The sequence below is a fragment of the Bufo gargarizans genome, unplaced genomic scaffold (assembly GCF_014858855.1).
Source record: "Bufo gargarizans isolate SCDJY-AF-19 unplaced genomic scaffold, ASM1485885v1 original_scaffold_1070_pilon, whole genome shotgun sequence".
NCBI classification, from domain to species: Eukaryota; Metazoa; Chordata; class Amphibia; order Anura; family Bufonidae; genus Bufo; species Bufo gargarizans.
In genome coordinates this window covers 110158-178728 of record NW_025334224.1, presented here as the reverse complement: position 1 = coordinate 178728, position 68571 = coordinate 110158, and the positions used below count along the sequence as shown (strand labels likewise).

Genomic DNA, 68571 nt, shown 5'->3' with positions numbered 1-68571 from the left:
ACCTGCAGCATGCTCATTTTTCCTCCTGATCTCCATCCACATGTATTGTCCTGTGATTTGCAGATTTTTTTGCTCCTTGTCTGTAGAGGGTAAGGTTCTGGTTGGCGGGCTCAGGTGCCTTTGAAGTTCTGGTCTAGCTGATATCTTTACTTAGGTTTCATGCACACAATCATATTTTCCCACACAAATCCATTCATTTCTATAGGTCAGCAGAAAAAAAAAAAAAGGACATCGCGCGGATGTCATCTATGTGCTGTTTGCATCCGTATGTCTGTTCTGCAAATCAAAGAATATGTCCTATTCTGGTCCGCAATGCGGATGAGAATAGTCATTTCTATGGATGGGAGTCAGAAAATTACGGAATGCACATAGGTGTCTGTATCTTGTGGACCAAAATATGGATATGGTTGTGTGCATGAGGCCTAAGCTTAACCCCTTAAGAACCCGTAAAGTACATGTATGTCATATCTGGACATGACTTAAGGTCCAGTGACCTACATGTACGTCATGCTGATCGGGCGGGTGCAGGAGCTGCGCCCGCCCGATCAGTCATTGACAGCCGGGTCCCTGCTGCATACGCCGGCATCGGTGAAAACACAGATGCCGGCGCATAAACCCTTGCACTGCGGTATCCTGCCGGGTGCGAGGTGTCCATTGGGTCCCCGCGCTGCTGTGACGGGGACCCGATGGCAGCCCGATGCCTTCCTTAGGCATCGTGGCTGCCTTCCGTGATAGCCTGTGAGATCCAGCCCCCTGGATCTCACAGGCAGGAAGCTGTAAGTGTATTACAGTGGTAATACACTTACAGCCAATGCATCACAATACAGAAGTATTGTAATGCATTGTAAAGGGGATCAGACCCCCAGAAACTGAAGTCCCAAAGTGGCACAAAAAATAAAAAGTTTAAAAAAAGTAAATAAAACAGTGTTTTCCATAATAAAAATAAAATAAAAGTTTCAAGTAAAAAAAAATGGCCCTTTCCCAAAATAAAACACATTAAATTGTAAAAAAAAAAAAAAAAAACTGACATATTTGGTATCACCACGTCCGTAACGACCGACTCTATAAAAATATCACATGACCTAACCCCTCAGGTAAACACCGTAAAAAAAAAAAAAAAAAACTGTGCTAAAACCCCCAATTTCTTTGGTCACTTTACATCACTAAAAGTGCAACAGCAAGCGATCAAAAAGTCATATGCACCCCAAATTGTTCCAATCTAACCATCACCTCATCCCGCAAAAATGATACCCTACCTAAGACGATCGCCCAAAAAATAAAAAATAAACTACGGCTCTTAGACTATGGAGACACTAAAACATGATTTTATTTTTGTTTCAAAAATGATATTATTGTGTAAAACTTAAATAAAAAAATATATACATATTAGGTATTGCCACGTCCGTAACGACCTGCTCTATAAAAATATCACATGACCTAACCCCTCAGATGAATACCGTAAAAAAAGCGATCAAAAAGTCATACACACCCCAAAATAGTGCCAATCAAACCGTCATCTCATCCCGAAAAAAATTAGCCCCTAAACAAGATAATCGCCCCAAAAAATAAATAAAACTATGGCTTTCAGAATGTGGAGACACTAAAGAATCATAAAAAAAAATAAAATGCTAGTCATATTTGGTATTGTCGCGTCCGTGACAACCTACTCTATAAAAAACCATCTGATCTAACCTGTCAGATGAACATTGTAAATAACAAAAAATAAAAAACGGTGCCAAAACAGCTATTTCTTGTTACCCTGCCTCACAAAAAGTGTAATAGAGCAACCAAAAATCATATGTACCCTAAAATAGTACCAACAAAACTGCCACCCTATCCCGTAGTTTCTAAAATCGGGTCACTTTTTTGGAGTTTCTACTCTAGGGGTGCATCAAATGGGACATGGTGTCAAAAAAAAAACAGTCCAGCAAAATCTGCCCTCCAAAAACCATATGGCATTCCTTTCCTTCTGCGCCCAGCCGTACAGCAGTTTACGACCACATATGGGGTGTTCCTGTAAACTACAGAATCAGAGCCATAAATATTGAGTAACTGGAAAAAAATTATTAAAATTGAAAATCTGCCAAAAAAGTGAAATTTTGAAATGTTATCTCTATTTTCCATTAATTCTTGTGGAACACCTAAAGGGTTAACAAAGTTTGTAAAATCAGTTTTGAATACCTTGAGGGATGTAGTTTCTAGAATGGGGTCATTTTTGGGTGGTTTCTATTATGTAAGCCTCACAAAGTGACTTCAGACCTGAACTGGTCCTTGAAAAGTGGGTTTTTGAAAATTTTCAAGATTTGCTTCTAAACTTCTAAGCCTTGCAACATCCCCAAAAAATAAAATGTAATTCCCAAAATGATCCAAACAAGAAGTAGACATATGGGGAATGTAAAGTAATAACTATTTTTGTAGGTATTACTATGTATTATAGAAGTAGAGAAAGGTGAAAATGAGCCGGGTCCCTAAGGGGTTAAACTTTTATATATTTTTATTTTATTTTTTGTGATCATTATGTGCCTCATATATGAGCTTATTACATTTTATTTATTTATTTTTTGTCTATCAGAAATTTTTTATTAGCTTATTTTGCTTAATTTTGCTAATTTCTTATCTTGGCCTGCCATCTGGAAGCCAAAATAAGAATTGCAGCTTGAATACTATTAGCCTCTTCAGTAAGGCTTACAGTATTCAGCGCAACTGCCTATGCCCAGATTGGACACACAGGGCATCTGTAGGTTTTTGTGCATTTAGGTGCCGTGATCTCACTTGATCACGGCATCTAAAGCATTCAATTACCGTGATCAGCATTATTGCCAGTCACGGTAATTAGCCGCAGGTCTCTGCTGTATGAAACAGGAGAGATCTGCCGGCCATGTAGCCCGCTGCACATGCGAGCGGGCGTCATGTATATATATATATACACAACGCACCAGCGCCATACATGTACGGCGCTGGTAGCGAAAGGGTAATCTTTTCCACTAACAAAGCAAGGGTTAACTGCCAAACAAAACTCTATATTTATTGCCCTGATTCTGTAGTTTACAGAAACACTGCTGTATGGGCACACTTGCGCAGAAGGAAAGGAACGCCAGATGGTTTTTGGAAAGCAGATTTCATTGGAATAACTTTAAGTTGCCACGTCACATTTGAAGACCCTCTGATGCACCCCTAGAGCAGAAACTCCCAAAAAAGACCCCATTTTGGAAACTACGGGTTAAGGTGGCAGTTTTGTTGGTACTATTTTAGGGTACATATGATTTTTGGTTGCTCTATATTACACTTTTTGTGAGGCAAGATAAAAAATAGCTGTTTTGGCACCGTTTTTTATTTTTTGTTATTTACAATGTTCATCTGACAGGTTAGATCATGTGGTATTTTATAGAGCAGGTTGTTACGGACGCGACAATACCGGATACGACTACATGTATGGTTGTTTGTTTCATTTTTCCATAATAAAGCATTTGACTTTTTGATCTCTTGCTATTACACTTTTGTGAAGTAAGGTGACCAAAAAATGGCTTGACACAGTTTTTATTATTCTTTTTTTACAATGTTCACCTGAGGGGTTAGGTCAAGTGATATTGTTATAGAGAAGGTAGTTACGGACGTGGCAATACCTAATATGTATCATGTTTTAGTGTCTCAATAGTCTGAGAGCCATAGTTTTTTTTTTTTGGGGTGACTGTCTTAGGTAGGGGCTAATTTTTTGCGGGATGAGGTGACGGTTAGATTAGTACTATTTTGGGGGGCATATGCCTTTTGATCGCTTGGTGTTGCACTTTGTGATGCGAGGTGTTCACTTGAGGGGTTAGGTTATGTGATATTTTTAAAGAGCCGGTCTACTTTTCTTTTTTTCCCTATTTTTTACAATTTTTATTTTGGGAAAAGGACGCTTTTTTTTTTTACTTGAAACTTTTTTTTAACTTTGTTTTACACTTTATTTTTTGTCCCACTCTGGGACTTTAACTTTTTGGGGTCTGATCCCCTTTACAATGCATCACAATACTTCTGTATTCTGTATACAATGGTAATACACTTACAGTTTCCTGCCTATGAGATCCAGGGGGCTGGATCTCACAGGCTCTCCTGGAAGGCAGTCACGATGCCTAAGGAAGGCATCAGGCTGCCTTCCCTGCCATCGGGTCCCCGTCACAGCAGCGCAGGGACCCGATGGCCACCTCGCACACGTCTGAAGCCTGCACGTGCAGGGGTTAATGTGCCGGCATCAGTGAATTCACCGATGCCGCCGCATACAGCAGGGGTCCGGCTATCAGTGACTGGACCAGGACCAGGCCGTGTAAATGTCATCACACCTGGCCCTGTCAAAGTGGAGAGGGTGCGGCAGTTGCAGAGAGAGCAGAGCCTCTAGGTGTAACGGTAACGCCCCCATTGCTCCTAGAGGATCATTGGCATATATTAAAACATCGTTTTTCTCAGCAATGCGGGCACATATGAACATGGGACCAACACAGATGCCTTCAGCTGCCAAGTGCACATGTAACAGCTCAGCCAGTGTCATAGGTACAAATCTCACATTTGCCCTTTTATATTGATAGCCTATTCCAAGGATTGATCACTAATATCAGATGAGCGGGGGTTGGACACCCGGTACCACTGACGATCAGCTGTTTGAGAAGGCTTCCTCGCAGATCACCAAGCACAGGGCCGTCCATCGTATAGCGGCTGTGCTTGTTATTCCAGCTCGGCCCCATTCACTTGAACAGGACTGAGCCGCACCTCATCCAAGTGACCGACGAACATGACGTCTGGCCAAGGAAGAGACTGCAGCGATCGCCAGACTGGCGGAGGTGGTGGGAGTCGGACCTCTGCCGATCTGAAACTGATGTCCTATCCTGGGTATAGACCATTAATATCAAAACCTCAGACAATCCCTTTAAAGGGGTTGTCCCACTGTGCTGTTTCAATCTTACCAGCAGTAAATGTCCTGATAACTTCCTGGTTCTCAGGCAGTTGAGTGAAGGCCGCGCCTCCTCATGACTCACCCTCAGAGCTCAGTCCGTGCTCGTTCATGTGGATGAGTCATCCACATGGAGCCTGCAGAGTATGTAAAGCCCATCCCCCTGCTGGGGAATCACTCAGTGACCACTGACCAATGCTAGTGAACTAATGGAGTAACTTGTGGCTGTCCTGCAATCTAATACACTTACACATAAAACCTGTGTTACAAACCCATTCTGTGCAGCAAAAACAATAAATCACTACAGCCCAAATGCATGTTAGCTAGTAGCCATATGATCTGTGCTAGATATAGATAGATATATTCACTGACTTATTACCCAGCTTTCCCGATGTCTGATATTATCACTGACTTATTACCCAGCTTTCCCGGTGTACAATATTATCACTGACTTATTACCCAGCTTTCCCGGTGTACAATATTATCACTGACTTATTACCCAGCTTTCCCGGTGTACAATAATATTACAGACTTATTACCCAGCTTTCCCGGTGTACAATATTATCACTGACTTATTACCCAGCTTTCCCGGTATCAGATATTATCACTGACTTATTACCCAGCTTTCCCGGTGTACAATATTATCACTGACTTATTACCCAGCTTTCCCGGTGTACAATAATATTACAGACTTATTACCCAGCTTTCCCGGTGTACAATATTATCACTGACTTATTACCCAGCTTTCCCGGTGTACAATATTATCACTGACTTATTACCCAGCTTTCCCGGTGAACAATATTATCACTGACTTATTACCCAGCTTTCCCGGTATCAGATATTATCACTGACTTATTACCCAGCTTTCCCGGTATCAGATATTATCACTGACTTATTACCCAGCTTTCCCGGTGTACAATAATATTACAGACTTATTACCCAGCTTTCCCGGTGAACAATATTATCACTGACTTATTACCCAGCTTTCCCGGTGAACAATATTATCACTGACTTATTACCCAGCTTTCCCGGTGAACAATATTATCACTGACTTATTACCCAGCTTTCCCGGTAAAGCTGGGTAATAAGTCAGTGATAATATTGTACACCGGGAAAGCTGGGTAATAAGTCAGTGATAATATCTGATACCGGGAGAGCTGGGTAATAAGTCAGTGATAATATCTGATACCGGGAAAGCTGGGTAATAAGTCTGTAATATTATTGTACACCGGGAAAGCTGGGTAATAAGTCAGTGATAATATTGTACACCGGGAAAGCTGGGTAATAAGTCAGTGATAATATCTGATACCGGGAAAGCTGGGTAATAAGTCAGTGATAATATCTGATACCGGGAAAGCTGGGTAATAAGTCAGTGATAATATCTGATACCGGGAAAGCTGGGTAATAAGTCTGTAATATTATTGTACACCGGGAAAGCTGGGTAATAAGTCAGTGATAATATTGTACACCGGGAAAGCTGGGTAATAAGTCAGTGATAATATTGTACACCGGGAAAGCTGGGTAATAAGTCAGTGATAATATCTGATACCGGGAAAGCTGGGTAATAAGTCAGTGATAATATTGTACACCGGGAAAGCTGGGTAATAAGTCAGTGATAATATCTGATACCGGGAAAGCTGGGTAATAAGTCAGTGATAATATCTGATACCGGGAAAGCTGGGTAATAAGTCAGTGATAATATTGTACACCGGGAAAGCTGGGTAATAAGTCTGTAATAATTATTGTACACCGGGAAAGCTGGGTAATAAGTCAGTGATAATATTGTTCACCGGGAAAGCTGGGTAATAAGTCAGTGATAATATTGTACACCGGGAAAGCTGGGTAATAAGTCAGTGATAATATCTGATACCGGGAAAGCTGGGTAATAAGTCAGTGATAATATCTGATACGGGGAAAGCTGGGTAATAAGTCAGTGATAATATCTGATACCTTATACCTTATAGACTTATTACCCAGCTTTCCCGGTGTCTGATATTATCACTGACCTATTACCCAGCTTATATGGGGGGGGGGGGGGCATCTGTGGAGGGCACTTATGGGGTGGGGGCATCTGTGGAGGACACTTATGGGGTGGGGGGGCATCTGTGGAGGGCATTTATGGGGTGGGGGGGCATCTGTGGAGGGCACTTATGGGGTGGGGGCATCTGTGGAGTGCACTTATGGGGTGGGGGGGGCATCTGTGGAGGGCACTTATGGGGTGGGGGGGGGCATCTGTGAAGGGCACTTATGGGGTGGGGGCATCTGTGGAGTGCACTTATGGGGTGGGGGCATCTGTGGAGTGCATTTATGGGGTGGGGGCATCTGTGGATGGCACTTATGGGGTGGGGGGGCATCTGTGGAGGGCACTTATGGGGTGGGGGGGGGGGCATCTGTGGATTGCTGCCTGGACTCCTTCTGGGCGCCGGAGCACACGGCGTCCTCGGTTGCTATGACGCCGTGCGCTCCCTCATGCTGCCGGAAAACAGTAATACACTGCTATGATCTGTAAGATGTATCACTGTATTCCGGTGGCAGGAGGGAGCGCACGGCGTCATAGCAACCGAGGACGCCGTGTGCTCCGGCGCCCAGAAGGAGTCGGCCCGTGACTAATAGGGCCCAGGGGAGCATATCAATCACTAACCTCTGCCACCGTGATCTTCCAGGGCCCTCCTCTAGCATCTGCAGGACATCAGCGTGGCAGGCAGACAGTCTCTCTCCCCGGCACTATCTCCAGCATGCAGGACACGCCTCCCCAGCTTGTAAAACAGCCATGTGTGCGCGTTCTCGAGCGGCCGGCTGGGGAGAAGGTAGGACATTGTGCGCAGGCGCGGCACATACAAGCCCCGCAAGTATCTGGCCGTATCCATGGGATACAGGTAGACAACAGAGGCGCAGATGAAGGCATTTTTCAGGAGAACCGTGCAAGTTAGGAAATGGAAGTTATTTAGAAGATTATTCAAGGACACTTGGGGAAACTGATTAACAGCAATTAATGAAATGGGACAACCCCTTTAAGCTTATCCTGTCCCCTCCAGCCCAAATGACACATCTGCAGGTAATACACAACATAGAAAAAAGCAGACGTGGTAAAAGTGAAGTAGAACCTCTCCTCTGTCCAAGTCAGGCTGTCATTTTGAAATTCAAAGGCTCGTACCAGTCTCAGAAAGTCCTCCTCTTCCATCTTCGATAAAGCCAACTCTACAATTTCATTTGCGGACTCTTCCTTTGTCTCGTCAATAAAAGGAATACAGCGCTGGTACAGGCAATACTTGTAATGTCTGAGCTGGTGATAAACTTCACTACGACCGACGCAGGTAGTGCCCATCACTAGTATCTAAAGGGAGAAAGGTAACCAAATCAACAGGAGCTTTTCTTCATGTTATCACCCCTCTTACCAGTCACAGCCTGTCATCTCTCCCCTTTACAGCCTTCAATGACCCCAAGAGGGCGATACATAAAGCAGCATTTCTTCATGACATCACAGTGTCACTTAATTAACCTCTTAAGGACCAGGTACATATTTGGTTTAGCATTTTTTGTTCTTTTTTCTTTCTACCTTCCAAAAGCCACAACTTTTTACATTTTTAGTTGGCACAGCCATACGAGGATTTGTTTTTTTGTGGGAAAAGTTTAATTTTTTAATGCCACCCTTTTATTTACCATGTCTTGGAAAAAAGGGAAAAAAATTTGGTGGTGTGAAAAAATCCACAATTCCGCTAAGGATTTTTAGCATTCACGGCGTTCATTATGTGCTAAAGATGACATGACGTATTTATACTCGAGGCAATACGATTACGAAGATGCTAAATTTGTACAGTTTTTGCTATGTTTTATTTACCGTATTTATTTATTTTTTAAAGCAAAAATCTTGGAAAAAAGTAACAAAAAATTTGGCAGTTGTTTTGCAGGGCAAACTAGTTTTTATTAGTACCATTTTGGGGTACATACAAGTTTTGATTTTTTAAACAGTTCAGACATTTTTGGACTAGATGATGCTTGTTATGTTTTTATGTTTATTTTTGTATGAAAAATTGGGGAAGGGGGGTAATTTGAATTTTTCATATTTTTCCCCCCTTCTTTTTACACTGTAACTTTTATTCACCCTGGGGGACTGGAAACTAGCTATCATGGCAACTGATTGGAGCCCTGCGATTTCGCCCCCCACTCCCTCTGTCCAACCCCAAGGATGCAGCTGTCGCTATTCACTGCAGCATCTGAGGGATTAAATGACCTGGATCGGCATCATCACCAATGCTCGTCACTGGCAGATGCCTGGCGTATTTTCCAGCCGACACCTGCCATGTATGGAGCGAGCTGAACGAGTGAGCTCACCCCCATACATCGCCATAACGCATATGACTTACATATATGTTAATATGTTTTAAGGGGTTAATTATTTTATACTACGGGGGGCACAGATCAGCATGGAGAACATAATCTATGTGTTCCCTGCTGTTCCCATATACAGATCCCAGCTACCAGTCATCTGTATAAAGACAGACACAGAAGCACCTTGCGTCCTCTTTTCACGCCTCGTAGCCCCCTCTGCATCCATGTGACTTTACTAAGGACGCTTCCATAGTTGTAGGCACAATGCTCGATACAAATGCCGTTTTCAGTGACAGGGAGCAGATTATTTTAGTTCCCAGGCACTACATAGGGTCAGGCTGTGAGTGTGACAGCACGTAAATCAACAGACCATTTATTTACCTGACCTATGCAGGAAGGGGGAAACTGTCACCTCAAAAACTCAATGTAAGGTACAGGCACCATGTTATAGAGCAGGAGGAGCTGAGCAGACTGATATATGGTTTCATGGGAAAAGATTCAGTAAAACTTGTATTTTACTCATTTAAATTCCTGCTCATTCTGGGCTGTGAAGTCCAGGAGGCGGTCCTATCAGTGATTGACAGCTCTCTCTGTATACACAGTCATAGAGGGAAGCCTGTCAATCACTGATAGGACCTCCTCCTGGACTTCACAGCCCAGAATGAGCAGGAATTTAAAGGGAACCTGTCATGTGGATATTTGATTATAATCTAACTAATTATATACAATCATTAACTACTAAAAAGTGCCTTCGATGTATTCACTTACTGGTGTGACAGATGGTTACCTCATAATATACCGTATTTTTCGCCCTATAAGACGCACCGGCCCATAAGACGCACCTAGGTTTTTGGGGAGGAAAATAAGAAAAAAATTATTTTTAGCTTTTGGTGGGTTTGGAACTAATGGTGGTCTGTGGGTGGCACTATTACTGGGGATCTGTGAAGGACACCGTTATGGGGGGATCTGTGGATGACGGACACTGTTATGGGGGGGATCTGTGGATGACGGACACTGTTATGGGGGGGGATCTGTGGATGACGGACACTGTTATGGGGGGGGATCTGTGGATGACGGACACTGTTATGGGGGGATCTGTGGATGACGGACACTGTTATGGGGGGGATCTGTGGATGACGGACACTGTTATGGGGGGGATCTGTGGATGACGGACACTGTTATGGGGGGGATCTGTTGATGACTCACACTGTTATGGGGGGATCTGTGGATGACTGACACACTGTTACAGGGGGGGGGGATCTGTGGATGGCACTGTTATAGGGGGGGATCTGTGGATGGCACTGTTACAGGGGGGGGGGATCTGTGGATGGCACTGTTACAGGGTGGGGGATCTGTGGATGGCACTGTTACAGGGGGGGGATCTGTGGATGGCACTGTTACAGGGGGGATCTGTGGATGGCACTGTTACAGGGGGGATCTGTGGATGGCACTGTTATATATGTGCCATCCACAGCCCCCCAGCCCAAAACAGTGGCATCCACAGACACCCCCCCCCCCTAACTGTGCCATCTACAGATCAGCTCACCCACCCGCCGCCGCCCCCGCCGCTAATATTACATGTCTTATTCGATTAAAATGTATTAGATATGCCCCCTCACTCCTATATTGCTAATTGTACCTTACATCCTATTCCTAGCTTCTGTAATGCAGGCCGGGCGGCCGGCGCGTCACTCGCTGACGTCACTTGCCTGCGCCGCCTGCTTCATTCATAAAGTAGGCGGCGCAGGCACGTGACATCAGGGAGTCACGCTGCCGCCCGCCCGTCCTGCATTACAGAAGCTAGGAATAGGATTTAAGGTACAATTAGCAATATAGGAGTGAGGGGGCATATCTAATACATTTTAATCGAATAAGACATTTAATATTAGTATATCGGAGCGGCGGGGCGGGGCTATAGTACATTGATTGCTCCGCCCCGCCGCTATTCCCGGCCCCCAGCTCCTCCTCCAGTCCCTCCCCCGGCCCCAGCGTACGCTACATCGCATCCAGCGATGTCAAATTGTCCGCATTCGCCCCATAAGACGCAGGGGCATTTCCCCCCGATTTTTGGGGGGGAAAAAGTGCGTCTTATGGGGCGAAAAATACGGTACACACAAAGATGCCGCATGCTAATGAGCTGATTTGAGTCCAGTGTGATGTCATTGAGTCCAGCGTATATTTAATTCAGAGCTATAGCCACTCCCCTGCCCACCTGCTGCTGATTCATATGGAAAATAACTGTTAATCAGCAGAAGGTGGGCGGGGAGAGTCAGGAGCTCATGAATATTCAGGACTCATCATTATCAGCTGGAGCTTTTCAATACAAGATGTTGGCAGATTGACTGGGTCAATTAAAGAAAGTGACCCAGCATTTTGCTAAGAGAATCAGTCACTTATTTATGTTGCCCTTAGTTAGGACACCATAAAACTGGTGACAGGTTCCCTTTAAATGAGTAAAATACAAGTTTTACTGAATCTTTTCCTATAAAACCATATATCAGTCTGCTCAGCTCCTCCTGCTCTATAACATGCTGCCATTAGCTCAGACACCATATTCAACCTGACAGGTTCCCTTTAAATAGGGTATAAAGACATGTAACATGCGGTATCTATAAGACATGTCATATAGAATATAACAGGGAGATGAATGGAGAGCGCTGCGACCCATCAAAAAAGTACGTTTTATACGTGGATTTAGGATGACAGTGACACCCACACATTGCTATAATTTACAGAATGGAATTATACCTGCTTATCGTCCGGCATGAAGTCCTCATTTTCTAGCGTCTCGTTATCGTACTCTTGTCCTGATAAGGTCACCAGGTACGCACAATAACGGCGCAAGTCACATGCTTCGCAGGACATCTTCTCGGCCGGGATGCGCTTCACATCAAGGTTGGGATAGCAGTTTATCCTCTCCTGCAACAGTAAGTAGAGTTACTATGTCCTAAGGCTACTTTCACACTAGTGTTTTTGCTGGATCTGGCAGGGTTCAGCAAAAACGCTTCAGTTACAGATAATACAACCATCTGCATCCGTTATAAACTGATCCGGTAGGGGAACGCAACTAAACAGAACGGAATACATTTTGAAGCATTTCGTTCTGTCCAGTTCAGTTTTGTCCGCATTGACAATGAATGGGGACAAAACTGAAGCGTTTTTTTCCGGTATTGAGCCCCTATGACGGAACTAAATACCAGAAAACATAAACGCTAGTGTGAAAGTAGCTTTAGTCTTGTATCATCACAAAAGCACATCAGGTTTCTCTTATATACATTGTAGAGGTGCTTTGTTGTTTTATGGTCATATAAAAAATGGAAATGTTCTAGTTCTTACATTTCCTATTTTCTACAGTTCAGTTGGCTTTTCTGTGTAGACTAGGAGAGAGTTAGCAGAGTCATCTCCTTATCACTAGAGGGTGGGGATATAATGACAGATGACAATTTTGTTCTACTACTGGAAACCTAGATAAGGCAGCCATACTCATAGATAAGGCTTCATATGCAGTTCCCCTGTCAGTCTGTGGGGGGTATGATCCATTACTTCCTGGAGAATATCTACTTACTAAGGATGAGCGAACCTGAACTTTACAGGTTTGGGTTTGGGTGGTGCAGAAATTCCATTATGGATTCCGCTATAGCCTTTAAGAGACATTCCGTTTTGGTCCCTCATAATAGAAGTCTCTGGAGCCAATTTTCCTCCCCCCCCCCAGGAGTGTTTAAGCTAGGGACTGGGGGGAGGAAAATTACATTATAGTAGGGGAAGAAAGTGCAGATAGAGACTGGGGGCAAGGTAGTGGGACTGGGGGAGGAATGGAAGGAGGGACTAGAACAGGTCAGAAGGAAAGGTGTAGGGTAAAAAATATACATAATCCTCTTAAATGTATGTATACTAATGCCAGAAGTCTGACTAATAAAACTGGTGAACTGGAATTAGTGATGTGTGAGGAGGACTATGACATAGTGGGAATAACTGAGACATGGCTGGATGATAGCTATGACTGGGCAGTTAATGTACAAGGTTTGTTTATAAAGGATCGTCAAAACTGGGGAGGGGTCTGCCTTTATGTAAAGCCCACACTCCGTGAAGATATAAATGAGGGACATGAACATGTGGAGTCACTGTGGGTAGAGATACATGGAGCTAAAAACAACAATAAATTACTAATAGGAATTTACTATAAACCACCTAATATACCAGAGTCCACAGAAAATCTACTACTAAACGAGATAGACGAGGCGGCAAATCATAATGAGGTGGTTATTATGGGGGACTTCAACTACCCAGATATAGACTGGGAAACTGAAACTTGTATATCTCATAAAAGGAAACAGGTTCTTGGCAATAACCAAAGACAATTACCTCTCCCAACTGGTTCAGGACCCGACTAGAGGGACGGCCATACTGGACTTAGTATTAACCAATAGGCCTGACAGAACAACAGACGTGCAGGTTGGGGGACACCTGGGAAATAGTGACCATAAAGTAATAACCTTCCAATTATCATTCAAAAGAGCGTTTCTACAGGGAGGAACAAAAATACCAAACTTCAAAAAAGCTAAATTTAGCCAACTAAGAGAGGCCATGGGCCTAACTAACTGGGACAAAGTCCTCAAAAATAAAAATACAGCCAAAAAATGGGATTTCTTTAAAAGCATCCTAAAATCTCATTGTGAGAGGTACATACCGTATGGGAATAAAAGGTTAAGGAACAAAAAGAAACCAATGTGGATAAACAGAACTGTAAAGAAAGCAATAAATGACAAAAAGAAAGCATATAAAACACTAAAACAGGAGGGTAGTGAGGAAGCACTGAAAAACTATAAGGAAAAAAATAGAACATGTAAAAAACAAATAAAAGCGGCCAAACTAGAGACCGAGAGATTAATTGCCAAAGAGAGTAAAACTAACCCTAAAATGTTCTTCAATTATATAAATGTTAAAAAGTATAAATCTGAAGGTGTCGGCCCTAAAGAGTAATGAGGGGGGAGTCGCAGAGAGCGACGAGGAGAAAGCAAAGCTGTTAAATATTTTTTTCTCCAATGTATTCACTGAGGAAAATAAACTGTCAGATGAAATGCTGAATGTAAAAATAAATTCCCCATTAAAAGTGTCCTCTCTGACCCAGGAAGAAGTACAACAGCGACTTAAAAAGATTAAAATAGACAAATCGCCAGGACCGGATGGCATACACCCCCGTATCCTAAGGGAATTAAGTAATGTCATAGCCAGACCCTTATTTCTGATATTTGCAGACTCTATACTGACAGGGAATGTCCCACAGGATTGGCGCATGGCATATGTGGTGCCAATATTCAAAAAGGGTCCAAAAACAGAGCCTGGAAACTATAGGCCGGTAAGTTTAACATCTGTTGTGGGTAAACTGTTTGAAGGTTTTCTGAGAGATGCTATGTTAGAGCATCTCAACGGAAATAAGCAAATAACGCCATATCAGCATGGCTTCGTGAGGGATCGGTCATGTCAAACTAATTTAATCAGTTTCTACAGGGAGTGCAGAATTATTAGGCAAATGAGTATTTTGACCACATCATCCTCTTTATGCATGTTGTCTTACTCCAAGCTGTATAGGCTCGAAAGCCTACTACCAATTAAGCATATCAGGTGATGTGCATCTCTGTAATGAGAAGGGGTGTGGTCTAATGACATCAACACCCTATATCAGGTGTGCATATTTATTAGGCAACTTCCTTTCCTTTGGCAAAATGGGTCAAAAGAAGGACTTGACAGGCTCAGAAAAGTCAAAAATAGTGAGATATCTTGCAGAGGGATGCAGCACTCTTAAAATTGCAAAGCTTCTGAAGCGTGATCATCGAACAATCAAGCGTTTCATTCAAAATAGTCAACAGGGTCGCAAGAAGCGTGTGGAAAAACCAAGGCGCAAAATAACTGCCCATGAACTGAGAAAAGTCAAGCGTGCAGCTGCCAAGATGCCACTTGCCACCAGTTTGGCCATATTTCAGAGCTGCAACATCACTGGAGTGCCCAAAAGCACAAGGTGTGCAATACTCAGAGACATGGCCAAGGTAAGAAAGGCTGAAAGACGACCACCACTGAACAAGACACACAAGCTGAAACGTCAAGACTGGGCCAAGAAATATCTCAAGACTGATTTTTCTAAGGTTTTATGGACTGATGAAATGAGAGTGAGTCTTGATGGGCCAGATGGATGGGCCCGTGTCTGGATTGGTAAAGGGCAGAGAGCTCCAGTCCGACTCAGACGCCAGCAAGGTGGAGGTGGAGTACTGGTTTGGGCTGGTATCATCAAAGATGAGCTTGTGGGGCCTTTTCGGGTTGAGGATGGAGTCAAGCTCAACTCCCAGTCCTACTGCCAGTTTCTGGAAGACACCTTCTTCAAGCAGTGGTACAGGAAGAAGTCTGCATCCTTCAAGAAAAACATGATTTTCATGCAGGACAATGCTCCATCACACGCGTCCAAGTACTCCACAGCGTGGCTGGCAAGAAAGGGTATAAAAGAAGAAAATCTAATGACATGGCCTCCTTGTTCACCTGATCTGAACCCCATTGAGAACCTGTGGTCCATCATCAAATGTGAGATTTACAAGGAGGGGTTATTAATGGTACACGCTCAGATTGGGTCACTGTCACTAGTGGGGTACCTCAAGGGTCAGTATTGGGCCCTATTCTCTTCAATATATTTATTAATGATCTTGTAGAAGGCTTGCATAGTAAAATAGCAATTTTCGCAGACACTAAACTGTGTAAAGTAATTAACACTGAAGAGGACAGTATACTACTACAGAGGGATCTGGATAGATTGGAGGCTTGGGCAGATAAGTGGCAGATGAGGTTTAACACTGACAAATGTAAAGTTATGCACATGGGAAGGAATAATGCAAGTCACCCGTACATACTAAATGGTAAAACACTCGGTAACACTGACATGGAAAAGGATCTAGGAATTTTAATAAACAGCAAACTAAGCTGCAAAAACCAGTGTCAGGCAGCTGCTGCCAAGGTCAACAAGATAATGGGTTGCATCAGAAGGGGCATAGATTCCCGTGAAAAGAACATAGTCCTACCACTTTACAAATCGCTAGTCAGACCACACATGGAGTACTGTGTACAGTTCTGGGTTCCTGTGAACAAGGCAGACATAGCAGAGCTGGAGAGGGTCCAGAGGAGGGCATCTAAAGTAATAACTGGAATGGGGCAACTACAGTACCCTGAAAGATTATTAAAATTAAGGCTATTCACTTTAGGAAAAAGACGACTGAGAGGAGATCTAATTAATATGTATAAATATATCAGGGGTCAGTACAGAGATCTCTCCCATCATCTATTTATCCCCAGGATGGTGACTGTGACGAGGGGACATCCTCTGCGTCTGGAGGAAAGAAGGTTTGTACACAAGCATAGAAGAGGATTCTTTACGGTAAGAGCAGTGAGACTATGGAACTCTCTGCCTGAGGAGGTGGTGATGGTGAGTACAATAAAGGAATTCATGAGGGGCCTGGATGTATTTCTGGAGCGTAATAATATTACAGGCTATAGCTACTAGAGAGGGGTCGTTGATCCAGGGAGTTATTCTGATGCCTGATTGGAGTCGGGAAGGAATTTTTTATTCCCCTAAAGTGAGGAAAATTGGCTTCTACCTCACAGGGTTTTTTTTTGCCTTCCTCTGGATCAACTTGCAGGATGACAGGCCGAAACTGGATGGACAGATGTATTTTTTCGGCCTTATGTACTATGTTACTATGCCCTGCATAACGCAAACGAGACGGATCCGTTATGCTTGGCCTTAGACTTCTTTTACGACATTAGACTTCTAAGGCTTCCGTTTTGCATTCCGTCTACGAATTCCGTTATAACGGAATTTCTACACCACCCAAACACTGAACCTGTAAAGTTCAGGTTCGCTCATCCCTACTACTGACATTAATCTCACCAACAGCGCCCATTCATTGCAGCTGCCATAAAGCGCATACATCCTGCTACACTCTGTATGCAAACAAGGAAGGGAGTATCCAATTGTATATTCAGACAGCAGAGTTCTAGTCCAGCAATTCTACGAGGTGACTACTTCCTTTTCTAAAGGGTTTCACCCATTATAAGAACCCCTCTGCATATTCCCTAATAGACTGGATTCTCATGACCGTGTTACCCGACCGTATTTACATGTATGTCACGGTCTGACTGTGACTTTTACTCCCAATATCATAGCTCCCTATGAGGCAGTGACTTTGGGTCATTTAGAAGTCGTCAGTTGTAGATTACTTTGTATCTTTTACTCCATCGACAGCTTGTGGTGAGTTTCTCCAGACGTGGGACTACGATACGTTCGTCCAAATAATTCAGCGATCTCAGCATATCTTTAGCGTATGTCTTTTTCCTTTCACCTTCTACAAAGTAAACACACGGTGGTGAAAACTACTAAAATGCTGAAAACGCTACAGGGTAAGGCCTCTTTCACACTACAGTATGTTGAATTCAGTGTTTTGCGTTCCGTTTTTTCACGGATCCGTTGTTCTGTTTTTTGCTTCCGTTTCCGTTCTGTTCCGTTTTTCCGTATGGCATATACAGTATACAGTAATTAAATAGAAAAAATTGGGCTGGGCATAACATTTTCAATAGATGGTTCAGAAAAAAACGGAACGGAAACGGAAGACATACGGATGCATTTCCGTATGTGTTCTGTTTTTTTTGCGGACCCATTGACTTGAATGGAGCCACGGACCGAGATTTGCAGACAATAATAGGACATGTTCTATCTTTCAACGGAACGGAAAAACGGAAAAGGAATGCATATGGAACACATTCCATTTTTTTTGCGGAACCATTGAAATGAATGAACGAACTCCCCCTAGTGGTGACTGCTGGTAGCCACAATCATATAATTTCAAGTTAGTCTGTCTCCTCCAAAGTCAGTTTGAAAGTAGGCATACCACCATGTAGGGTAGGTGCCCCGAAACATAACCCATGCCCTTTTTGAAAAAATCCAGTCCTCTAATCCACAGAAATGCTTCTTTTTATGTGAATAAAGTTTACAGTGCACCCTGGGCGGGGCCACTCTGTTTAGTGCACTCTGCCAGCAATGCAACCCAGCGAGGGTCTCAGCTTTTTGTTTGATTGACAGTCCCTGAGATTTCAGAGTTTGTAGTGATGACACAATGGATGCATGGAATAGCCTTCCTACAGAAGTGGTAGCTGCAAATACAGTGGAGGAGTTTAAGCATGCATGGGATAGGCATAAGGCCATCCTTCATATAAGATAGGGCCGGGGCTATTCATAGTATTCAGTATATTGGGCAGACTAGATGGGCCAAATGGTTCTTATCTGCCGACACATTCTATGTTTCTATGTGGTATTCTTACTTTAAAAAGGGATTTTGGGGGTGACAGACTCCCTTTAACACTGTCTCTATACAGGTGATACTTTAAAGGGGTTGTTTGAACTTTGACATTGGTGGAATATTTTCAGGTAAGCCACCAATGTCAGATAGGTGTGGGTGCCACCTATGTGCATTCGTGTCTGCACCACATTCATTTATATGGGAGTTTCGAAAATAGCCGAAAATAGCCCAACTGGCTCGGTTATTTCCGGAATAGAAGTGAATGGAGCAGTGGTCGCGCTTGCACAGTGCGCTCTCCATTTCTATGGGACTTCTGAAAGTACTTGAGCACGCTCGCACAGCTATTTTTGGAACTCCCATAGAAGTGAATGGAGAGTACGCACAGCAGTTTTGGTGCAGTTATACATAAATGTATTTATTCCGAATTTGTACTGTTCCCCCAGTTGACCGACCGAAGGCGCCGGCTGCTCCTGTTTCAGTAAACATACTCACCTGTCATCCACTGTGTCCATGGACTACAAGATGGCGGTGGCCGCTTCCTCTGGGTCTTTCTGGGTACCTTGTATTCTGTGCAGGTGGTGACCGGCAAATGGACTCATCCGGTGCATGCACAGATTCAAGCAGCAGAGCCCCATGCATCGGACATGGACTGCCTGCCAGAACAGAAGGTACCCAGGAAGAGCCAGAAGAAGTGGCTATTTTTGCATGCCATGGACATGGAGGAAGAAAGATCAGTATGTTAATTCCGCTGATACCGAAGCAGCCGGGGGCCTCCATTAGGGTCCACCAGAGGTATAGGGACATCTGTGGCTGATAGGCTCCAACTTTTTTTTTTTACTAGATGCATTTCACACAGCAAAAAGAAGGTAGAGAGACGTATTCTAACCCAACAGAAGCCAAAGCTCACTCTTTTGCCCTCCACCGGGTGAATGGGAGCCTATGGGTAGACTAGATGAACGCGCTGGGAGCTTTCCCGACACATGTGGTAAAGACACACCACAAACACAGCGTCATGGTGGATGACATATACTCACGGTATAGTGTTGTCAGAAACTTCTTATCGATGATGTTAATGAGGAAAGCCTTAATCACTTTCTGAAGATGGGAGGACAAGTCCTGGGGGGTGGCTATAAGGAAAGACACAGACACATGTTACTAAAATGCATCCGGGTCTCATTATGACCTCTACGTACAGATGTAGCACTCTTTAACTTCAGGTTTAACAGAACATAAGCCAATAAGGGTCATGTTAAGATGATAATATACGAGCAGCTTGACCTGCAGGTACCACTAACTGCTGGTCATCTACCAGAAACGTAGGCAAAGTCCAGGTGCACCCTCAGCAGTACAAGCCGCATGTGGAATAGCACCCTTAGGGTACGGCCACACCATCAGGGTTCTGCACGCAGTTTTGGAAGCCAAAATCAGAAGATCATAGGAGGAGAGAAAGTATTAAGGACAGATACGACTTCTCCTCATTTCTGAATTCACTCCTGGTTATGTCGAAACCTGACCGTGTGGCGACAACCTTAAAGTTTGCTATAACTGTGTATTTAAAAGGGAATCTGTCAGCAGTTTTGACCATGCTAAACTGCTAACAGAACTAGGTAGGGGCTGGAGAAAGCAGTACAAAAATGACTTTTGTAGAGCTTTTCTCATCGGGAGAAGTGAGAATATGAAGTTTTATTCTGCCAGACTCCAGGAGGCAAAGCTTCACTGTGAAATGCTCTCCCCATTGAGTTACCTCACATCCCCGTCCCTAGGCATGACAGCTATGGCATCCAACCAGGAGACCACTATAGCTGCCACATAGAGCAGAGGGGAGGGGCTGTGAAGTGGCTGCAGGCAGAGAGCAGTGAAGCTCCGCCTACTGGACACTCACAGGAGCAGAATCTGGCTGAATAGAACTTCATATTCACACTACACCTTCACAAAATGTATGTTTATTCTGTTCTCCCCAGCCCTTTACCTAGGGCTGTCAGACATTTACCATGGTCCAGCCTGCTGACGGACTCCCTTTAAGTGTCAAGAGAAAGACTGCTACATCTGTAAACTTGTGGTAACAAGATAAGGCTTTGGATGGAAACCTATATGATAAAAGATGTCCATTGGCTGGATAGGCCAATGATATTTGGTTGGGTTTCCCCATAGCGACTGCTGGAAGCCTGTACTATGCAGCCAAGAACTGGGTGGCAAAACCACAATGTTTTGCTGCGGTATCTCGGCAAGTTCAGGTGAAGCAAGTAACAAACATGTGCATCACCTACTCCTGCGGGAGACTTATTCTGATCTCCCCTTTGAAATAAGCATGTGCCCTCAGTCATGCCATGTGTACATGATTATGAGGGGTGGGCATCATGGGCTCTCTCACATGTATGCTTACAGAGGACCTATCATCAGGTTATGTGTCTACTAGAAGAATCAAGAACCTCCATACCAATAAATATGAAGACCAACGATACAGTAACTAGCGAGATCTCGTGTTCTGACATTGTACACTGCCAGGGGCTCGACAGGAGCTGCTTAACCAGAAGTTCAGACTTGGTGGTAAGTCTGGTCATTAAAGGGTTTCTACCACTTGCTTTGCACCCATTTCGTTTTCAGACACTAGCGATCCGGTAGTGTCTGATGTACAATACAAGCTAAGTATTATCTTATTCTGTCCGGCCGTTTTGTTTAAAAAAGCACTTTTATAATTATGCAAATGAGCCTCTAGGTGCTATGTGGGCGTCTTTCCAGCACCTAGAGGCTCCGTCTACCTTCCTAAACTGCCGCCCAGCTCGTCGCTCCAGACCGCCCTTCTCCTAGCGAATTCGATCCTCTCCCTGCTCCTGGCGTCTGAAATCTCGCGCCTGCGCCGTCCGTCTCTGCATTCGGCGGCATTCGGCGCAGGCGCAGTGGAAATGTCTGAGCGCTCCCTGCTCAGACATTTCCACTGCGCCTGCGCCGAATGCCGCCGAATGCAGAGACGGACGGCGCAGGCGCGAGATTTCAGACGCCAGGAGCAGGGAGAGGATCGAATTCGCTAGGAGAAGGGCGGTCTGGAGCGACGAGCTGGGCGGCAGTTTAGGAAGGTAGACGGAGCCTCTAGGTGCTGGAAAGACGCCCACATAGCACCTAGAGGCTCATTTGCATAATTATAAAAGTGCTTTTTAAACAAAACGGCCGGACAGAATAAGATAATACTTAGCTTGTATTGTACACCAGACACTAGCGGATTGCTAGTGTCTGAAAATGAAATGGGTGCAAAGCAAGTGGTAGAAACCCTTTAACTTAATGAGGGTCATTTATCAAAGGCTGATACCCCCTGTGCTGCTGGCGGATGCGCTGAGTTTATGAGGAGCCCTGACGCATCTTCCGCCAGTCTGTGTGCCTGGAGTGAAATCTATGGTAGTAGAGTTCAGGCGTCATTTACGCCCCAACCCCTGCCACACCACCACACCATATTCCCCATGAAAATGCTGCAGGTGACAACATTTTGCTGTACAGGCGTTAACAGTCACAAAAAGGAGTGTTGACTAAAATTGGCGTAAGGACTGTTGGTGAATGACCCCCCACTGTGTCCACCTTAACGGCCACAAATACGCCTGTTGTACCATGGCCTTCGAGGGATCTTATGCTACAGTGCCAAGTTTTTACGGCACCGCCGTCAACATTGTAGTGGAGGGAGCGAGAAACTACAGCGCTCCCAGTGAAGTCAATGGGCGCAGCACTGCAGTAATGACTACTGTCCACTACAATGTTCCAGGTGCTGTAAAGACTTCCAGCGCCAGAGCTACACCGAACCCCCGGCGGTCAGCTAGCCTATCTTGAGGATAAGCCATCAGTTGAAATGTAAAAAATCATTTAGGAAAGAACACTATAAAAATTTACTAAGAAAAATACAGCACCGAAAATCACATCTGTTTCTACATTTGCACCATAAAAATAAAATGACATAAATTGCACAGTAATGTATAGGTATGACATTTTTAGTGCATTAAAAAAAAAAGTTCACAATATGTGATCATTTTATTGTATAGGTTAATCATGGACACAGCGATACCAATTGTGTCGCTTATTTCAATTTTGCTTATGCATATAAAGGCATTTGTAAGCAAAAAAAAAGGCAATTTATGTATTTTATTACTAAAATACCTTTTCTTTTAACGTTTATTTATTTTTTGGATCCCATAGGGGAGCTGAACATGCAATCCTCTGATTGCTCATTTAATACACTGTGATACAGAAGCATCCCCTTGCCATCGAGGAGGAGTGATGAGGTGAAAAACGTTGACCCATCCGTCCCTCTAACTAACTAGATGCCGCGGTCAGCAATGACCCTGGCATCTAAGGAGTTAAACTGCCAGGATTGGAGTCATCCCCGATCCTGGCAGTAACCCTGGGTTCAGACCTGAGCGTTTTACAGCGCGTTCCTACGCGCTGTAAAACGCACAACAGGCAAGAACCAATGATTCCCTATGGGAATGGTTCTCACCTGGGCGTTTTACAGCGCGTACGATCGCGCTGTAAAAAGCCCGACGCTCAAACAAGTGCTTGAGCTTTTTTTTGGGCGTTTGTCGCGCGTTCCCGCACATAGATATTCGGGAACGCGCGACAATGTGTGCACGCCTGTCTCTGTATGCGCGATTGTAAACGCCCGTACAATCGCGCATACAGAGCGCTCGTTTCAGAACGCTCAGGTCTGAACCCAGGGTAAGAGTGGGGTTCTTGCTGTATGATAGAGGCCATCACAGTACGTCGGCTTGTGGGAAGTATGTACTTCCCGCGTCTAACTATTAGGCCTCATGCACACGACAGTATTTTTTCACGGTCCGCAAAAACGGGGTCCGTAGGTCCGTGATCCGTGACCGTTTTTTCGTCCGTGGGTCTTCCTTGATTTTTGGAGGATCCAGGGACATGAAAAAAAAGTTGTTTTGGTGTCCGCCTGGCGGTGCGGAGCCAAACGGATCCGTCCTGAATTACAATGCAAGTCAATGGGGACGGATCCGTTTGACATTGACACAATATGGTGCAATTGCAAACGGATCCGTCCCCATTGACTTTCAATGTAAAGTCAGGAGTCTCAGACGGATCCGCTCATATAATGCAGATCAGTACGGATCCGTCTGCATTATATTGTTAAAATATGTGAAAATAGCCTCAGACGGATCCGTCCAGACTTTCAATGTAAAGTCAATGGGGGACGGATCCGTTTGAAGATTGAGCCATAGTGTGTCATCTTCAAACGGATCCGTCCCCATTGACTTACATTGTAAGTCTGGACGGATCCGCAGGCCTCTGCACGCCTCCGCAGCGTTCAGGTGTCCGCCTGCTGAGCGGAGCGGAGGCTGAACGCTGCCAGACTGATGCATTCTGAGCGGATCCGCGTCCACTCAGAATGCATTAGGGCTGGACGGAAGCGTTCGGGTCCGCTTGTGAGCCCCTTCAAACGGAGCTCACAAGTGGACACCCGAACATTTTAACTTGAAGCGTCCCCAGATCGTGAAACTCAGATCCAACAGTATATTCTAACACAGAGGCGTTCCCATGGTGATGGGGACGCTTCAGGTTAGAATATACTGAAAAACTGTGTACATGACTGCCCCCTGCTGCCAGGCAGCAGGGGGCAGACCCCCCCCCCTGTTTTTAACTCATCGGTGGCCAGTGTGGCCGCCCCCCCCCCCCTCCCTCCCCTGTAGTTAACTCATTGGTGGCCAGTGCGGCCGCCCCCCTTCCCTCCCCTGTAGTTAACCCATTGGTGTCCAGTGGGCCCCCCCCCCTCCCCTGTAGTTAACTCATTGGTGTCCAGTGGGCCCCCCCTCCCTCCCCTGTAGTTAACTCATTGGTGTCCAGTGGGCCCCCCCTCCCTCCGCTGTAGATAACTCATTGGTGGCCAGTGGGCCCTCTCCCCTCCTAATTAAAATCGCCCCCCCTTTCATTGGTGGCAGTGGAGATTACCGATCGGAGTCCCAGTGTAATCGCTGGGGCTCCGATCGGTAACCATGGCAACCGGGACGCTACTGCAGTCCCGGTTGCCATGGTTACTTAGCAATTTGTAGAAGCTTCATACTTCTCTGCGAGCTGCGATGTCTGTGTCCGGCCGGGAGCTCCTCCTACTGGTAAGTGAAAGGTCTGTGCGGCGCATTGCCTATAGCACAGACCTGTCACTTACAAAATACGACAGTATTTTCAGCAAAAAAAACTGAAGTGTCTCCGAGTGCATTCCGTTTCAGTATTTCCGTACCGTGAAAAGATGGAACATGTTCTATTCTTGTCCGCAAATTACGGTGCTTGGCTCCATTTAAGTCAATGGGTCAGCAAAAAAAACGGAACACATATGGAAATGTATCCATATGTCTTCCGTGTCCGTTCCGTTTTTGCTGAACCATCTATTGAAAATATTATGCCCAGCCCAATTTTTTCTATGTAATTACTGTAAAAGGAATACAGAAAAACGGAAAGGAGACTGAAACAAAAAACGGAACAACGGATCTGTAAAAAACGGACCGCAAAACACTGAAAAAGCTATACGGTCATGTGCATGAGCCCTAAAAGTGCAGGTGTGACCAGATACTTACTGAAAGCACATGGATAACGGATATGGCACCTATACACACAGCGCACAGGCAGATCTATGGAGCTTACACAGAGAAAGGTGATGCTTCCTGAAGAGTTCCTTATAGCCTGGTTCTAGGTCTCCAGCCTCCCCATCTATATTCTCCTCTTCATCATCTACAATGAAGGCCGACATGTCGTCACTGTCCTCGCTCTCGCCCAGTGTCTCTGGGGTCAGGGGTGTGTATGTATCATCTGGACTTTCCTGCAACAGAGCAAATGACACGAGTTCATCTATAGGGGGCGATCACCTACACAGGTGTATTCAAAATATACAGACAAGAATCGGTTCTCGTGTAATCTGTGGATCAGACGTGGACCAGAAATACGGCCATGAGAATGCAGCACTCCACCTTTTCAAACAGCTGATTGGCATGGGTTCTGGGGGGTACTAATCAGGTACTGACGACCTATCCTTAGCTATGTGGACAATAAAAGTGCCCCGCCCACTGCACTTTGATTGACAGGACCAGGTATGATGAAGTTTTCACTGCCTGGCCCTGTCGATCAAAATATAAAGGCACAGCAGTTTCAGAGAGAGCAGAGCCTCTAGGTGTAACGACAACGCCCCCGTTGCTCCTAGAGGCTCATTTGCATATATAAAAACTTCATTTTTGTCAGCAATGCGGGCACATATCAACATGGGACCAACACAGATGCCTTCAGCTGCCAAGTGCACATGCAACAGGTCAGCCAGTGTCATAGGTACAGAACTGCTGACAGATGCCCTTTAGGAGTGAATTGGCTGGTATACTTACAAGGTCATAAGAAATGACCAGATTAGACCTCCTGGACAATAAACCAATATCCTGGGTAACTTGTGTAATAACTAGAATGGAGGCCATACTAGTGGTCACCCAGCTTAAAGGGAACCTGTCACACTCAACATGATGTCTGAGCTGAAGACAGCATATTCCAGAGCTGGAGGAGCTGAATCTTTTACCCAAAAATTACATATCCATCTGCTCAGCTCCTCCTGCTCTATAACACGCTGCCTGCAGATTAATTAGCATTTTCATGGTGACAGGTTCCCTTTAAGAACTAAGTAATCAATGGCATAATAGGACTGACAGATAGAAAACTGAAGGACTTGTATTTACTGGGAACTTTTTGATGGGGAAACTCATTTAGGATGTGTCCACCAAGGAAAGCGAGAAGTAAATGAGAAATTTTGTCAAAACATTGGAAGAAATCTGGAGCAATATGGACAAGCAGGGGGGTAGCTAAAGGCTCATGGGCCCTGGTGCAAGAGTTCAGCTTGGGCCCCCCTCCCTCATTGCTTTGTGGCCAGGGGCAGGGGTGCACATAGCCTTCATGCTGCATAAGACAAAAATTGAAATGACACCCCCCCCCCACCCCCCATGCCAAATTCTTGACCTAACCCCTTCTCTCCAGCCAAAGTTGTAAATTGACCAGCATGCCCCTCCTATAATACCAGTGTCTTATGCGTCACAGGGTTCTTTGGGTCCCCTCAGGCTCCTGGGCCCGGGCTGCTACCTCTGCATCCCCTATAGCTACGCCCCTGCAGACAAGAGAGGAATCTATAAAAACTGAAGACATTATGTTACCTCAGGGGCCTCACGGCTGGTGGTCCGGTTTCGGGACCTTCGTCTCTTAGCAAGCTGTTCAAGTGCCTCCAATCTCTTTTGTTTCTTGACGTGAGCCTTGGTCTCCTCAGCTCCTGATGCCTCTGCAGCTTCATCGCTGTCATCCTCATTAATAACACAGGTCCGTTTGACATTTCCTTTTTCGCCGGGTCCATCACTGTCGGAGCTGCTCTCACTGGCTATCACGGCAGATCTGCTCTTCAGTCTGGGTTTTCTGATTCGGCCTTCTTCACAGTCTTCTTCATCCGGCTGGTCTTCTGACTCATCGGTGGGGCAGCTGTCATCACTTTCCTCGCTCGTTTCCTCCGGTTCTTCCTCCTCTGAAGTCAAGGACTCATCAGAATCCACGATATTGGAGATGCTGTCTTTCTTAGTACGTTTCCAGTCCACTCGGGATTTCGGGTCTGGTTCAAGCAATTTTCTTTTCTGCCTTGTATTGTAGGTCTTACAGACAGTCTCCATGTCACCTGAGGAGGTTCAAAAACTGCAATAAAAAAAAAAGAAATGAATAAAATAAAAATACTTATTTTGCATATCTCACAGTATAATGCCTCACGAAATACAAACGGATAATTAAAAAGCCACCTAAAGTACTATTAGTACATAATGTGTTACTCCATGATCAAGAAAGCAAACAAATGAGATGAAAAGAAATATCTGCAGCATAAAAATACCTACCAGAGAGAAAATCTGTCACATAAATAAGGTGAAGAACATAAAAAAAAAACAAGGACAATTTAGAACACATATCAGTAGTGTAACATGGTGGCAGGTAAAGTACTGGAGGGGGTGTATACCTCACCTACAATGCTCAGAGGGGTGAGGTAAAAAAAATCCAGGAAACTAGGTTCCCTTAAAGGGTTTCTACCACTTGCATATCACATATTTGGTGATCAGACACTAGCGATCCGCTAGTGTCTGATGTAGCTTACAAGCTAATTATTACCTTAATCCGTTCGGCCCATACCTCAAAAAAAGCACTTATATCTTTATGCAAATGAGCCTCTAGGTGCTATGCAGGCGTTTTTCCAGCACCTAGAGGCTCCGTCTACCTTTCAGTTTGCCGCCCAGCGCCTCGCTCCAGCACGCCCATCTTCAACTCTATTCGATCCTCCCCCTGCTTCTGTCTTCTGAAATCTCGCGCCTGCGCCGTTCGTCGCGGCATTCGGCGCAGGTGCAGTCAATGTCTGACCGCTCCGTGCTTAGACATTTCCACTGCGCCTGCGCCGATGACATCGGCGCAGGCGCAGTGGAAATGTCTGAGCACGGAGCGGTCAGACATTGACTGCGCCTGCGCCGAATGCCTCCGAATGCCGCGACGAACGGCGCAGGCGCGGGATTTCTGAAGGCAGAAGCAGGGGGAGGATCGAATACGGTAAGAGATGGGCGTGCTGGAGCGAGGCGATGGGCGGCAAACTGAAAGGTAGACGGAGCCTCTAGGTGCTGGAAAAACGCCTGCATAGCACCTAGAGGCTCATTTGCATAAAGATATAAGTGCTTTTTTTGAGGTATGGGCCGAACGGATTAAGGTAATAATTAGCTTGTAAGCTACATCAGACACTAGCGGATCGCTAGTTTCTGATCACCAAATATGTGATATGCAAGTGGTAGAAACCCTTTAATAATAAATCAAATTTTATTGAACACGATTAAAAAACACTAATAATATGTATTAATAGTAGGGAATCTAAATAATATGCCACATATCAATGCATCGTGATTAAATATCCAAAATACACGATTAATGCCATAACTAAATGCTCCATTAGCTATCTCACATGAAGGTACGTCTCAGGATCAATTAATACTGCATGAATACAACCACATTAAAATTGAGTCACATAAAGACTATATAAATTGTGCAGATACAATAGTCACCTTCACCCTACGCTACAACTGAAAACATTCCCAGAAGAGAACTAAATAAGATTATGACAATAAAGTGAATGACATGCCAAAGTGCTGCTGTGCGTGCGGCAAGCTTCCTCGACGCGCGTTTCGCGGTTTGGCTTCAGCAGGAGGGGTGGTTTTGCAGGGGACTTACGTATAGTTTAAAAGTAATGCGGGCCAATCCTATGCTAGATTGAATAACATGTGACCTCTAATTGGTATCGCCGTATTGACTAATCCTGACCAGCCCGATGTACATCACTTCCGCCCGACGATGTGGAGGCAAACGGATCCGTCCTGACACAATATGGCAAAATAGAAAACGGATCTGTCCTCCATTGACTTTCAATGGAGTTCATGACGGATCCGTCTTGGCTATGTTAGAGATAATACAAACGGATCCGTTCTGAACGGATGCATGCGGTTGTATTATCTGAACAGATCCGTCTGTGCAGATCCGTGATGGATCTGAACAAAACGCGAGTGTGGAAGTAGCCTAAGATGAACCTCATGTGTTATAAATCACAAAAAAAATATATATATTAAATCTATATTTTTGGGCTCAGTGCAATAAAGCTTGCTTGTTCATTTTTTTCCCCTATCTTCCTTAAATGAACATTCCTTACAGATGCACCTTATCGAGATCGCTCCGCCTTGTTTTCCCTTATTTATTTTATTATCTCGAAAAAATACACAAAATTACGAAATAAATTTAAAACCAAATAAAAACATACATAAAATACTATATTGTGGTCAAGTGGACAACTTTAATCCCCAAGGAAAATAACGATACTACAAAAAGGCACCGAATCTCAAATTCTCATTTAACCGTTTTGGTGCCAAAGTACCCAACCTAAAAATCCACCTACTTTCCAATTGGGCCAATTTTTTCCCTTTATCGCCTCCTCTTGCTCCTAAGTGGACCATATCGAAGCCCTTGAATCGTAGCAAATTGGGATTATTTTTGTGGAACAGCTTAAAATGTTTTTAGAATTGTTTTCCAATTTCTGATGTCCTCTTCATCCTTTGCTTTTTAATTTATTAAAAGGAACCTAGTTTACTCCTATTTTTTGGATGTGTAATGAACCCAGGTGTAGGTGCTGGGCTCATTGCTGTGGGGATACAGACAGGGCTGACAGCCTCATTCAGACCTGGGCTGGCTGTGCAAAGTCGGATTTCTCTGTGTCTGGATTCAAAGTACATAGCTGAGGTAACATGACGTACAGTTAGCGCCCCGATGGGCAATGCGATTTATTTTGTGTATGTCACCCACACGTGGATGCTTAAAAGTGTCTAATTTACTTGAATGCCACTGTCTTGTGTTGGATGTAAAATAAAAGCTGTTTGGACTTTTAACCCTGAAATGTGTGAGTCTGGTCATTGCTGACCCCGCCACAAGCACGTGGACCCGTGACAGTAGTAATAAGACAAAGCAACTGGACTTCATTTAGAAAAACTTGTACAAAGAATCTCCAGCAATAAATACTGGCAAGGCATACCATGCTGACTGAAGCACGAGTCACCAAAATTTAACCACCTCCCGTCTGCCCGTGGACTATAAACGTCCGGGAGGTGGATCTCTATCTCCTAATGGACGTTTCTGAATGTCCGTTCAGAGTTGGCAGCTGCAGATCGGGTTGTTGTCAGTGACAGCAGGGCAACCTAGAGAGAAGGCAGGGACAGTGCCCAGGTGTCCCTGCCTTCCGGATCGCTGTATACACAGCACTGAACGAGATCAGGAAGGGTTATGCCGGGGCCGGGAGAGTGCAGGAGCTGTCGGGTCTTTCCCAGACCTCGATCAGCCCTGCACTGAGGCTGTACAGCGCAGTATACTGCTGTACAGCCTCTCTGGGGGGTGTATTTCCCCTGTAACTGGGGCTACTATGTCAGCCCCAGTTTACAGGAGGAATCAATAGTAAAAAAAAAAATATATATATATTTTTTATTAAATGTCCTCCAGAGGTCTTGTATGACCTTATGGGGGACGCAAAGTGTAAAATATATATATATATTTTTTTAAATAAAGTGTTTTATAAAAAAAAATTTTAAAAAAGGTTTCACATGTAAAAAAATAAATAAATCCCCAAGTAAGTAATAAAAAAAAAATTTAAAATAGAAAAAATAAAATACAGGGAGGGGGGCCACACTGGCCACCAATGAAATTAATACAGTAGAGGGAGGGAGGGGGCGGGCCGCACTGGCCACCAATGAATTTAAAACTGGGGAGGGAGGGGGTCTGCCCCCTCCTGCCTGGCAGCCCCTGATCTCTTACAGGGGGCTATGATAAGCACAATTAACCCCTCAGGTGCGGCACCTGAGGGGTTAATTGTATAGATCACAGCCCCCTGTAAGAGATCGGGTGCTGCCAGGCAGCAGGGGGCAGTCATGTACACAGTTCGTAGTATATTCTAACTAGAAGCGTCCCCATCACTATGGGAACGCCTCTGTGTTAGAATATACTGTCGGATCTGAGTTTTCACGAAGTGAAAACTCAGCTCTGAAAAATCTTTTATGCAGACGGATCTTCGGATCCGTCTGTGTGAAACAGAAAACAATAGGGGACAACCCCAGGGGTGCTGAAAGGGGGGGGGGGGGGGGAAGGAAGGGGGGGGGGCCCGTGCCCACCCAATATACCCACAATCACACCCCTAAAGAATAACTCGGCACAAGCTCCCGAGTGCACATATCAGAACAACAGCGAAAAAAAGGAGCCAAGGCGCCAGATAATAAATCATTCTCCTTTCCCGTCTATATAGACCAGACAACATATAGGGCCCCTTCTTTGAATACATATGACACGTGTGGTTACATTAATATTCCTCTCTTAGCCTCCCCTCTTTCCCATCTATTTATTTGACCATTATGTATATGTCTTTTTCTATTTTTCCTATTAATCGTGGTGTCCGATACTTTGATTCTGGTGGATGGATGTCTGCTGCTCCTCCCCCGGTGTGATGCGTGCGCGCGTCATCCGGAGCCGCCTCCGGCGCCCCATGCCCGTGCGTCCATACGTCATTTCCGCCCGGTCATGTGCTTCGTCACGTGATGTGGGCGTGCCTTTGACCGGACGCCGGCTGCGGGGTGTCCGGATGTGGTTGCGCGCCGATAGCCATACGCACCTGGGGATTAGTAAGTGCTCATATTTGATTGGTTGGTAGAGATTTTAAAACATTCGATCCGCAGTGATGGCGTTACCCCCTGACGAAGGCACGCCGAAACACGCGTTGGGGGAGCGCTATCCTGGTCGGTCCACTCCTGGTCTGTTTGAGGTGAGGTTCCATCTGTATTTTTATCCCCCGGTCTCTTTCATTTTGATTGTTCACCTCCATGCTAGGTTCCCCTTGCATGGCCGGGCGCCAACATCTATTTCTGTGTTGGGTTCTGTTATTACTTCTGACCCACCTGTTTACCATATACACCTGGTTGGTCCACGGGTAGGTTATCCACCATTCTTTATATACATATCCCGCTGACCTTATACATTCTAGCATTCCAGACCAGAGTGTCCCTCCCAGGGTGGCGGTTTTCTTTCCTCTCCCTGCTCCCTCTTTTTCTTGTCCCTCTGCATCTTTTATATGTAAAATTTTACGGTTTGTCATATTATAATAAAGGATTTATTACATTTATTATCTGGCGCCTTGGCTCCTTTTTTTCGCTGTTGTTCCGTCTGTGTGAAAGTAGTATCACTGATTAGTTATCCTACTTTAAAACTTAGCTTTTATCAGATATTATATATAAAATATATGTCCCACAGTAATAATGATGACTGCATGAAACGGAAAACATTCATAACTATACTCAGACATCAATTATTAGGTACTGCGTATGTGCATGTAACACATAATTTTATGCACACACATACGTAGTCCTATCATATAGATATAATACAAATGGTATGACCAATTATTATGATCCCCACTCACGGTTTGTTGCATGGGCCAGGTGTAGTCAGGATATTCCGACCGTATGCGTGATCAGGGGGTCTGGGGTGGTTACCGTTGTATACTGAAAAAAATGGTTCCAGATAAAGTTCAATTCCTGAGTAGTTTGAAGTAGTTGGTCAGGCAGGTGGGAGAATGTCCCACCTGCCTGACCAACTACTTCAAACTACTCAGGAATTGAACTTTATCTGGAACCATTTTTTTCAGTATACAACGGTAACCACCCCAGACCCCCTGATCACGCATACGGTCGGAATATCCTGACTACACCTGGCCCATGCAACAAACCGTGAGTGGGGATCATAATAATTGGTCATACCATTTGTATTATATCTATATGATAGGACTACGTATGTGTGTGCATAAAATTATGTGTTACATGCACATACGCAGTACCTAATAATTGATGTCTGAGTATAGTTATGAATGTTTTCCGTTTCATGCAGTCATCATTATTACTGTGGGACATATATTTTATATATAATATCTGATAAAAGCTAAGTTTTAAAGTAGGATAACTAATCAGTGATACAGTTTAATGTGTTCCTACAACATATTTATTCCTAAATCATTACTGTGATTTGTGCTGTGTGAAAGTAGCCTACGGACACGGATCACGGACGCGGATGACAATCTTGTGTGCATCCGTGTTTTTTCACAGACCCATTGACTTGATGGGTCCGTGAACCGTTGTGCGTCAAAAAAATAGGACAGGTATTATTTTTATGACGGACAGGTATTATTTTTATGACGGACAGGAAACACGGATCACGGACGCGGATGAACAATGGTGCATTTTCCGAGTTGTCAATGGGTCAGCAGAAAATCACGGAAAAAGGAACAACGGACACGGATGCACACAACGGTCGTGTGCATGAGGCCTTACTTGCAGTTTTTTATGTGGATCTGCCCCAGATCTCGCCGTCTGCACGGCACAGGGTGAAATGGACGTGCTGCACATTTTAATAATCTTCTGCATCGTGTAGACGAGCTATAGAAAGTCCCATCTACTTAGCGGGCACTGTATTAAGACTCATGCACGCGACCGTTATGATTCTATGTTGTGTCATTTCTTTATAATTTCTAGCAGGAATAATAGAGGAACGGCACAACACAGTGAGAAGAAGAGAAGCTCCAGAATTGTTATTACATGGGGATGCGTCAGAAGAGGGGAGAAAACCCGTCGGCTGGATGCACATTTGGCGGACAGCTCCCTCCCCCGCGCACATGCATGCTCAGCTCGCCGGATGCACATTTGGCGGACAGCTCCCTCCCCCGCGCACATGCATGCTCAAGTTGCCGGATGCACATTTGGCGGACAGCTCCCTCCCCCGCGCACATGCATGCTCAAGTTGCCGGATGCACATTTGGCGGACAGCTCCCTCCCCCGCGCACATGCATGCTCAGCTCGCCGGATGCACATTTGGCGGACAGCTCCCCCGCACACATGCATGCTCAGCTCGCTAGATGCACATTTGGCGGACAGCTCCCTCCCCCGCGCACATGCATGCTCAGGTTGCCGGATGCACATTTGGCGGACAGCTCTCTCCCCCGCGCACATGCATGCTCAGCTCGCTAGATGCACATTTGGCGGACAGCTCCCTCCCCCGCGCACATACATGCTCAGGTTGCGCCGGATGCACATTTGGCGGACAGCTCCCTCCCCCGCGCACATACATGCTCAGCTCGCCGCCTGCACATCTGGCGGACAGCTCCCTCCCCCGCGCACATGCATGCTCAGCTCGCCGCCTGCACATCTGGCGGACAGCTCCCTCCCCCGCGCACATGCATGCTCAGCTCGCCGGATGCACATTTGGCGGACAGCTCCCTCCCCAGCGCACATACATGCTCAGCTCGCCGCCTGCACATCTGGCGGACAGCTCCCTCCCCCGCGCACATGCATGCTCAGCTCGCCGCCTGCACATCTGGCGGACAGCTCCCTCCCCCGCGCACATGCATGCTCAGCTCGCCGCCTGCACATCTGGCGGACAGCTCCCTCCCCCGCGCACATGCATGCTCAGCTCGCCGCCTGCACATTTGGCGGACAGCTCCCTCCCCCGCGCACATGCATGCTCAGCTCGCCGGATGCACATTTGGCGGACAGCTCCCTCCCCCGCGCACATGCATGCTCAGCTCGCCGTATGCACATTTGGCGGACAGCTCCCTCCCTCGCGCACATGCATGCTCAGCTCGCCGCCTGCACATTTGGCGGACAGCTCCCCCGCGCACATGCATGCTCAGCTCGCCGTATGCACATTTGGCGGACAGCTCCCTCCCCCGCGCACATGCATGCTCAGCTCGCCGCCTGCACATTTGGCGGACAGCTCCCCCGCGCACATGCATGCTCAGCTCGCCGTATGCACATTTGGCGGACAGCTCCCTCCCCCGCGCACATGCATGCTCAGCTCGCCGTATGCACATTTGGCGGACAGCTCCCTCCCCCGCGCACATGCATGCTCAGCTCGCCGCCTGCACATTTGGCGGACAGCTCCCCCGCGCACATGCATGCTTAGCTCGGTGTCTGCGTGCTATAGACTTGCACACGTGCAGCCCCCTCATACACCGCGGCTCCGGCTCATATCCCTTGCACGTTAGGACTGCAGAAAGTCGCGCTGCGGCTGCAGTTTACGGGACTCTGCGGTCACAAGTCCAAACCTGCAAAAATGGCGCATTGTCACCGTATCTGCATTGATTATGGCAAAAAACTGCGACAAGACCCCACCACATGTGCTGCAGTGTAATGTACATCATATAGAGCCCCCGACCAGCACTGTATGGGGGCTATCATCAGCAGCCATGCTCCACCCTATAACCCACTGACTGCCAGCTCCTGCCATGACGTCATTTAGCGAGGGAAATACGTCACGGCTCGGAAACTTTACCGCGACCTCCCCTGCTCATGAGGGGTTAATAATAGACACTCACGTGACGCGCAGAGCTCTGTTCACCGGAGACACAACCGTCTGACAACGGCAAATCCCTCGGCGGCCACGCCCCTTTTCTTGAAACGTCACTCAGAGCTAGTCCTGGCTTTCGGTTTCCATTTTGGGGCCCGTGTGTTACAGGAGGGAGTGGGCGGGGACTGGGTCCTGTGTTACAGGAGGGAGTGGGCGGGGACTGGGCCGTGTGTTTACAGGAGGGAGTGGGCGGGGACTGGACCCTAAGTTACAAGAGGGAGTGGGCGGGGACTGGGCCCGGTGGGCCGTGTGTTTACAGGAGGGAGTGGGCGGAGACTGGACCCTGTGTTACAAGAGGGAGTGGGCGGGGACTGGGGCGTGTGTTTACAGGAGGGAGTGGGCGGAGACTGGTCCGTGTGTTACATGAGGGAGTGGGCGGGGACAGCGCGGTGTGTCACAGCCGGGAGTGGGCGGGGACAGGACCCTGTGTTACAGGCGGGAAGAAGCCCCGCACGGCGCACTCAGCACTGCTTGTTACGTTTACGTTTGCTCTTGTGTCACGTGGTGCAGTCCGACTCCGTACACTTTTAGTGAAGGAGTCGGGTCGGACCTGCCATAGACCCTACTAAGAAAGTTTCTGATTAGTGGTTGCTTAGGGGGCCCCCCTGAGCCCTCCCAAGTCTGCCAACTGGATATAGTGATCTCATGCTAGCCTCAGATACCTCTAAACTATCCCAGTGATATGCCCTCAATGTATGATAAGGGCCAAGGGGGCTATCCCATAAATAATGATAACCTCTCCACATCAGTGGGGGGTCTGAGTCCCAACCCTGGTCGATCAGTTGCTTTAGGATGCCACCACGCTCTCCAGAGCTCTGCTAGAAACTAGGCCATGTGACCGATGTACCGTGATGTCACATGACCTAGGAAGAGGTGACGGAGTGCCTGACCTCTTATAACGGCTGATCGGCAGGGGTCCCGGGAGTCAGACCCCCATCTGATATTGATGACCTATCCTGAGGATAAGCCTCTTAATACCTCAGTCTGCCCCTGAAAGGGGTTGTCCAGCTGTGATAATAAAAAATTGTGGGAAGTTACAAATGAAAATAAGGGAAAATAAACTTTAGCCCCTTCTGCTTCGGCACCAGTGACACCGTGTTCCCTCTCTGGTCTCTACAGGAGTACCGTAGATAGTGGAGCGCTGTCTCAAGAATTCCCATAGAAATCAATGGAACAACCATGCATGCGTGCAACCGTCCACTCCATTTCAGGGGGGCTGTCGGGGCTATGGATCCCCCGTTTTCATGATTGTGGGGGTCACAGTGGTAGGACCCCACTGATCTAATAGTTATCCTCTGTAGCCTCCCTTCTAGCACTCTAACACCCCTCCAATCTATCCTCCACTCTGCTTCCCAGCTAACCCACCTCTCCCCTATTACTCCTCTGTCTCTTCTCTCTTTCACTCTCTTCACTGGCTCCCCATGGCCCAGAGAATCCAGTACAAAACACTATGACAAGGCAGTCCACAACCGGACCTCTCCATACATCTGTGACCTGATCTCCCGGTACCTTCCCACATGTAATCTCCGATCCTCACAAGACCTCCTTCTCACCTCTTCCCACAATCGCCTCCAAGATTTCTCCCGTGCATCCCCCATTCTCTGGAACACATCAGACTCTCACCTACAGTGGAAACCTTCAAAAGAAACCTAAAAACCCACCTCTTCAGACAAGCCTTCAACCAGTGACCCTGCTGCCGCTATACCGCCATGACCAGCATTACCCTCACCTACTGTGTCCTTCATCCATACCTTATACACTACTCACAAAAAGTTAGGGATATTTGGCTTTCTGGTAAAAAAGCTCCAGTGATATATCATGAAAGTCGGGCTTTTAAGCAGCAGAGGTGATTTCCACATCTCAAACAATTTTTTGAAACAAAAGCCAACACCAGTGCTGGTTATACCCCCACAAAATGTCAGTGTCTCAATAACTTATTTGTCCTTGAGCATCAATTACAACTTGACAACGACGTCTCCTGCTGTTCACAAGTCTACTTATTGTCTGCTGAGACATGGCATCCCACTCTTCTTGAAGGGCGGCCCTCAGGTCATGGAGGTTCTGGGTTACAGAAATATTACCCTCGACATGGCGACTCAGCTGATTCCATAGGTTTTTAATGGGATTCAGGTCTGGAGAAGGTGCAGGCCACCCATTTGAGGTACCCCAGTCTCCAGCAGCCGTTCCCTAATTATGCGACCTTTTTTTTTTTTTATATAAATATTTCTTTATTAATTTTCTCAAAATCAAAACAATATACAAAGATATATACACAAAAGGGGGGAGCATAGTGGATATACATATTACATCTTCCAATTTACATTCTTAATAATAAACATACTCATTAAATTCCAACATGTCCCATTGGTCTGTCCATCAAGCCAACATGAAAAAAAAGAAGACCGAACCTCCTCCAAATAAAATACCCCGGATGGATACTTATCTCCCTCCTTCCGTGACAAAAAATTCCTGGACATTTCAGACAGCAAAATTATTTTCCCTTTTCTCCATACATTTTGGAGAGGAGGCCCGGCGTAAGGAATAAACGATGTACTATCTTAAATTGTGTCAACCGATGGTGACGGGAAACAGAAGCCTTTTTAATATTTTGGTATACCTCTCGCCACTGTAGTGAATTCCCTACCCCTAAATCCGCTTCCCATTTACCAACACTCTTAAATTTAAAAACCTTACTTAATTATTTTCTAAATCTAGCATAAATTTGAGAAACCCTAACTTTTTTCCCATAAGAATTATAACAGAAACCTAATAGTGCCTGCGTGACGGGTGTTTGAGAAATTTTACTTTGCATGTAAGCACATGCATGTTTAAGTTGAACATATCTATAGTGGCATAAGGCCGTGATTGGCGTCTCATTAAATATTTCCCCTATAGGCTTTACTTTACCAAAAGTGCAAATATGTGACAACATCGTAATTCCTCTTTTAGTCCAATAATTATTGTCGTTTAACCCAACAAATTCTTTTAGGAGAGGGTTGTCCCGTAGCGGGGCAAAATCCTGTACGTTTGTTAGCCGCAGAATGGTCTTGGTCTTATTCCACACTTTCTGTAGCATTGAACCTATAGGGTAGGTATTTTCACTGCGACCTAAAAGTCCGGTCTCTAATGTGCTAAATATATTCAATATAGGGGACTTCTGTTGTTTCTCAAGATAGGATAGCAACATACCGTCCCCCACATTAATACACCATTGTAGGGGATCCGGAAGTTGCGTCTGCGCCTGCGCCAGGAAGTAGGAAGGTCTTGGCTGGCGCGAACTTCCACAGACAACCCGCGCGGGAGAGGACAGGTCGTGTCTTCAGCTCCTGGAGGTGAGTATTCAGTGTGTGTTTTGTCTTTTAATACATTAAATACATGCATCTACTATGTCCTAGACATAGTAGATGCATGTAGGAGGCAGCAAATGAATGCTGGGGGTAGTAGTCCCCTGGGGAATGCTGCCCCCAGCACCCACCGTGCAGTCACCCCAGCTTCAGTCCCAAGTGCTTTTTCTTTGGGACTGCAGCTGGCTGGGGTGACTGCATGGTGGATGTTGGGGGTGGTAGTCCCCTGGTTAAGGTGGTACTGTTGTTTAATATTAATGTGTTAACTTTCATCTTTTTGTTCTCATTTTTCTTAGGTTATATTTTTTGGATGACAGACCTGATCTTCATACTTTTAAAAAAAATGTCCAGTAAGTATCATTTTTGAGGGATTTTTTTCAATGATTCAAAATCAATTGTTTAATTATTTTTAATTGTTTCAATAGGCTATTCAAGTGAGTCCGGGAACTCTCCTCCAAGGCGACGAGTTCGCTTGGATACGGTATGTCATGTTTTAAAGTTTTTATTTATTATCCCATCCATGTCCAAAATATATATATTTTTTTCTTTTACAGCAATCGTCAACGGAGGAGAGGTATTCCGGCCCTGGTCCGACAGCGGGAGAGGAGGAAGTCGGGGGTGGACACCATGAATCGGTAATAAAAAAAAAAAAGAAATGTATTGTGTTTTTTCTTAAAATTTTAGGTTATTAAGTTTGATATTCTTTTATTTTAGTCTAATCCTACTGTTGCCTCAAGAGGTCGTCAGCAACCACCCACAAGGCGCCGGGGAGCACGCGGCGGTCGGGGACGTGTGAGTATATCTCAGTATTGAATCTTGTTATATCATATGTGTAAATTACTAAATTATTTTTTAAAATTAATAAATTATTTTCTCGTTTTTTTAGGGTTCAAGGGCCTCTGCCAGAACGGATGAGGAGGAATTATCTGGTTTCTATATCGACAATAAACTCCTCATCCATCTGGTGGAGGAACGCGTCCCACTCTGGGACCATACCGACCGCCGCCATGCAGACCATCACCTGACCCGGAGTCTGTGGATGGAGATTTGCGGAAAAATGCTGACGGATTGGGACGACCTCAGTGAAGGCAAACAGGAAGATTGCAGTAAGTAGCCTTACATTTTTTTAATTGATTAGTTATCTGTCATGTCCAAACTGCGGCCCTCCAGCTGTGGCAAAACTACAACTCCCAGCATGCCCTATCCAGGCATGTTGGGAGTAGTAGTTTTGCAACAGCTGTTGGGCTGCAGTTTGGTAATGCCAGTAATTTGAGAGTAATGTTTATTTTTATATTTTTCAGAGACGGCAGTCATGGTGCGATGGCGCTCAATAAGGGACCGCTATAAGAAAGACTATAATGAGGAGGTCAATCGCTCGAGTGGGTCTGGCGGAACCCGCCGGCAGCCGTACCGCTATGCGGCTGCCCTAGGGTTCCTACGTAGAACCCTAGAGCTGCGAAGGTAAGTAAAAAATTCCCCCAAAAAATGTTAAAATCAATTTTTAAAACATGCTAATTTTTCTTTTTTTGTTTTCTTTACAGAACAACTAGCAATACTCGGGCGCCAGAACCTCCTTGTGAAAGTCATCAAGAGGCGGTCCCTGCTGAGCTGCCACCCGCGGATCCCTCTCCACCTCGTCCAGCACCTGGTCAGGACCCAAATCGTCCTCTACTGGTTCCCTCTGGTGACGCAACAATGGACGTTATGGAGCCACTTTTTGAGGCGTTGATGCGTTCGCCAGAGGGCCGGTAGAAGCCGCCAAGCTGATTATGAAGACCTCACAAGGCTACTTGTATGAGACCTTGTGTGGTTACAGCAATAGGATTGTAGCCATGGAGGCCGAGCTGAGAAGTCTGCGGGAGTGTGTGGCGCAGTTTTCTCAGCCGGGCCCGCTACAACCCTATTGGCCGTCAGTTAATCAGCTGGTGGCGGACTTCACGCCCGACCAGGTGTTGGAGTTGAGACGTAGGGTGGAGGATGCGGTGTGGGATTTGAGACACCGCACAACTTCCGTCCCCCAACCACCAACCTATCCCCTCTCCCATTCCTATCCCCCTCCCATTCCTATCCCCCACCACAACCTCCTCACCACTTCCAACCTTCTCACCCCTTCCAACCTCCGCAAACTCCAACCCGTCCACCTCAACCACCTCCCCATTCTACAACCCCCGAGCCTTTTCACCACTGTTCTCTCTCTCCTCCTAACTATTTTCAACAATCAACTTTCACCACTCCTTCTTCGCTGGCTCGGACAACTCCTTCACCCAATCCCCCATCCAGTTTGCATACTCCCGCTGTCTCTCCTCCCACATCACACATTTCAGTGTCCCCCAGAACATACGAAGGTGGAGAGGGATCAAGCCGTGCACTGCCTTCCACCCCCCAACCTCCTCCTCAATACCAGGATTTGTAATTTTTGTTGTTTGAAATTTTATATTAATATTGTTTTATTTATATATATTTTTATTTTATAAAATTCAGTAAAATTCTGTTAAAAGTTTTTATGTGTTTTTTTTTACTTATCTAAAAATAAAGGCCTGACATGCTCTCACATCGCTTGTGGAGCGACACTGGAACTGTCGCTCTGCAAGCGGTGGGAGAGGGTGTAGTGGATAAAGGCCTGACATGCTCTCACACCGCTTGGGGAGCCAGCCAATGATAGTGGCTACTCATGCGGTGATAAGATTTTTTTGTAAAAATAATATAAATTATTTAAAAAGAAACACAATACTACTATATTTGAAAATGTTATTAAACTTTATTAAAGAACAATTTTTTGGAGAAAAAAAACAGCAACAGTAAAAAATTTCGATTTTAAACATTCTGGTCCTAAACATCTGAGCTGAAGTAGGCAGCAAATGAATCGCGCATGGCGGACACCGCCACAGTACCACGTGGTCCAAAAGTTTCAATACTAGTCATTTCGCTGTCCTCGATTATTCGCTCAATGGCGGGTTCTTTAGTCCGTATGAAATCGTGAAGAACTACCCCACACTTTACCACTTCGTCTACTGTTTCAATCTTCAACTGAATCGGTTTAGCAAAAACTCTCCATTTAGAGACAAGGATCCCAAAGGTGCACTCGACCATTCTTCGTGCCCTTGTTAACCGATAATTGAAAATGCGTTTTGTGGCATCCAATCCACGGCTGGAGTAGGGTTTAATCAGGTTTCCAGACATTTGGAAAGCTTCATCACCCACCAAGACGTATGGCAGTGGTGGACTGTCGGTTCCAGGCATAGGTTCAGGAGGTGGAAAGTCAAATTGCCGATTGTACACGCTCCGTCCCATGAAAGAGTTTTTAAAAATCATTGGTGCGGCCATATGCACCAATATCAACTGCCACAAACCGGTACTCAGCATCAGCGATGGCCATTAAAACAATTGAAAAATAATTTTTATAATCAAAAAGGGTCCAAAAACAGAGCCTGGAAACTATAGGCCGGTAAGTTTAACATCTGTTGTGGGTAAACTGTTTGAAGGTTTTCTAAGAAATGCTATGTTAGAGCATCTTAACGGAAATAAGCAAATAACGCCATATCAGCATGGCTTCATGAGGGATCGGTCATGTCAAACTAATTTAATCAGTTTCTATGAGGAGGTAAGTTCTAGACTTGACAGCGGCGAATCAATGGATGTCGTGTATCTGGACTTCTCCAAAGCATTTGACACTGTACCGCATAAAAGGTTAGTATATAAAATGAGACTGCTCGGACTGGGAGAAAACGTCTGTTAGGGTACTTTCACACTTGCGTTGTTTGATTCCGGCAGGCAGTTCCGTTGCCTGAACTGACTGCCTGATCAGGCAAACTGTATGCAAACGGATGTCACTTTTTCTGACTGATCAGGCATTTTGCTGACTGATCAGGATCCTGATCAGTCAGAAAAATGCCTGATCAGTCAGAAAAATGCATTGCAATACCGGATCCGTTTTTCCGGTGTCATCAGGCAAAACGGATCAGTTTTTTTTTTTTCATTTTTAAAGGTCTGCGCATGCGCAGACCGGAAGGACGGATCCGGCATTCCGGTATTTTGAATGCTGGATCCGGCACTAATACATTCCTATGGAAAAAAATGCCGGATCCGGCGTTCAGGCAGGTCTTCAGTTTTTTTCGCCGGAGATAAAACCGTAGCATGCTACGGTTTTCTCTTTTGCCTGATCAGTCAAAACGACTGAACTGAAGACATCCTGATGCAAACTGAACGGATTACTCTCCATTCAGAATGCATGGGAATATGCCTGATCAGTTATTTTCCGGTATAGAGCCCCTGTGACGGAACTCTAGCGCCGGAAAAGAAAAACGCAAGTGTGAAAGTACCCTAAGTGGGTAAGTAACTGGCTGAGTGATAGAAAACAGAGGGTGGTTATTAACGGTACACACTCAGATTGGGTCACTGTCACTAGTGGGGTATCTCAGGGGTCAGTATTGGGCCCTATTCTCTTCAATATATTTATTAATGATCTTGTAGAAGGCTTGCACAGTAAAATATAAATTTTCGCAGATGACACTAAACTGTGTAAAGTAATTAACACTGAAGAGGACAGTATACTACTACAGAGGGATCTGGATAGATTGGAGGCTTGGGCAGATAAGTGGCAGATGAGGTTTAACACTGACAAATGTAAGGTTATGCACATGGAAAGGAATAATGCAAGTCACCCGTACTTATTAAATGGTAAAACACTCGGTAACACTGACATGGAAAAGGACCTAGGAATTTTAATAAACAGCAAACTAAGCTGCAAAAAACAGTGTCAGGCAGCTGCTGCCAAGGCCAATAAGATAATGGGTTGCATCAAAAGGGGCATAGATGCTCGTGATAAGAACATAGTCCTAACACTTTACAAATCACTAGTCAGACCACACATGGAGTACTGTGTACAGTTCTGGGCTCCTGTGAACAAGGCAGACATAGCAGAGCTGGAGAGGGTCCAGAGGAGGGCAACTAAAGTAATAAATGGAATGGGGCAACTACAGGACCCTGAAAGATTATCAGCATTAGGGTTATTCACTTTAGAAAAAAGACGACTGAGAGGAGATCTAATTAATATGTATAAATATATCAGGGGTCAGTACAGAGATCTCTCCCATCATCTATTTATCCCCAGGACGGTGACTGTGACGAGGGGACATCCTCTGCATCTGGAGGAAAGAAGGTTTGTACACAAACATAGAAGAGGATTCTTTACGGTAAGAGCAGTGAGACTATGGAACTCTCTGCCTGAGGAGGTGGTGATGGTGAGTACAATAAAGGAATTCAAGAGGGGCCTGGATGTATTTCTGGAGTGTAATAATATTACAGGCTATAGCTACTAGAGAGGGGGCGTTGATCCAGGGATTTATTCTGATTGCCTGATTGGAGTTTTTATTCCCCTAAAGTGAGGAAAATTGGCTTCTACCTCACAGGGGTTTTTTTTTTGCCTTCCTCTGGATCAACTTGCAGGATGACAGGCCGAACTGGGTGGACAAATGTCTTTTTTCGGCCTTATGTACTATGTTACTAAAAAATTCAGATCCGGTACCTGGTGGCTTTAAAATACGGATATGTTTTCCGTCCACTGCGCCGACACAATGCGGAAATTGACAGACCTCATAAATTATTTTTTTTATTTGAAGCCATCTCTGCTGATTGGGAGTAGGTATGAACTCCTCATGCAGTTCCTCCCATAAAACTTGACACGTTTCTTTTACTATTGTTAAAAATCGTTGAAATCCCAAGCCGGAAATGGTAGTGTAGCGACGTGAAACTGTCACCTGTAGCCAGAAAGCTGAAGAAAAAAATAAATAAAATATTAGATTAGTAATTTGAAATACTTAAAAATTTTAGATGATGGATTTGTCAAATTTGATATGGCCTGAATCACTATAATTATCATAAATATCGTTATGAGTAAAATGTTTCTATACTTGAAAGCATCAATATATATTTACCGCCTGTAATATTTATATTAAATACATACAGATTAGTATAGCTGCTATAAAAATCTTCTAAAAAAATTGTTAATGAAATATAAATACTAAACAACACATATAAATAATTAAAATTAATATATATATATGTCATTATCTTACCGGATGGTCAACATGAGTCGTTCTGTAGGTGACACACTCCTGCGGAAATACGTATCCATCCTGGCCAGTCTCGGTGATACTCGGTCTAAGAGCTCATCAAAGCTAGCCATATTCATGCGAAAAAAATTATTACATTTTTCAGGATCATGACGCAATTCCGGGTACAGGACTTCAAATGCTCCTTCGGTAATCCGTGCTGACGAAATTGGATGAACCCAATACCAACGAAGACGACGCCGACGTCTATCTCGCTGTCGTTTCCTCCATCTTGAAACCAAGATCAGGGCTTTGAAAGCAAACTCTTGTTCAGGCATCATCCTGGCGACAATCCTAACAGAATCTGAGCTAGTCCCTAAAGGTTACTTTTATAGACCCAAAAATTTGCATATTTTATTAGTTTATTTATTTAGCATACCGGATCCGCTCAAAAATACACGACGGATCCGTGCGACGGATCCGGCTGCATACCGGATCCGTGCGACGGATCCGGAAAAAAAGCGCAAGTGTTGCATTCAGGATTTCCGGATCCGTATCTCCGGAAAAAAAAACCGGAAAGACGCATTCCGGAATGAAAAAATGATGCGTTCTCATGCGTTTTTCCAGATCCGGCGTGTAATTCCGGCAAATGGACTACACGACGGATCCGGCCAAAGCAAGTGTGAAAGAGGCCTTAATCAGCGCAATTCTGTTAATCTGAGAGAGGGGGGGTTTCTGCCAGACCCGAACCCTCTCTTTTACTCTATTTATCAAAGGAATGATGTTTAATTTATTGTAGTCCATTACTGAGCTACTGATCTTTATTCCTAGATATTCCAAATGATCCCGTGGGGATATTACTTTTACCTTTACTACATTTGGTGGGGGAGCACAGCTCAGAGGAAAAAGGACGGATTTAGACCAGTTAATCTCATACCCTGGCCACTCGACCAAATTCATTTATAGTTTGCATGACACGTGGAACCGCTCTCCACCCGTCATTCAAATAGAGCAATACATCATCCGCATATAAACTGATCTTATCCTCCATCCCCCTCTTCCTCCAAATCCCACTATTCCCTCATCAGGCCCTGATCTTACAGGCTAAGGGTTCCATAAAAATTGCGAAAAGTAATGGGGAGAGTGGGCAACCCTGCCGAGTTCCCCGCTGCAAACAAATCGCGGGGGAGATCATTCCATTTATATTGATTCTGGCTACTGGGGCATTATATAGCATTCTCACCCATCCAATAACATTTTTCCCCCAGATTCATCTTGGCCATAGTCTGCCATAGGAAGGGCCACTCCACCCTGTCAAATGCCTTGGCAGCATCTAAAGACAGGATGGAGCGGTTCCCCCCCCGATTGCACATTCAATAAGGTCCGTCGTATATTTGTCTGAATTTGTCTCCCGGGGATAAACCCCGTCTGATCTGTATGTATTAACCCCATTATTACCTTTCTTAATCTGTTTGCAAGTACTTTAGCAATTATCTTATAATCTGAGTTGAGTAATGATATAGGGCGATAGTCCTCTACTTTATTGCCGTCCTTACCTTTCTTCAGAATGAGTGTAATGGTTGCCTCCATTAAGGATGGGGGCAATTTCCCATTAGTGTAGGATTCATTTAATACCTCCAATAGCCCGGGTAGCAGTATCTCTGCATGTTCGTTATATACCTCAAACGGCAACCCATCAGGGCCGGGGACCGGGGACCCCCGAACTCCCGATATAACCTCCTGCAACTCCTGCAGAAGGATAGGGGAGTTCAGGGGAGCCGAATCCAACTTAGACAATGATGGGATCCCAATTTGTGACAGAAAGTCTCTGGGTCTCTGTTTCATATAACTCGGAAAGATATAAGTTATTGAAATGTTTTACAAATTCTCCCTCAATTTCCACTGCTTGATCTAGTTTGCATCCGTCACAGGTTTCAATTTGTCTTATCTTTATACAAACCTTTTGGGTGGATACTATCGAGGCAAGGAGTTTACCCGGTGTTCCTGCTTCACAAAAGTGATCATAACCTTGAAAGAACAGTTTATTCTGGGCTTTTTTTTTATCATATAATTTATATAATGGTCATTAGCTATTTTAAGATTAGCCCGCGTATTCGCATCATTTCTTATTTGAGTCGTAGCTTCTAAACGTTTTACATTTTCTTCCAATCTTTTCTCCTCTTTCAAAAAACTCAGTTCTTTTAGATTTAATTATACTATAGTATAACCCACGAAGATATGCCTTCCTCGCGTCCCACACAAAGTGGATGTGCGTTGTTCCAATGTTTTCTCTCCAAAATTGGACTAGTTCTCTATTTATTCTCTCTTGATCTTTTATAATAGTTAACCAATGCGCGTTCAATCTAAAGGGTTTAACAATAACAGGCTGTCGCCCAATCTTAATTGCTAATAACATAGGTGAATGATCTGAAATTCCGTGGATTTCATATTTCATTTTTAAAATTGAAGTGAGCATCTCGTCCATTGACCAAAGCGAGATCGATTCTGGACATGGCGCTATATGTCTTACTAAAACACGAAAACGCACGTTTATCCCCATACAGCGCCCGCCAGACATCAATTAGGCCCATTTCCTCACAAAAATCACGGAATAATAGTTGTTTTCCCTGATTGTATTTTGTCGCGTTAGAGATTCTATCCAATTCTGGATCTAGCACACGGTTAAGATCCCCAGAACCAACACCGGGCACTCCTGTGTACCATAGATGAACGAGACCAGATGGTTCAAAACTGTCATGGTAAATGGTGGGGGAATATACACAAAAGCTAGTATGCAAATTCGTCCATTCCATCGACCATAAAGAAAGATATATCTCCCTTCTACGTCTATCCGATGTTCCAAAGGGACATAGTCGACATTTTTATCTACATATACACTAATCCCACTGGGAATATGAGGAGAAACTGGAATGAAACTGATGCCCCGCCCATTTTTTAGTTAAATACGCGGGGATCTCTGGTGCTGCATGTGTTTCCAATAGTGCTACTATTGCGGGAAGATGATGAGAAATCAAATCAAAGACTATAACCCGTTTTGTTTTGTCCCCAAGCCCAGGTACATTCCATGTTAAGACCTTATCGTGCATAACGATTCAGTGCTGTAGTAGAGTCGTCCGCCGCCACCCAGCGACAACCGTGGCCGTGCCCAAACCCAACTCATCCCACCCCTACCAAACCCACCCTACCCCCCCCCTTACCCCCCATACTGGTTCACTGATGGGGTACATCATGTCAACCTCTTACATTTCGGCCTTCCGCCAGTGGGCCCGCCCCTGTTAGCCCATCCCTCCAGCTCCAACCACCATCCCTCGAACCCAGCCCGTCAATGTATTATTTATTTCTTAACCGAGTCCAACCATTCTAGGGCATCGCCGGCTTTATCAAAAAACATTACCGTTTCCCTATAGACCACTCTTAATTTTGCAGGGTACAACATAGAATATTTAATGTTAACCTCTCGTAGTCTTTTCTTTATGTCATAATATTCCCTACGTTTATTTTGGGTGTCCCTAGAGAAGTCAGGGTAGATCTGGATCGCATTCCCATTATATTCAATCTCCTGTAGTTCTCTCTTGCACCGAAGTGCCCAGTCTCTATTACTTGAGGATAGTATTCTAATCAAGAAGGGTCGGGAGGGGGCACCAAGTGGAGGCTTTTTAAAGGGCATTCTATGGGCTCTCTCCACGCGAAGCGTGGATAATTCCCCTCCAGTCCCCAATACCTCTATTAACCATTTTTGTAAAAATTCAACAGGGTTATCCCCCTCTACACCTTCAGGAAAACCCACTACTCTCAAGTTATTCCTGCGTGCTCTATCCTCCATATCTATCAACTTCATACTAATCCGCTTGTATTCCCTGTCTAAATCATCTATCTTCTTGGCCATCTGTCATTGTTCTGTTTGAGTCTCCACCAATCTGGACTCTACCTCTTTAATGCTAGCCCTGATCTTGTTCATATCGTCTCTAATAAGGGTTATATCCGTCTGCAAGGTCTTTACAATGGTGGAGAGATCTGTCACCGATTGGTTCGTGGTCTGTACTACTGTCAATATCTCGACCAACTTGCGATCTATAATATCTAATCTATCAGCCTCAAGTCCCCTAGGCTGCTCTATCTGTATCGGCAAACCTCCCTGAGCCTCCACTGGCTCAGCTATTTTTTTTCCCCCCTCTAGCCTTAGGTACAGGCGATCTCAGATATTTTTCCATTCTAGCCTGTGGGCTACTTCCACCCCCATCCTTGGGTGATCCTGTACCCACTGATTTCCTGTTATATTTAGCTGGCATATTATCTACTGCAATGATAATACAACAGAAACCCCCCAAAAATAGTAAGGGTTACAAGATCTCCCCGGAATATTCATCCTCACCTCAACTTGGCCCAGTATACCAATCCCCCCTAATCATACAACTCATTAGCTTATTTACGATACAGCGGATACAATAAGTTCCAATCAGTTAGTTAGTTAGTGGGGTTACATATCAGTCCCCCGTTGGTTTTTCCAGCCTGTCCGGGAGACCACTATATATATAGATATAGACTTTAAACTTGCCACTTCCCCCGGGCAAACTGGAAACCCAGAACATCAAAACATTAAACCCCTCATTCAACATATGCCATATAATATTATCTGAAATTGAGTATTCTCCCAGATATCCCCTATAGACAGTTATTGTGAATGCTATTAACAATCATCTGCACCACCATCCCGCAGTAATGCTAAATCATGCACCGCGTGGTCCAGCAAGACGGTAGAATTGAAGGTGAGGGGCGCCAATGTTTGCTTTCGTCCAGTGTATAGCCCAGCTATACTAAGGGGTAATGTTCTGTCATCAAATCAATACCCTGGGCCTGTCGTCGGTGAGCCCCTCAAAGAGTTGATAAATGGTGGACTAATGGAATGTTAATCTGCCCATAGGAGGACACGATCTCACCGGTCAGTCTTTTGTTCAAGCATAAACGGGGCCCACCAGTTCAGGGATAAAGGTACAAAAAAACAGCAATCACCTAGGGCTAATAGCCCTCACATTCCTATTTCGACCAGTGGTCCATCCAAGAAAAGATAACAGTGTTGCTATGTCGCCATATCAGTGGGATAGCCCGCTATTTTCCACGTCAGCGGATATAATATCCGTGGGCCGCAATCAACCAGCTAACCCCCTTTTTTTTTTTTTTTTTTACATATATCCACCCAGATAGGATATGATTTTTCAGCCAAGCAGTTAGTATATTATAGATGTTAATAATAATAAGTTAACGATAGCCATTACTGAACGATATCTCACCGATCTTCGGCCAGCCGGCCAGGAACAGTCATGCGATCACAGCGAGCAACGACTTCACCTGATGCACTGTGCTGCCGCTTGAGGGATCCAAATATATTCACTTATGCGATCCGATTCCCCGCTGCTGCCGCTCTGAGTGTAATGGTAACGTCCATTTGCTGCAATTCCCAACACGCCAACACTCACTCAATCCTGCTCCGGCTGTGTCCAGGCATCCAGTCTCCACATCCCTGAGACCTGCCAATGGCCTCCCGCCCGCTCACGGATCCGGCACGCCACTCTCCAGCCTGGCCAGCGGGCCGGCCGAACGCAAAGAGGATGGGAGCAGGTGAGTAGGCACAGGGGCAGTTACAAGTTGATACCGCAGGACGCACTCCGGGAGCTCACGTGTCAGGTCCACAGCGCTTCAACGCTTCAGCGCTTCCACCAGAGGGACGATGCCGGCGCGAGGGTAGGCAGGCGGGCAGAGGAGGGAGGGGGCGGCGCCCAAGCGGTAGCGCGGCACAACCACGCAGCTACCTCGTTACCCGTCCCGCACATGATGACCTTGAATTATGCGACCTTGATGAGCTGACGCATTGTCCTCCATGAAGATGAAATTAGCCCTGTGTTGTTCATGCAGAGACACAATGACTGGATTAATGACGTTATTCAAGTAGTATGGGCTTGTCACTGTACCATTCACAAAGTGTAGGGCAGTTCTGTATTGACTAGACACACCTGCCCACACTGTAACACCACCACCAAAGGCTCGTCTGGTGACAACAGTGGCTGATGCATAGCGCTCTCCTTGACATCTCCAACATCATTGGCGGCCTTCATTTCTGCTCAGCGTGAATTGACTTTTATCAGTGAACATCACTGAGGCCCACTGGTCCCTCGTCCAGCATAGATGCTCCCTGGCCCATGCAAGATGATGACGCTTGTGGTCAGGAACCCTTGCAGGTCATCTAGCACGCAGACCACGCTCAGGTAAACGGTTTTGAATGGTCTGACGTGACACTTGGGTGCCTCTCACCTCCCTTAAATGTGCCTGGAGTTGTGTGGCACTCATCATCTGTTTCCGCTGGGCATTGTTCATAATGAAGCGGTCATCAGAGTCGGAAGCGGCCAAAGGGCGTCCACTTCTATTTCTTTCTGTGACTCTACCAGGCTACCTGTATCTCTGATACAACCTGCTGATGACACTCTGTGACGCTCTAAGCTCACTGGCCACTTCCGTATGAGAACATCCTGCTTGAAGCCTCGCAATAGCGAGGTAGTGCTGATCAATTGCTATGTGTCTTCTTGGTCTCATGATGTCAAAATGTGAACAGCATGATGAGGAGGACTTGCTTAAATACCAATTCTAATTGAACCAGGATATGTATTGGACAATTCATGGATCAAACACCTGTAGTGAATTTTGCCGTTAAGCTCCTTGTTAAAGAACAGCAAGTTGTGCAAAAAGTACTGAAACATTGGACAGTTGGACATGTACATTCAAAAGTTTAGAGAAGGTCACAATAAGTTCACCAGAGTGCATTTTAGGTTAATCCTGAAATTTCACCCACAAGCCAAATATCCCTAACTTTTTGTGAGTAGTTCAGATTGTAAGCCCTCGCGGACAGGGTTCTCTCTCCTTCTGTACCAGTTTGTTACTCGTCTTTTATATTCTTAGTGTAATTTGTATTATGTATGTATACCCCTTTTCATATACACAGCGCCATGGAATAAATGGCGCTATAATAAATAATAATAAGGTTCCACAGCTCACCTGGTGACGTTCATCGTGTTTTATAGGATGCTTTCATATTAGCTATCCAGATATCTCCAGCTATCCTGACATGAATATAATCATCCTCCAGTGGAGCTTAGTTCCTTGGGCTGGGATTTCGATGCAGAAAAATAATCTACGACCTTAATAGCTCCAGATGGTCATCGTGGAGGGGGGGGGGGGGGGGGGTAGTGATGGACCCTCACACGGGCCAATGGGAAAATTGATTTACTCTCTCTTGGAAGATCTTTTCATGGTGTGTCTTTTAGTCAGCGTTTACTTCTTTGTTTCTAAACTAGTCCTTATGTACATCACTGTGTCCATTTTGCGGTCTGTGTGCCGCCCTCATTTTTGTTCCTGACTTCAATGGGTCCATCGTCCTCATTTTGCAGACATATTCTGTCTTTTTGTAGACTGGACCTAAGGATCCGGAAAGCACACAAATTATCCATTTGCTTTCCGTATCCGTATGTCCGGTCTACAGAAGGTAGAACATGTCTTATGCTTGGCAGCAGAATGCGGACCGCGGACCCACTGAAGTCAGTAGGTCCTCAAAAAATGCAGATGCAACACAAACGGTATCTGTATTTTGTGGATCCGTAATTTGTGGACTGCAAAGTAAATACAGTTGTATGCATGAGGCCTTAAAGTGGTTGTCCGCTTATTTTATATTGATGACCTATCCTCAGGATAGGTCATCCATATCAGATCGGCGGAGGTGCCGGGAGTTGAATCAGCTGTTTGAAGAGAAGGCGCACCGGTCATTGTTTACCTGCTCGCCATTGCAGTCGCAGCGGTGAGCAGGTGTAATTACACCTACGCTGCCCCATTCACTTCAATGGGACGGCTCCTTCCTATTCGAGTGTACAGGAAGGAGCTAAAGTGAATGGGACGGCTCAGGTGTAATTACACCCGCTCAGCGCTGCGGTTGCGACGGCGAGCAGGTAAACAGTGAAAAGAAGGAAGCCCTCATGCGAGTGCTGTCTTCTCCTCAAACAGCTGATCAGCAGGGGCGCCGGGTGTCGGACCCCCGCCGATCTGATATTGATGACCTGTCCTGAGGATACAAAAAGTGGACAACCCCTTTAATTTGTAGGACTTGAGCTAAAAATGTCAAAACTAATTGTGAAGAAAGCCAGGTTCCTATTACGTAGACCGATTTCAAGCGTTAATCCACGAGACAGCGTGCTGATCCGTGCTTGTCAAGTGTTGTTTACATGCGGCAGTCATCGTGAGTAGGGGACAAATTATCGTTAGTATAGTCATTAGTCCCTATACCAGGGATCAGCAACCTCCGGCACTCCAGCTGTTCAGAAACTACAACTCCCAAAATCCTCCTTTCACTTCTATGGGAGTTACAAGAACAGCCAAGTAAGTGTGCATGCTGGGAGTTGTAGTTGCACAGCAGCTGGTGTGCCGAAGGTTGATGATCGCTGCCCTATACGATTTTTGTTGGTCGGCAGAACATCTCCTGTTAAGGCGCATCTGTCAGCATGATCAACCCTAGTAAACCATGATTGCTGTCTGTTTGGGTTGATCATGCTGAGTGCAATTTCCCCAGTTGCGGTCCCCCTCCTGCACTGATCCTCACTTTTTGAATGCCTGGCCATGAAATATCACCCATGCGCCAGCAAGAGTATAATCAGCCATGCACCGACTGTACTCTCTGTGAGCACAAAGAGCTTTTACAGTCCCAAGTCCTGAACTATACATGTGTCAATTGTACTGTCACCGGCATACACTGACGAGCAAAAGCGTAACAATGAGTGAGACTCCCATCATTTTATAGACAATCACCTTGGCTATCTCATACATAAATTGGACCTGCAACTATTTAGCATATGATTAGTTCTGCAGATTCTTGTCATGTGACTGCATTGTTACTGCTTTGCTCTTAGAATTCTAAATTTGATATTTTGTTAGTATTTTGTAAATCCACCTTTGGCTTTCAGCTCTGCCTGAATCCTTCTGGGCATGCTCTTGATCTGATGTCTCAACTAAAATCTGTTCCCAGGTCTCTTCTACACATTCCCAATGTTGGTCCATACTGGTCGACTCACTTGGGTACAAATACAGCTTTTTCTTCAACTCTACCCACAGGTGTTCGATTGGGTTGAGGTCTGGGGACTGTGGGGGCCAATCCAGCATTTCTACTTCATTGTCATTGAGCCATTTCTTCGCCAATCTCGACGTATGGTTCGGGTCGTTGTCCTGCTGGAACACTATGTCGTCCTTTTCATACTCATAGTACTCGAGTGTGTGCAAAGTAACTAATCTTGTAGGATACTCACATATAGCTCAGCATTGAGACCACCATCGATCCTGGTCAGGTATCCAACACCTTTGGCTGTGAAATAACTCAATATCATCAGGCTTCCTCCACCGAACTTGACAGTTCCTTCATTTTCTCGATTCGTTGCCCCCTTTCCCTTGTTTCTTCCAGACCCATTTGCACCCATCAGAGCCCAGTCTATTGACTTTCATCTCATCGCTCCAAATCACCTGTTTCCAATCTTCTACTGTCCACTGTTCAAACTTTTTTGCAAACTCGAGCCAATGCTTCTTATGACTATATTGAGGTTGAGGCTTCTTCACCTATTTTTAGGCCCCCATTCCAGACTTGTGTAGTGCGCGTCGCAAGGTGATTGTCTATAAAATGATGGTGGTCTCACGCTGTAGTGGATGGTGAGCTATGGAGCCTGAAAGTCAAAAGTTCCAAACATTGTTACCCTTTTGCTTGTCAGTATATGTGCAAAATTTCAGTGCCAGGCATCCGAATAGTGAGGATGCCTAACCCCATCAATTAATGTGGGAGGTGGAGTGGCAACTGGGGAGAGGAGGAAGTGAAGTGGTGCTCTGAGGAGTTAGACGAACCCCTTGGTGCTCCAAGCACTGCACCTCATTAACATGAAAATATATGTACACATTTCTCTAAAAATGACACCTCTGATTGCTGTACCACAGGTGGTGTTGCATTCAGCATGATCAACACCACCAAGCATTATGGTTTACTGGGGTTGATCATTCTGACAGATCCTCTTTAACACTGGGTGATGTGGTGCTCACAAACAATGATTTTTTTGTGTCATCCAAATCGGTCAGCACTGTGTATAAGAAATCAGGGTGCTCGGTCAAAGGGTCGGATTCCCCAGTGAACGAAGAAAGTAGAGGACCGGCACTCCCAAGTTGCTGGTGGGTTGAACTTTATTGGTCACTTTTCAAACATCAGTCAGTGACGCGTTTCGGCACCTATAGTGCCTTTCTCAAACTGTGAACAAGTGGCAATAACATACAAAGTAACAAACCAATTTAAATAGCCCGTCCGGTATCACGTGGTTCTGACGTCATGTTGTCATGGCAACCATGTATACACCAGAGAGCTCACGGGGTGGGTTATGCAAAGTGAAGATCAGCTGTTGCAAAAAGTAAGTATCTTGGAAATTATTCGCCGTACTTCAATTGCACTGTAAAGACATATTTAAAAACATGATGAACATCTATACTAGGGCTGCAGACCGCAGTAAACGATTATTTTAGAAATCGAGTATTCTAGCAATTATTTTTTACGATTAATCGAGTATTCTAATAAGAAAAAATTAATTAATAGACTGTTTTCCTTTATAAAAACTCATCAGACCCCCTGCCATCAGTCCCCAACACCCTTCGTTCTCCCCCAGTGCCATCAGCTCTCTCCCCTTGTGCCATTAGCTCAGCAGGGATAGTGCGCACAGTGATGTCACAGTGCAGGGATAGTGCGCACAGTGATGTCACAGTGCAGGGATAGTGCGCACAGTGATGTCACAGTGCAGGGATAGTGCGCACAGTGATGTCACAGTGCAGGGATAGTGCACACAGTGATGTCACAGTGCAGGGATAGTGCGCACAGTGATGTCACAGTGCAGGGATAGTGCACACAGTGATGTCACAGTGCAGGGATAGTGCGCACAGTGATGTCACAGTGCAGGGATAGTGCGCACAGTGATGTCACAGTGCAGGGATAGTGTGTACAGTGATGTCATGGTGAAGGGATATACCCACATCAGAGACTAAAAGGAAACAAAACCCAAACCGCCCTGAACCAGCCACTAACGACAGGGGGTGCTCTAACACCCTATGCTGCCAATCATCAGCCCCTCTAAACAAGGCCAGTGAGCACTACTATCCCTATCATCCTCTAGCCATTCCGGCACAGGTGACACAGCTCTAACTAGAAGTCCATGCTCCACCACTGGGTGGTAAACGTGTTATCATAGGGGTTCTCCGTGCTGGGACACACATGGCGAGCACTAATCACACAGTGCCCCTCCACACATGCAGCCACTTACCAGCCTTCCGCCGATAACCAGCAGCCAGCAGTTCTGATCTGTACCGCCACTCGCGCCCCGCCTCCTCCGCTGCCAGCCACTCAGCACACAGGGTCGGGTCATAGTGCGCGCTTACGGCACTATGACCTGACGATGTGTCAGGATCCAGTACAGCGCGTTGCGGCCCAGCGGGTGACCACGGAGCGGTGAGTAATAGCAAGCGCTTCACTCCTGCTCCATGGTCACATGACACAAACGAATCCTCGATGCAAAAAATTTGCATCGAGGATTATTTTGTTTCGAATTACTCGATTAAATCGAGCAATCGTTTCAGCCCTAATCTATACACAATTTACAAAAAGCTATTGAGCGCATACTCTCTATTAAGGCCCCTCGGTTCCAGGGTCTGGAGACGGTGAATCCAAAATGCTTCTCTTGAACATTTCGATCCTGTTTCCTCCTCGGCGGGGCGATGGTATTTCCTCTATGATTTGAAACCACAATTGTGCAATATTGTGGAATAGGTAGCAGTGTATTACCCTTTCATATAGTGGATTTGTGCTTGCTAAAGCGATCTTTCATGCGCATAGATGTTTCTCCCACATAGGCAAGGCCACGGGGCGCTTGAGGAAACGGATAACAAACTTGCTATCACATGTAAAATGGCCACGTATTGGGAACCGTTCACTTGTAGGTGGATGAGACATATAGAGACCCTTTATCACGCTGGAACAATGTATGCAATTGAGACAAGGAAAAGGGCCTTTCTTGGCTGTGGAAAGATATGTTTGTCTAGATGTCATTTTATTGCTACCAATGTCACGTATATTCCCCGCTCGCTTGTAGCAGATCATGGGGGAATGTTTAAACTCCTCTACTGTCGGGTACGATTTGGTTATAATACCCCAATGTCTGTTTACCACCGATCTCACCTTATTTATTCAAGGGTGGTAGCTGACAATAAAGGGGGGACGTTTTGACTGTTGTGTTGGTTTATTCGCTATAGTCTGAGGTGAATCTATCCTAGCTCGCTGTTGTTGTAACAAATGTGTGGGATATCCTCTCTCCTGAAACTTGCCCAGTCATTTCATTCAACTGAACTATACGGGTCATAGGGTCACTGACAATTCTGTTCACCCTTTGGAATTGGGAGTAGGGGAGAGATTTTTTGACGGCAGGTGGATGGTTACTGCTGTAGACCAATAAACGGTTACGATCAGTATTTTTCACATGCAGGTCAGTTGCACACTTGCCGTCTGTCCCTTTTATCACCCAGGTGTCAAGAAACGAGATGCGCTGCACATCCCAATGTAAGGTAAATATAAGTTCTGGTCGCACATTGTTAATGGAGGTTGTGAACTCCTCCAGGGTCCGAGTGCCACCCCGCCATACGCAAAATATACCATCAATGAAACGTTTCCAACATATGCAATGTTGTTGGTATAATGGACTGGAGTAGACATATTCTTATTCAAAAGATGCCATGTAGCAACTTGTGTACGGCGGTGCGGCATTCGAGCCCATCGCGGTACCGCACCGCTGTTGATAAAATGTATCTTGGAACATGAAATAGTTCCGCTCTAGGACAATAGTGAGGAGAGCAAGAAAAAAATCCTATTCTTTCTGTCCATAGGAGCTACCCTCTAAAAGGTGCTTAACAGCGCTCAGACCCTTGTCATGTGTGATCAACGTGTATAAACTACACACGTCGAATGTTACAAGTAGGCAATCTTCATCTATTTGTACCTTATTGATTTCCCTAAGAAAATGCTGTGTGTCCCTGAGGTAAGAAGGGGCCTGTTGTGTTAAGGGAGTTAGAATTTTTTCTATAAAAATGGCCGGGGGAGAGAGGATGGAGTCTATTGCCTCCCAGGTGGTCGATCCATCGATTTATGTACCTTGGGCAAGGTATAAAACACTGGAGTGATAGGATGCTTTGGGGTACCGCAAGGCTGTGTGTTGAGCCCTCTCCTTTACTCCCTCTTCACAAATGACTGTAAACCTATTCACAATACCAATACCATTATACAATGTGCAGATGACACGACCGTGATAGGCCTAATCTCCAACAATGATGAAACAGCCTATAGGAAAGAGGTTGAGAACCTAGAGAGATGGAGTAAGAACAACAACCTCATACTCAATACCAAGAAAACAAAGGAGCTGATTCTGGATTTTAGGAAGAAGAAACAAAATGGACACCATCCCATTAGCATTAATGGTGGAAACGTGGAGATAGTTCAAAGTTTCAGATTCTTGGGAGGTCATATTAGTCAGGACCTGTCATGGATAAAAAACACAACAGAAATAACCAGAAAAGGCCTTCAGAGGCTTTATTTTCTGAGGAGTCTGAAGAAAGCACAACTCCCAAAACAGCTGCTAGTCAATTTTTACAGGCGCACCATAGAATCTGTTATCACATACTGCATCAAAGGGTGGTCCTCCGGCTGCTCTTCTGAGGACAAGAAGACCCTCAAGTGCATCATCAGAATGGCTGGCAGAATCACTGGTATTTAGTTACCATCACTGGATGACATCTTCACTGCTCGCTGCAGCAACAGGGCAAAAATTATCTGCGGGGATCCAACTCACCCCGGCCACAGTCTTTTCACTCCCCTACCCTCTGGTAGGCGTCTTAGAGCCCTACATGCCCGCACCACTAGGCTGAAGAACAGCTTTTACCCCAAAGCAATCAGTCTCCTAAATGCTCGGAGATTATTGCCCCTTCCTAGGATAGAAACTACCACAGACTGAAAGTGACTGCTGCATTGATGACCCCATGATGACATCTTGTCTGCAGTGGTGTCTGATCAGTGTATATATACTCATAAGCACTTCCTACTTTGCTCTTGCTATATATATGCTGTGAACTGTGAATAGTAATGCCTTCTAGTGCAATGTTTAGTTTTTTTCTAGTGTAATGCTTTAGTTTAAATGTCAGTTCTTGTTCCTCTGTCCATGGCATCTAGGATTGCTCCAAACAACATTTCATTGTATTGTACATTGTATTACATTGTATTGTACAGTGACAATAAAGGCATCTTATCTTATGCTCTTTAATTAGAAATTCTGCCAACTTGGCATCAATGACCCCATTCTCTCTTTGTACATTAATCAAACTCTGTAGTTGATTTTTAATGCCCCATACTGGGTCCCTAGGTAATATCTGATATATGGTCTGATCTGTCAGTTGTCCCATAATCTAATTTCTCTGTCAATACTGACATTGCAACACAGGGGGATTGTATTTCCGACGATGATAGGAATACACTCACTCTGAAACAATTCGGCTTAAGAAGCAAAAGTACTACATGCCACCTAAGACTCAACACCCTGTTGAAGCATATGTCAATATGGTACAGAGGGATATACATAAATTGTTACAACAATTCAAACAAGGCCTAATTCATATACATCATAACTTAACCACCCTGGAGAGACAGACCCTTGATCACTTGCTAGATGACAGTACCTTAGTTTTTAAACCAGCTGATTAGGGGGGCGCTTGTAGTCCTAGACAAAGAGTACTACACTTGTGAGATTATGGGGCAACTGACAGATCAGACCATATATCAGATATTACCTAGGGACCCAGTATGGGACAATGTACAAAGAGAGAATGGGGTCATTGATGCCAAGTTGGCGGAATTTCTAATTAAAGAGCATGCTATCACTCCAGTGTTTTATACCTTGCCCAAGGTACATAAATTGATGGATCGACCACCTGGGAGGCAATAGACTCCATCCTCTCTCCCTCGGCCATTTTTCTCGAAAAAATTCTAACTCCCTTAACACAACAGGCCCCTTCTTACCTCAGGGACACACAGCATTTTCTTGGGGAAATCAATAAAGTACAAATACATGAAGATTGCCTACTTGTAACATTCGACGTGTGTAGTTTATACACGTTGATCACACATGACAAGGGTCTGAGCGCTGTTAAGCACCTTTTAGAGGATTGCTCCTATTTTTTATTTTTTTTATAACAAAATCGGACCCGACAGTAGAGGAGTTTAAACATTTCCCCATGATCTGTTACAAGCGAGCGGGGAATATACGTGACAAAATTATAAGGGCAGACATTGGTAGCAATAAAATGACATCTAGACAAACATATCTTTCACAGCCAAGAAAGGCCCTTTTCCTTGTCTCAATTACATACATTGTTCCAGCGTGATAAAGGGTCTCTATATGTCTCATCCACCTACAGGTGAACTGTTCCCAATACATGGCCATTTTACATGTGATAGCAAGTTTGTTATCTATATCCTCAAGCGCCCCTGTGGCCTTGCCTATGTGAGAGAAACATCTCATCAGACAACATGACCTTCTTCCATTGCTCCAGAGTCCAATCTTTATGCCCCCAGCAAATTGAAGCCTTTTTTTTCTGGTTTGCCTCAGTGGTTTTCTTACGGCTACACAGATGTGCAGTCCCAATCCCTTAAGGTCCCTTCGCATTGTGCATGAGGAAATGCTCTTACTTTCACTATTAAACATAGCCCTGAGTTCTACTGTTGTTTTTCTTTGATTTGAGTTCACCAAACGTTTAAGTGATCGCCGATCAGGATCAGTCAGGATTTTTTTCCCCACCACATTTCTTCCTCGAATCCGATGGGTCCCCACTATCCTTCCAGTTTTTAATAATGTGTAGGACAGTTCTTAACCCAATTTTAGGAGTTTCTGCAATCTCCTTAGATGTTTTCTCTGCTTGATGCATGCCAATGATTTGACCCTTCTCAAACAGACTAACATCTTTTCCACGACCACGAGATGTTTCTTTCCACATGGTTGTTTAAGAAATGAGAAGCAACTCATTGCACCAGTTGGGGTTAAATAACTTGTTGCCAGCTGAAAGATAATCGCCCCCATGCAGTAATTATCTAATAGGGGGCTCATAACTATTTGCTTAGTTAAATCCAGGTGGCGACTTTTTTTTTGCACAGGCAGTGTACGTTCTAAAGCCCTTTTTGGCTTGTAATAGTGGCAAAAAATGATATATTATTTGCCGTTTAGGCTACTTTCACACTTGCGTTCGAGGCTCCGCTTGTGAGTTCCGTTTAAAGGCTCTCACAAGCGGCCCCGAACGGATCCGTCCAGCCCTAATGCATTCTGAGTGGATGCGGATCCGCTCAGAATGCATCAGTCTGGCACCGTTTGTCCTCCGCTCAGCAGGCGGACACCTGAACGCAGCTTGCAGCGTTCGGGTGTCCGCCTGGCCGTGCGGAGGCAAACGGATCCGTCCAGACTTACAATGTAAGTCAATGGGGACGGATCCGTTTGAAGTTGACACAGTATGGCTCAATTTTCAAACGGATCCGTCCCCCATTGACTTTCAATGTAAAGTCAAAACGGATCCGTTTGCATTATCATGAACAAAAAAAAAAAATCTTTAAGCGTTTGCATTATAGGTGCGGATCCGTCTCTGCAGACACCAGACGGATCCGCCCTGAACGCAAGTGTGAAAGTAGCCTTAGCGGTGCAGGTATATGTTCTAAAGCCTTCTTTGGCGTGTATTAGTGGAAATGAAAAAGGGCTTATTAGCCGTTGTGTGGTGAAGTGAGAAAATTACATGCAGTGTCCCAGGGGGTCAGTAGTGTAGGCTGGGCTTTGTAGTGCAGATTGACCACTAACCTGGGATCCACTGTCGTCTTCAAATGGGGCAAACACTGGAACAGGCAGGTAGTTCAAAGTTCGTGACGCCAGTGTCAATTAAACGGTGACACGCCGTGTATGGTATTGTAGAAGAATGAAGCAAGCATAGGATAGCCAACAAAAACTGGAACATTTACTGAATATCAGTGGATACAGCTGGTTCTTGGGAGCACAGAATGGCCGGTCTTAACAAGGCATTATACAGAGTGTTGATTACAGGAGATGCAGTACAGGCGGTTTGCACAATATTCCTGACTGGTCCTTCTACATGTGACTTTCTCTCCAAGGTCTAATGCCCTTTATCTGGCGTACCCTTGAAGCTGTCCTTATCTAGTACCTCCTCTGTTATCTTGAGTACCTCTTGCTTTATCTGATCGGCCTCTGTGGTATTCTGTGTCTTGGCTGATGGCTATGCCCTTCTGACTTCTATGCATGAGGACTCAGGAGGGGAACCCTCTCTGTACTGAGTCTGGAAACTTCTACCTTCCTGAGCTAGGCCCTAGCCTATTTATACTGAACTGGGGGCTCCCTCTGCTGGCTGTTATAAGGATTGCCGGTAACCGGCCTGACTGGCTTAAAGGGAACTACACACTCAAATCTAGCAGTGTCGGGTAGCCTACCCGTATGCTGCACACCCCCAGACTTTAACGTGAGTAAGGCCTCGTACTCACACACATGCCTGAACCAACATAAGCTGCTGCATAATTTAAACATTGCATTATAAATATAATAAACAACTATTTCACACAAAAATATAACATTTGCAATAAATGACGCAAGAAAAAGGGGCGTCTTCTTTCTTCTTAGACACGGCCGCTGACCTGGCACAGCGGACTTAAGGTGAACCAGGTTAGTCTATTTTTTTTCTTGACTGAAGTATAATAAGGAACTACACAGGGTTTCCCCGTGGGTATAGAACAGGCAAGGGCTCTCGTGGAGGAGTCCATTCTTGCGTACAAACGTCAAGCAGGCTATTTCTATTAACAACTGTTCGGGGGGAGACACCACCAGCATAGTCAAAGTCTCCTAAATGGACTGGCGGACGTCCCCTGGTTATCCGGGTGGACCTTCTCAACACAGGGGTCTCCTCTTCCCTTAGCAACGAGGTAGAAGAGAGAGGAGCAACAGGAGGATCTCCATCCGTGAGACCTTGGTCAGGAACAACTGGAACAACAGGAACAACAGGATCCACTAGAGGGGGAGCTGGATCCGGGGCATCTTGAACCGGCTCTTCTGGAAGTGAAGGTACAGTAGGTGCCGGAGCGGGCACCAACAAGTTCAACCATGGTGTCAGAAGCCAATGCATGGGATCAGCGTCATACCTTAGATCACGGACAGCCTGCATAGGATCCTCGGGCCGTATTGATGACTCTGACACAGGGGGTTCAGAGATAGAACTCTCGGCACTGGGTTCTGGTGTCAGGCAGAGCTTTAACCGGTTTCGGTGTACAATTTGGGATCCCCTGCCTTCCCGGGTGATCTCATAAGTGTGAGTTCCAACATTTGGGATTGCAGTGACAACATAGGGACTTTGTTCCCACTTACTGTCCAGTTTACTGGTGCGGCGGTTATTTTTTAACCATACCACAGCCCCTATTGTCAAGGGTTCTGCATGGGCTGCTTGGTCATAGTCTCTCTGCTGCCGGTCTCTAGCATAGTCCATACGTTCCTGAACAATAGCTTGGGCCGTATTCAATCGCCTTTGGTGTTCAGCAACCCAGTCGGTATTAGGTAATGGGTTGATGCAATCAGGTACGAGTACGTCCAAGGAGTGGTCAGCAGGCAATAACCCTTGGCGCCCAAACATCAAATAGAAGGGGGTATACCCGGTGGAACAGTGTATGGTATGATTGTATGTGAACATGAGCTGTGGCAACAGATTAGGCCAATCTCCCCTGGTTTCAGGAGGCACGGTCCTCAGCATCTCTATCAAGGTCTGATTCATTTTTTCACACAATCCATTACCTTGCGGATGGTAGGCCGTCGTCCGGATCTTCTTACAGTTGTGCAGGCGGCACAGTTCATGGAACAGATGGGACTCAAAAGCAGGACCTTGATCGGTGAGGATCTTTTCTGGACAACCGTAGGGCAGGAGGAAGTGTTTCCAGAACAGTTCGGCTGTAGTCTTGGCCGTCTGGTCTCTCACAGGCACCGCTACAACAAACTTAGTGAAATGGTCAATAATAGTCATAGCGTACACATACCCTGAGCGACTAGGTTCCAGCTTCACATGGTCGATGGCGACAAGTTCAAGAGGACGAGTACTTACAATGGGTCTCAGTGGTGCCCTCTGATCATGGTGTTCACCTCGTTTCAAGGTACAGGCTACACACTCTCGACACCACTTCTCCATGTCTTCTCGCATGCCCACCCAGTAAAACCGCTGGCGGATATTTGCCTCAGTCTTCTGGACCCCAAAGTGACCGGATTGATTGTGGTACATCTCCAACACCATACCTGCATCTCGTCGGGGTATGAGAATCTGATGCACCCTCTCGTTGGACACTGGGTCTAGGCTTCTCCGCAGCAACAGGCCCTTTTGTATGAAGAGCTGATGGCGCTGTCTCCACAGTTTGATGAGCTCAGGATCTGTACTCTTACGCCGAATCCTCTCAGGGGTTCTGCCACTGGTGATGAAGTCCAACAATTCACCCAGCACTCTACTTTCAGACTGTAGTTTCACCCACCTTTCTTCTTTGAGTTCAGGCCTACTGGAGGGTGAAGGGACTGCAGCTCTGTTACTGGTAGCCCGAGCCTGATCCTGTTGAGCAAATTTATGGTAGAAGGCCGGCATTTCTACATCTTCCCAAGCATCTCGCACATCATCAGGAGCTGTCTCTGTGGGAAGCCTGGATAAAGCATCAGCATTGTCATTAGTACGTCCAGCACGATATTTTACAGAGAAATCATAGTTGGCGAGGCGAGAGGCCCATCTTTGCTCCAAAGCCCCCAATTTAGCTGTATTTAGATGTGCCAGAGGGTTATTATCAGTGAATGCAATGAAGGGGGTAGCGGCTAGATAATCTTTGAATTTCTCAGTCACTGCCCACACTAATGCCAGGAACTCTAGTTTGAAGGAACTATAATTCTGGTCATTTTTCTCAGCTCCTTTCAAGGAGCGGCTTGCATAAGCTATCACTCTTTCTTTTCCCTCTTGGATCTGGGCTAACACAGCCCCCAGGCCTCGCTTGCTAGCATCAGTATACAGATGGAAGGGCTTGCTGTAGTCTGGATAACCTAACACGGGAGGCTCAGTCAGTTTCTTTTTTAACAACTGGAACGCTATCTCTCTTTCTTCATTCCACTCAATGGGCACTGGAGTTCTAGGACTTTTCTTGGGCTGCCCCCTCAAGAGTTCCTGGATAGGATCGGCTATTTGAGCAAAATGGGGGATAAAACGTCTATAGTAGCCGGCAAAACCAAGGAAACCCCTCACCTCTTTGACGGTAGTGGGGACCGGCCAGTTACGGACAGCCGCTAACTTATCAGGGTCAGGTTGTATGCCCTCTCCGCTTACCACATGCCCCAGGTATTTTACCGCAGGTTTGAGCAAGTGGCACTTGGATGGCTTTACCTTCAGGCCATATTTGATAAGGATTTCAAATACCTCTGCTAAGTGTTTCAGATGGTCTTCATATGTTTTTGAGTACACAATGACGTCATCTAGATACAGCAGCACTGTTTCAAAGTTTTTGTGACCCAAGCACCGTTCCATTAGTCTCTGGAAAGTTCCTGGGGCATTACATAACCCGAACGGCATACAATTGAATTCGAACAGGCCCATGGGAGTGGTGAAAGCCGTCTTTTCCCTATCTGCCGGGGCCATGGGTACTTGCCAGTAGCCACTGGTCAAGTCCAACGTGGAGAAATAGGCAGCGGAGCCCAGAGCAGTTAGTGACTCCTCAATGCGGGGCAGTGGGTACGCGTCTTTGTGGGTTATTTGATTAATTTTTCTATAGTCCACGCAGAAACGGATACCACCATCCTTCTTCTTTACAAGGACCAGGGGTGCCGCCCACGGGCTACGACTGTCCCGGATTACATTAGAGTCTTTCATCTCTTGGATCATTTCCTTTACAGTCTGATAGGAAGTAGGCGGTAAGGGTCTGTATCTCTCCTTGATAGGAGGATGAGAGCCAGTAGGTATGGTGTGTTGTATGGCACTAACCTCTCCATAATCAGTAGCATGTTTACTGAAGGCCTGGTGGTGCTCTTTGACAAGCTGTAGTATCCCCTCTTGTTGACGTTGGGGGGTAGTCTCGTCCCCGACATGGAGCTCTTCCCACCAGGGCACTTGTGACTGGGGCACCGGCGGACATCCGCTGACTACAGCTGGCGGCTTTTCTGTCACTGGAAGACGGATGATGTCTTGGAAGAACACCTGAGAAAGCTGGGCAACAGGGTCATGCTTAGTAAGCGCAACAGGATGATCACTCAGGTTAATCAGACGGACAGGTACTTTACCTTGGGAGACGTTCACCAGGCACTTGGCAGCTCTCACGTAAGGGTAGTTCTCCATCTAGATTGGTTTCACCAGGGCTGGATAATCTTGGCCTTGGACTCCCAGGACAGCACGACACCATAAGAGAGTTTGGGAATTAGGAGGCAAAGTCACAGGCTTATTATCACGAATCCTGGCAGTACAAATTTCTCCTTTCCCGTTAGCAAACCTCTGCTGGGCACTTAACACAGTGATAGTCTTTTGAATCACCCTCTTGGATGCAGAGGAAGCGGTGGGCAGAGTCTGGTGTAATACGGCAAGTATTTCTGCATAACAGTTTTTGAAGACATTGGTGCCTAGAATGACAGGATGTCCTCCTCTGTCGCCAGCCTGTACTACTATCACCCCCTGTTGAGGCAAGGTTACTTCTCCCACCTGCAGGGTGGGTTCCCAGTATCCATGGATCTTTACCGGTTTGCCATTGCTGGCGACAATCTCTACCCAGGATTCAGGCGGCTGGGTCAATTGGTTGGTGTCCCAGAATCTTTCAAAGGCGGGCAGCTGAATAGTAGTGACCTGAGACCCAGTATCTAATAGGGCTTCAAAGGGGACCCCGTTAATCTCCACATTGATTTTAGGATGGGATCCTACATACCGTGGCATCCAATTTGGATCTTTTGGACCTAGTGTTCTACCTCCCGAGGGGTGGTCCTCAGCCTCAGGGGTTGCCCGTTTAACTGCCAGCAAGTGGATTCTGTGTGTCCCATCTTTTTGCAGTATGCACACACGGGCCGCTTGCGACCCCTATTGCGCCTCCCAGGATCCCTGGGGTGAGTCTCTTGGTATGGAGGTGGGAACGGCTTAGAGGGTGACAGGAACTCCTCTTCTGACATCATAGGTTTTTCCCATTCCTCCATTTTTCTGCACACTCTCTCTAGGCTTTTAGTGAGGTGATTTACTTGCTCTGTCAGCATGGCGATAGTATCGGTAGCTGTAGCCTGAACAGCTTGACCGGCCTCAGCTCGGTTAATGATAAACGGTTTTGACCTGCAGGCTGATAACTCAGGTGGGGTGTTCAACTCTGTAGATACTGCTGACCCCAGAATTTTTATAGCCAGTTCTTTAAAGTCCAGAAAGGTACTGTTAGGGTGTTGGGCGGACAGCATCTTTAATTGGGTCCTTATTTGCTCACTAGCCACTCCGGTAATAAATTGTTCCCTCAGGGTCTGATCCTGGTTATCAGCTTCCTTAGGATCTATCTGAATTACAGCCCCCAAAGCCTCCTGAAGTGATAGGGCATAGTCACGGAGGGACTCACCGGGCCTCTGTTTCTTGCCAAAGAAGTGCATCTTTATCTCTGAGGCAGTCCTCGTTTCAAAAGTGGCCCTGAGGCGGGTGAATATCTGCTCTAGAGTACTCCGTTCTGCAGCAGGCCAGGATAATACCTCTCTGCGGGCAGCCCCCTCCAGTTGCGCTAGCAAGATTTCCATTTGCTGATCGGCATTTATGGGGTATAGTTTGAATAAGGCCAGCAACTTTTCCTTAAAGTCCCTTAGGGTATGGGCCTCTCCGTTATAGCGGGGAAACCATGGGGCCCCAAAATAGTAAGGCATGGTAAAGGGCATCATGCTGGGGGCTATAGGATGATTAGGAGCCGCAAGCTCTCCCGGGTCCGGCCGCTCGGCAACTCCCGGATCTGACATGTTAACTTATTACGAGGTGGCCGCTGGTGACTAAAGGGGCCGGAACAATCCCCTTCCCTCCGGATACAAGTTCTTACCGGTATCGCCGAGTTCGCGCAGGCCAAATCTCGTGAGACTCCGGACGTCCTGTGTACGCGGTGACGTTGCTGACGCAGGAAAAGCAGGGCCGCGGCGGTGCGATGATGAAGAGGGCGGGATTCTCTGTGTCTTTGAAGGGATCCGCCCACGGAGGTCCTCAGCAGCGCGGGAAACTTTACTCCAGGCGGCCGGTGGCCATCTTGATCACGATTCCCTGACAGCAAGCAGGGTGTTGCAAAGTCCAATAAATCACAGTCCACAAGTCCGATTTTCTCTCTGGGGGTAGCGCAACACAGTACAGCGTCTCTGATTCCTCCCAGGCACAATTTCAATCCACCGGCTTGGAAATAAAGGGTA

General features: G+C 45.7%; 1 protein-coding gene across 1 annotated transcript; it reads right to left on the bottom strand.

The window, feature by feature from the left end:
• Positions 1-7931: 7931 nt before the first annotated feature.
• Positions 7932-35693, bottom strand: CCDC82 (coiled-coil domain containing 82; the record flags this gene model as incomplete). The annotated part of the gene is made up of 7 exons (XM_044273708.1): positions 35546-35693; positions 26751-27273; positions 25213-25387; positions 19620-19712; positions 17510-17634; positions 12002-12172; positions 7932-8258 (listed from the first exon to the last, which is right to left on the bottom strand). Coding segments are annotated over exons 2-7 (1392 nt in total), but the record flags the coding sequence as incomplete, so codon positions are not given.
• Between the last annotated feature and the right edge of the window lie 32878 nt (positions 35694-68571).